Source organism: Amblyomma americanum, chromosome 1, assembly GCF_052857255.1.
Source record: "Amblyomma americanum isolate KBUSLIRL-KWMA chromosome 1, ASM5285725v1, whole genome shotgun sequence".
In the NCBI taxonomy this organism is placed as follows: domain Eukaryota; kingdom Metazoa; phylum Arthropoda; class Arachnida; order Ixodida; family Ixodidae; genus Amblyomma; species Amblyomma americanum.
In genome coordinates, this window is record NC_135497.1 from 388,976,433 (window position 1) to 389,048,118 (window position 71,686).

Sequence of the window (71,686 nt, forward strand, 5' to 3'; positions counted from 1 at the left end):
ATGTAATTAACCTCCCGACAAGAATAACTGCGAATTCACAGTCGCTCATGGACATGTTTCTTACAAATATAAGCCAAGATAAACTTAGGTCGGGGGTACTCTCTTTCGACATAAGTGACCGCCTACCGATATTCTTTTGCACTAACGGATATGTACGGAGTAAGCTGTCAAGACCCACGCTAAACGTCCAACATATTACCGAACAAAACCTTTCGATATTTCGGAAAAACATAGAAAAACTATCCTGGAAGGGCGTCTTAGAAAGTGATGTCAACGTAGCTTATGATACGTTTCTTGAAATACTGCAGCCTGTATATGCAGCTAGCTTTCCTGAAGTCCCTATTAAACAAAACAGAAAGATTAGGAAGCCTTGGGTCACAGCTGAGCCTAGAACAAGAATTCATTATAAAAATTACCTTTACAATCTCTTTATCAAAACTAAAGATCTGAATAAATACTGTCGCCGAGAAACGTAGGGCGACACAAAAGAAGGCTTTTAATCCGAAGGCCAAGAAGACCAGCAGCGCGCGTCCGAGCGGAAAAGTCGTCGTCTTCGCTTCCACACGAGCCCAGCCATGCCGTTCGGCCGCATGGCGGCGCTCGCAGAACGTGAGAAGTGTGGCATTGGCCCCCTCCTTTCAAGAGGCATCGCCTCGATGTCTCCGGTAAGGGGGAAAAACAGAATTGAGGCACCGAAAGTGCGAAGGTGCGTGTGGCGGCGGCACTGAATGTGAACTCCGACAATGGCTAACGGGTGTAATAGGGTTTTATGCGGGACACGTGGACGACTTCAGACTTGGGCGGTCGAGAAGAGCGGAAGACTCCTTGAGGGAACACTTCATAGTTCACCTCGCTGAGTTGACGTAGCACTTCGTAGGGGCCGAAGTAGCGGCGCAGAAGCTTTTCAGAGCGCCCGCGCAAACGTATAGGGCTCCATACCCAGACGTACTAGCAGGGTTGGTAAATCACCTCCCTGTGGCGGGGATTGTAACGCCGGGCGTCAGTTTTCCGCTGGTGTCGAATCCGTTGTCTAGCAAGGTGGCGAGCGGCTTCTGCATCACGAATGAATTGGTCAGCGCCGGTGACAGACGAAGGGGCACAATCTGGGAGCAGCATGGCGTCCAGCATGGTCAGGGCGTCCCGGCCATACACCAAACGGAAGGGAGTGAAGCGCGTCGTTTCTTGGAGGGCGGTGTTGTACGCAAACGTGACGTAAGGGAGTAATTTGTCCCAGTTGCGATGGTCAGCGTCGACATACATAGACATCATATCTGCAATGGTCTTGTTCAGCCTCTCAGTCAGACCATTCGTTTGAGGATGGTAAGCAGTCGTTTTTCTATGACTGGAGCCACTGGGACGCAGGACCTCATGTGTAAGAGCCGAGGTAAACGCGGTGCCCCGCTCAGTTAATACAACCGCGGGGGTGCCATGGCGAAGCACAATGTGGCGAACAAAAAACTGTGCAATTTCAGCTGCGGTGCCACGGGGAAGAGCCTTGATTTCACAGTAGCGGCTGAGGTAGTCCGTGGCAACAATATACCGGTTACCCATGGAGGACACTGGGAATGGGCCCAGTAAGTTCATGCCGACTTGCTGAAATCGGATTTGCGGTTGATCAATTGGCTTCAGAAGGCCGGCCGGTTTTGTCGGCGGTATCTTCCGTCGTTGACACTCACGAAAGGTTCGAACGTAGCGTTGGACGACCGCAGCAAGCCGAGGTCAGTAGTACCTGTGGCGGAGGCGTCCCAATGTTCTGGAAAAACCAAGGTGGCCAGAAGAAAGGTCGTCGTGGCATCGAGCGAGAACTTCCTGACGAAGCGCGGTTGGGACAACGAGGAGATACGCAGTTTCGGTCGGGCCATAGTTTTTCTTGTAGAGGACTCCATCTATCAAGCAAACCGACGAAAGTCCGCGAGAGAAGAGTCTGGGCGAAGACGGAGCGGTTCCTTCGAGGTACTCGGTTAGAGGTAGCAGTTCGCAGTCGGCCCTCTGGTGGCGGGCAAGGTCGGATGTGGTGACAGCACCGAGGAAGAATCGTCGTCGGGCTCATCTGGTGGGCACGGAAGAGGAGCTCGGGAGAGACAGTCTGCATCGCTATGCTGCTGACCCGACTTATACACGATAGTGACTTCGAACTCTTGCAACCGAAGGCTCCACCGTGAGCCCCGATGGATCTTTGAGGTTCGCAAGCCAACACAAGCAGTGATGATCGCGGACGACTCGAAACGGGCGGCCGTACAGGTAGGGACGAAATTTGGTGATTGCCTACACAACAGCGAGACACTCCTTTTCCTTGGTGGAATAATTCATTTCGGCACGGGACAAAGTGCGACTTGCGTATGCGAACACGCGTTCCACACCGTCTTGCCACTGCACAAGCACCGCACCGAGGCCAACATTGCTGGCATCTGTGCGCAGTTCCGTGGCGGCTTTCTCGTCGAAGTGGTCAAGGATAGGCGTAGATTGGAGGCGGGCCTTAATTTCTGTGAAAGCTGTTTCCTGATCCTGGCCCCAGAAGAAGAGCTCGGAGTCTTTTGTCAGGCAAGTCAGCGGCTCTGCGAGCTTGGAGAAGTTTTCAACGAACCTCTGATAATAGGCGCAAAGCCCCAGAAAACGCCGCAAGCTTCGTTTATGTGTTGGCTGGGGAAATGCAGCAACGGCGGCGGTCTATTCTGGGTCAGGGCTAACGCCCTGAGCGCTCACAATATGGCCAAGAAACTTGAGCTCCCTAAATGCGAAGTGGCACTTTTCAGACTTCAGAGACAGACCTGCGGTACGAATGGCCTCGAAAACAGCACGCAAACGTTTCAGGTGCTCCTCGAACGTGTCGGAGAAAATCATGACGTCGTCGAGATACACAAGGCAGGACTGCCACTTCTTGTCAGTTAGTACGTTGTCCATCATACATTGGAACGTTGCAGGGGCTGAACACAAGCCGAAAGGAAGCACCTTAAATTCGTACAATCCGTCAGGAGTAACGAAGGCGGTCTTTTCTCGGTCACGTTCGTCGACCTCGATTTGCCAATAACCGCTACGCAGGCCGAGTGACGAAAAGTAGGTAGCATGGCGTAGGCCATCTAATGAGTCATCAATGCGTGGCAGTGGATATACATCCTTCTTGGTAACGTTGTTGAGACGTCGATAATCCACGCAGAACCATAGGCTGCCATCTTTCTTTGCGACGAGAACAACAGGTGATGCCCAGGGACTCGTCGATGGTTGTATGACGTCGTCGGGGAGCATTTCGGCAACTTGGCGGCGGATGGCATCACGTTCCTTCGGCGAAACGCGATAAGGACGCTGACATAGTGGTCTGTGGTCACTATCGACGATAATGCGGTGCTTAGTTATTGGCGTCTGAAGAACCTTAGAGGTTGACGCAAAACAGTCGCGGAAAGAGTCAATAAGGCTTTCTACGCGGCGTTTTTGATTGGTCAGAAGGTCAGGGTTTACGTCGATCGTAATGGCTGGGGCCGTGTCCTGTACCGCTGTTCCGGGGTCTGTCGTGGATAAGGCACACTGGACGGCATGCTCGCCAAGTTCTTCAAAATGGGCAATCACTGTGTTTTTCGTGAAATGTTAGGGTTCGCTTCTAAAGTTGGTCACTAAGAGCTCGGAACGCGCCTGAACAAGGTCGACAAGGGCGCGAGCAGCGCAAACTTGCCGAGACAGTAACAGCGACATGTTCGCTTCGGCAATGCCCCGAGTAGTGAAGCTGGTATCACACTCGACTGTGACAAACTTGCTTGCTCTCGGCGGTATCGTTGTGTGGTCGTCAGAGATGCGTAGTGCTGCTCAGTGCGGCTCGGGGTCTGTAGCAACGGCTCGCTGTGTCGAAAACAATACCAAGTGCTCATGCAGGTTGACGACCGCGCCATACCCTTTAAGGAAGTCCATGCCGAGAATTAGTTCTTTGGAGCACTCTCGTAGCACGGCGAAGGAGCCAATGAAAGTTGGACCTCGGATCTTTATATGGCAGGTGCAGACGCCAACCGGCGTCACCACATGGCAACCAGCTGTGCGTATCTGTGGCCCATGCCAAGGTGTTAGAACCTTTCTGAGGGTCGTGGCTAGGTGGCTGCTCATGACCGAAAAGTCGGCTCCGGCATCCACGAGTGCTGACACGCCATGGCCATCGGCGGCAACAAGAATTTCGGCAGCGGAAACAATTCTTTGACAACTCGTCGGTGAGGTGTTTGGTGCCGTGCCGTCGTCGATGGGGTCGTCGGTGAGGTCATCGGTGTGGTCGTCGACGCGGTCGTCGGTTAGTTCGGCGGTGGCATCGCCGTTGCGGTTGGCGGTGAGATTGTCTTTGAGGCCAGCGGCTGGGGTCGTCGGCGTTGGGGTCGTCGCATGTAACCGTCGGATGGAGGCTGCTCACTCTCTGCGGCAGCGGCGGTCCTACCCCCGGAGGCCGCCGTCTTCAGTTTTTCCGGCGGGGGGACGTGCGTCTGAATTGGCCAGCGGATGATGCGTGACTGGGAACCTGTCTTGGAGGCGGCGACCTAGACTGACGTCGTGAAAGCGGTGAGGGCAGCACATGATCGGCCAAGTACTGCTCAATGTCTCGCGGTCTCTCACCATAGCGTGGTCGAGGTGCGCTCGGTGGAAATCCTCTTAATCCCATCCGCCGGTATGGGCAGTTGCGGAGGACATGACCAGGCTCCCCGCAGTCGTAGCATAACGGACGGTTGTTGGGTGTGCGCCACACGTCCGCTTTTCTAACAGGGCGCGGGTCACGCAGCTCAACGGGGGGAAGGTATCCCTGCGTTGGTTCGGCCGCAGGGCGGAATGCCTGTGGCACTGGCGCAGGTCTCCGCAGGGCTTCACTGTAGCTCATGATGTATGGCTCCGGCTGCGGTGTCCGTAGGGCTTCGCTGTAGCTCATGATGTACGGCTCCGGCTGTGGTGCCGGTGGTGGCTGGACCATTCGCCGAATTCTGTCACGGACGGCATTGGCTACAGCTGCAACACTGGCAGGTGGAGCATCTAAGCGCAGGTTGCACAGTTCCTCTCGAACCACACTGCGCACAAGCTCTCGAAGCGCCTCGTCTCCGGTGACTGGCAGTGACGCACAATAGTTGGTGGCCGCAACTCTGCCCAGAAGACCGTACTGCGCACTGCGTTCCTGCAAGGAACGTTCCATGGCCGTGGCTTTGGCGAAGTCAGCAAAGGTTCTTGGAGGGTCGCGTATGAGGCCAGCGAAGAGCTGCTCCTTCACACCACGCATGAGGTGGCGCACCTTCGTAGCCTCGGGCATGGCAGGGTCAGCCCGACTGAAGACACGCGGCATATCTTCAATAAACATGGTCACGCTTTCATTCAACTGCTTTGACCTGGAGTGAAGGGCGATTTCGGCGTTTTCCTTGCGTGCGTTGGTGCTGAAGGTAGCGAGCAACTCACGACGGAACGCTTCCCAGCTGGTAAAAGATGCCTCATGGTTCTCGAACCATGTCTTCGCCGAGTCTTGGAGCGCGAAATACACGTTTAGTAGTTTTCGGTCGTCGTCCCACTGGTTAGAAGTGGCCACACGGTCAAAGCCGGACAACCAGTCCTCGACATCCTCGCACCGATCGCCGTGGAAGGTTGGCGGCGAGCGAGGTGTGAGGACTACACCCGGGGGGCAGTGCCGGAAGGCTGTCCTGTCTGACTGCCAGTAGTAGACGTCATAGTACGCACCGACCTCGTCAGTGGCTGACACTCAGGTTACAGGCCTCGCAGGCTGCGGCTCGCTTTGTGGACGGATGTTGTGTCCAAGCGGCGCTGATAATCGTCAGAATTGTCCCCGGGGTCAGCGTTCATGGGACGATACCCAGCGGCTCCACCAAAATGTCGCTGACAAACGTCTGGCGACACAAAAGGGGGCTTTTAATCCGAAGGCCAAGAAGACCAGCAGCGCGCTTCCGAGCGGGAACGTCGTCTTCTTCGCTTCCACACGAGCCCAACCATGCCGTTCGGCCGCATGGCGGCGCTCGCAGAATGTGAGCAGTGTGCCAATATAAAGATAACTTCACTATTGAAGTATAAGGGATCACCTAATGTGATGATTCAGAATATAGACGGCACCGAACTCACTGGAAAACCACTTGCAGATGCGTTTAATGAACATCTCTTCAATCTTAAGATGCAAGATACCGTTCACAACAATCTGGAAAACCTTCGATGGAATAGGGAGACGATTTTTCTGCACCAACCAAGTGAGGCTGAAGTGTTTACAGTTATAACGAGCCTAAACAACAGTAATGCCAGAGATGTCGTTGGTTTTAAATTTATACCTCTTAAATATGTTGCTGATCTCCTTGCCTCAGTTATAACGCATATCTTCAACCTTGTTCTTAGTCAAGGTGTCTCCTCACAAAATGCAGCTTGCACGGGTAACTGTTGTTCATAAACAGGGCAACAATAATGACATGAACAATTATCGGCCTATCTCTATCTTACCTATTTTATCCAAAGCTTTCGAGAAAGTGATATTCAGCCGCTTTAGCAAATCTGAAGAAAAACATAAGATAATAACTAAATCTCAGTATGGCTTTCGGCGAGGTTTAAGTGCAGAATTTGCTCTTCTGACGCTAAAGGAATATATTTTAGCACATTTCGAGCAAGGTAGTTTTATAGCTGGAGTATTTATAGACTTTTCCAAGTTGTTCGACCTCATAAATCACGAAATATTGGTTTGGTTTATGGGGGTTTAACGTCCCAAAGCGACTCATTCTATGAGAGACGCCGTAGTGAAGGGCTCCGGAAATTTCGACCACCTGGGGTTCTTTAACGTGCACTGACATCGCATGGCACACGGGCCTCTAGAATTTCGCCTCCATCGAAATTCGACCGCCGCGGCCGGGATCGAACCCGCGTCTTTCGGGCCAGCAGCCGAGCGCCATAACCACTCAGCCACCGCGGCGGCTGCATGAAATGTTAATTCTAAAATGTCAGCGGTATGGTTTTCCTGGCAAAGCCATAAGTTTAATACAATCCTACTTGCAACATCGAAAACAAGTAGTTAAAATAGCTGACTCGGTCTCTGAACAACTAGAGGTACGTAGTGGTGTACCGCAGGGCAGTATTTTGGGTCCATTCTTCTTCAAAATGTACATAAATGATATTAAATGTATTTCCACCACTGCAAAATTTATTATATATGCCGACGACGCGAGCACGTTTTTCGCAGGAAAATATATTAAATAATTATTTGACTTCGCAGAATCTACACTGCTTTAGAGGAATGAACTCAGAAAAACTGTCTGACGGTCAATGTGTCGAAAACTAAATGCATTTTGTTCAGGTCTAAGGGAAGAAATATAACAGTAAACAGAAATATAGCCTTCCATTCTATTCCGATTGAAATTGTTTTTACTTTTAAAACTTTAGGAGATATTTTTCAGGAAACTTTATCCTGGCATTATCATATCAACCATCTAGTAGCAAAACTCTCTCAAGTTATAGGCCTCATATATCGCAACCGTAGTATTCTGCCCCAACAGGTTATGCTGGCCATTTGTAACACCTTGTTCTCCTCAACGTTAAACTACTGTCAGTCAGTCTGGGCGTCTACAACAAAGGAAAATGTACAAAAGCTCCATATGCTACAGAAAAGGTTTCTTCGCATAGTCTAAAATGTACATAATCGTTTTCACACCCATGAGCTTTTTTTTAAAATACAATGTGATGCCTATTATGACAATGTATGACTACCGACTGAGTAAGTTTTGTAAACACGAAGTAAAGAATGGTGGTACATTTTAAAACAGTTAGCGAACCTACAAAACAACACCCCGAGTCACGTCGCCCGTTATAGCGAATAGTGGAATGTAAAAACGTACCGCACAACATATGGTCATCAAACACTGCAAAATCACTTGCCGAGGTTATTAAATAAACTGAACAGAGAAAATTTACAGTCAGAAGTATATACATTTAAAGAAATCAGAAAATGCTGCATGTCCAAATGATCATGCCTGATTGTCACTGACAATCCGCAATTACACTCTTTTTGTCTGTTTCTTAATACTTGAGTTTGTTTCTACACCTATATCCTTTTCAACTGAATCCTTTCTCCTTACTCCAAGTGACCATCTTTACCTACCGCTTTTTTATTGTATTGTATCTATGCTATTTCCCTCTGACGAGTGAACTGTAATTACGACTGTCTTCTCTTGCCTTACTATACTACACTATAACCGCATATGCATTTTTGTTCTCATTAGTTCATAGAATTTGATTTGTCATTGTTTCATGCCTTAAATCACGATATTTTTATATTCTATCTATCAGGTTGTATGCTCTATTTTAAGTTCTATCTATTAATTTATGCCGTTATGTTGTATTCCTGTCTGGAAAATGGAATTTATTTATCAGGGTGTACTGTGAGCTGTACTGTGTATTGTATCCTTTTTTCTTGCTTTTAAGCATTGGCGCTGTGCGTTGCGAGTGCATGGGGGCCTGCGGCTCTGTCAAGCTGTCGTTTGTGACAGTTTTTACTGCCAGCCTTCAGTGTCGATTGTGTACTCTACGACACAAATATATACATTATTATTATTACTTTCACATCCTGCAGCCTTGCATGGGGCTGTGCCAGGATGGGACAAAAAAAGCAATGCACAAACCTATCAATAAGGATGACCAGCAAATACCTTGAAAGTACAAAGAAACGCAAAGCAAAATTGTGCCAGCTACAACTCACAGCATCTAAAGATTCCTGCAAGGGCAGACGAGAGTAGCGCCAAGAAGGCAGTTGCGAATTCGTGTGGAACGGTGTAAAAAACTCTTTCAACATACTAATGCGCAGATCAGAACGTAAAATATTCACTTCATGACAAAGCTCCTTGTTTATGATAGCTTTAATATTTTTAAAGAGTTGCGGAGTGACGCAAATTGCGGACAGTGGATTGGCACAAGGACGGCGACGTAAGGAAAGTGCCGTGGGGACCAAAGCATACAGATGAGAAAGAAGCCACAAATCTCGATCACGTCGGTACAGTATAAAATGGGCAGCCTTTCTTTTTTCTATCGATGCCAAGTTCTGTACGTCAAACCAAACGAATTCTAACATTGGACGGTTAGAGGCTTTTGTATGTCGGTCGCTTGGTGTCTATTGGAGCAACACGCAAAGACCAGCACGAACATCCAAGAGTGGAGAGGTTTGTTGAAAATAGAATCGGTGTGTTTAGGCGATGACACATCGTGTGTGAATGTGTGGCCAATGTATCTTTCAGTACTCTTTTTAGGTAATTTACATTCCATCAATACGTGAACGAGGCATTAGAATGGCGCCAAGAGAAGGCCATGAAAACTCTTTTAGAGAAATCATTCGGGGCATGCGAAAACTGAAATTTTCGAATACGATTCGAATACATACGTGAAGAAAAAAATTCGTTGAATATCTATTGAATACCTGTTGAGTATGAAAAAAAATCATAAAAGGATAAGTAGGAAAATATTGTTGTCCTTAATTTTTCCCAATAATCCGTACACATTGCAACCGAAATGAAAGAAAACTAGAGCGGCTCAACGCCGCACGCACACGCAGAGAAAAAAAAGGGACATACATAGAAATATATGCTGCTACTTCAGACAATGTAACATAACTGTGCGGAACCTGTAATGTGGTCATTCAAAATGAGTGACAAAATGAAATCCGTGAATATACACATGACTGCAGCTAAAAGTAACATGATGGCTAGTAAAACCTCATTGATTCGGATTCAAGCGACGGGAAGAAATTCCCGAATTATCCCATGGTTAAATTCTCAAAAAATGTCCGGAAAGGCGGCGAAGCCTTGTCACGCGGCTCCATTGCACGAACAGCGAACAGCCCGTGGTGGGCGCGCTGTTTCGGCGTGCTGGGAGGACGCGCACGTAATCGAGGGGACCGCACACTGGCATCGAAACTGTGAGACTGCTTAAAAAAGAAAAGAAAGGACCAGCGACGTGAGAGCAGGCGTACGAAAGCGGCGCGCAGCGTGCTTCGCACAGCTGGCGAACGCGCGGCGGATACACAGCCGCCGCCGCGCCTGCTGACAAAGCTCACAAACCGGAACAACGCAGCCAGGCCAGCTACAAGGGCTCTTCTATCGTTGCCACACCATCCGTTGCGCGCACGCCATACGTGCTCGGGTTACAATTCACAATGCAATAGGCGAGGTATACAGACGGTCGCTTGCCCTGCCTGGGACATTTCCGACTCAGTCGAGCTTCGAGGTCCCCACACGAAATTCATTCCGCAAGTGATCTTTCCCGCATATCGCAGTTTCAGAGTGCTGAAGGAGACGGGACGAGCGCCATTGGTGTGGGAGTTCAGTATCAAAGGCAATATGAAAGAATGAAGTGAAAAGCCTCGATCGTTCGCATTGTGGTCGTTCGAAGTGGTTGGTTGGTCGGCCATGATGAAATCATGTGTGGTATGTGGGAAAGCCCTTTTGCGAAATTCGCCATGTTGTCTGTCCAAGCCTAGCAGCGTCCTGATATGAACGATCCACGCGGGAAATGACAGTGATGAAAGCAAAGAGAACGCCTTAGTACTCTGTACCTGGCACTTTAAACTCGATCTTACGATAATTTTCCCAGATATTGTGGTTTTTACACGGTCGGATTTATGCAACTCGGTGGCATTCAGTCGCAACCGAGTATTCGGATGTTTTCAAACATGATTTCTTGAATCTAATACGAACCGAATAGCAAAGGAATTCGATTCGTATTCGATATTTATAATATTCACACACCTCTAGAAATTGTTATTAAATTCCCATTTAGATCACCATCTATAGGAGCTTGAGAAAGATTTTTTGGGCACGTCATGATAGTGGGGAGATTTACTTTTGCGATGGAGCACATAGTCGTGAGCGCGCGTACGTATGTTTCTTGATTTAATTGGTTGATAATCGATATCCAAAGCTCTGCAAGGCACCCTGTCAAGTGACTTTGGTGTGATGTCATCACTTGGTCATCATTGCTATCCAACTCACTGACCAACTTTTTGCTAATTAGTATTAAATAATGTTAATTAGCGTTATATTAGGGTCCTTCCTTCCTCAACCATAGACTGCTAACCATCACGGCCGCTTACCACAAGAAGCTTGCTGTTTATATCAGAAACCTTATGAAAGGAAACTGGCAGACTTTCGAGAGCACATATTTAATTGCCCAAACAGCTTACAGTCTAAGGCCCCCTCAATACCATGCATCAAAATCCCGTACAAACTATGGGTTCTAAAAACTAACTCACATAATTCCTCATACATTAAACACCTATCCATACTTAACAGAATTGTCAGTACAAAATATGTCCGAGGTCAGATTTAGGAAATCTGTTCATGAATATTTTTGTTATAGCTAGTTGTGGTGTGTTTTTACCTAATCAGTTTTTGTCTTTGTTATGTTTTGCTCTCAGTTTTGTTGTGCTTAGCTCTATGCATGACTGATTTCTGTTTCATTGTCAATATATCCGCTGCTTTTCTAGTTTCTGTTACTTATGGAAATTTTGTACCATTGCCAAGTGCCACTTTGTTTTGTTTTTGTTTTTTACATGGGGAGGGCAGGCCTCTGTCAGGCGCTACTAGACGCCTTTAGCTTGCTCTCCCTTGTTTGCAGTCTCTGTACTGGCCAAACAAAACCAATAAATGAAATGAAATGAAATATAATTACCCTGTTAATTGCATAATCACACTTTGCTTAACTAGTTCTGCGTCGTTAATTGGTATTAATTTAACCGCTTTGACTCTGATTAGCACTAATAAGTGTGTTAGCATTATTAACTCCTTGATGTCATCATTCTTCATCACCACATACTACACCACTCATTAATTTATCAGTCAATTACACCAAACTTATACATTGCTGCTCATTAAAGTTTCGACGTCATCGTGCAGACACATTTTGCGGACACGACACTTCGATATGAGCTATAGTATAATGCTTTCGGATTAATAAGAGAAATAGTGGGTCCAGGACGGAACCGTGGGAGCTGGGCCCTGAAACCATGCACAGCAGTCGGTGTACAAGACTGTGGCGGGGGTAGGCACGGCTTTTCGGCGGGGTCCAAAAGAGTCCAGAAGCGCGGGGAGTTGTAGATGCGCACCTGTTCCTAGCCCGCTCTGTGAACGACACTTAAGCGCACTTTACACAGCGACGTTCCGAGAACGGCGTCCCCTGAGCGGCGCAAATCGCTTTCCTCGGGGTGCTCACGCATGTACCGCGACGCGAGCTGTACTTGTACACGCGCACAATACTAGCTCCATTCTCTGCTAGAAGATGGATAACCCGACTCTGGAGCGGCAAGGGGTCACGCCAGCCTCTTGCGGCTTAGGGACGATGTATTTCGCCTCGGTACGGAAGTATAATTTCAGTGTGACAGATTAGATTGCGACCCACGTTACGCTGGGAATGAAAAACGACCTGTAGAGGCAAAAGCGGCAAGAGTATCTGGCTTTTCTCTGTGACTGCATAGTGCGTCTAGGAATAGTAAGTTCCTGCATGGTGTACGAACAGCATTCCACTCAAGCATGAGGAAGCATTGCAATGAAAAACGTTTTGCTAGCACTACTGAAAAGTAGAAGCGCCTTAGGCAGCGTACTCGTGCTGGCAATGATTTTTTACCTTGTAAAAGTTTTAATAATCGAATGAGGCGTTTTTCGAAGTATCGAGTGTCAGCTCTTAACATCAAAATGCTCAATAAAATGTTCTATCGGGAGACTTAAACTTGACAACGTGACGTTTTCGATAGACATCGTCCTTCTGTATGCTTTTTGCAGGAAGTGAATAGTGTGCTGGGAAAGTAAACATTTGGAATAAGGACCACCTGTTCTCAACATGAAAGCTTAGAAATTCGTGTTCTTGCTTGCAGTATCTGCAGTGCTTTGCTTGGAGCAACTGCGAGAACATTTTTGCATTGCGGTGAAACTTCATTCTTCTGGCTAAAATCGTCGCCTCCTTGCTTTTAGGTTTGGCTCTGCTAATTACTACTTCTTTCTTTCACTGTGTCAGGCGTACTGGACTGTGCATCTGTGATTCAGGTAACGCTACATAGAAAATATTTCGCATTACAGAGCTTCGAGCAGAGGGCTTGTTCGTTTTAGCCACGCTTTGTAGCGGTTTGCCTTATGGCGCTCATTATGCTAAGAAGGTAATGTTATCAAGCTCTTTTTTGCGTGGCAGGTCTCATCGGAAAAAAAGCAGCATTGATTGGTTTCACTGTTGGGGAAGAGTGCACAATGAACCTGGGAAAATAATTGTGCCCGTCGCCGGTAGAGTAAGCCTCTGTTCATGGTTAACAGCCCAGAGAGTTTTTTTCTAAGCCGTGTAGTCAGGCTCTTGTGGCATCCGTGGAAGTGCTAACTGTTGGAGAGGAGAAAATTGTTAGTTTCTTTTACTTTCAAGACATTAGGACTGGTGGCGATGCATAACGAGCCACCCACCATGTACCAGAAGGAAACCCCTTGGACTCTACTTTCTACTAATGCTGTACTTGCTGTACATTTACACGTACGGCGTTAAGATGTAGGTTTTCTTGGGAACGTGCGATCTGGGTGCGTCTCAATGACCTCGCAACGTAGCATGCACCCTGCATGTTCAGAGGAAGCAGTGTGGCGCTCTTCTTATAAGTCGCCGAGTTAAAAAAAGAAAACGAGTTTTCGAAGGACTGCATGGAGGGCATACTTTGGCCGGCGTCATACGAGGAACTATCGTGTCATCTATGAGCGTGCGCAAAAAAATAAAGAAAGAAACAGCAGCTTCCAATAATGCGTGAGCAGGACAGATCTATGTTAGTTTTCCAAAAAAGCAGCTTTCGCTTGCTGGTTCTGTACCTTGACGTTACCAAGAGAAAAACAAATACGAGGGGTAGGTAAAGGAGGTTAGTGCTGCGTTTCTCATAGAAGTGAAGCCCGGGTGCTCGGATGGCGAGCGAAATTCATCACTGTCCGAGGACTCGTGGGCGCTTCCCAAATGCATGGCTCTCGTAGAAAACACAGTTTGAAGCACCCGCTCGTTTTATTTTTTTTTTCTGAGTCCTTAGAAGCCAAAAGTTGGCTTAACTCAATGGCTGCGGCATCCATCATGTTTATTCTGGCAGCCCGTCGGTATTTTGTCTGCGGAGTGCGCTCGGTGCAGCGCTTTATCTGTGAACACACGTTCATGGAACGGCTCCTGTGCACCCTTCCCGGCTCGTGTTTTCCCACCAATATCCAGCCCCGTACACTACTTCGAAACGTATGCCTGGGAACGACTGCCACTTTTTTTTCCTTCTAACGACCTGGTTCGCTGACAGCGGCGCGCTACAAGGAAGCGCACTATTCACGCGCTATGGTCAAATAAAGCGCCGCGCTTCGATCATTGTGTGGTCAAACGACCCAACACAGGCGACGAAAGCGCGTTCAACTGGGAGTCTTTGTCAGCAGCAATTTCTAGACAAACGATGGCGACGAAGCGCGATGGCGGGGTACGAGCGTGAGGGGAAAGGGTGAGCGAATAGGCGGGGGAGGGGGGTGGGGACGTGTTGGCTGAGACGCGCTGTTGACATGAGGAGCGACCGTCACTCATTCTGACAAAGCAGCCGAGTATCTAGGTGCATCTGCACGCGTACTTAAGACTGCGCACGTGCGCATGCGGGCGTGGGGCAGAAGACGCGTTGTATACGATCGCTTTGCTGGCTGCGACCGAGCCGGACGAAATCCAGCGCTTTGATTTGCGGGCCAGGCACTTTCGCCCAGCTAACGGCACGTGGCGACACAAGTATGTGTGGCAACAACGCACGCCGATATCTTGCGTAGAATTACCCGCTTTGAACGTGGCTCACACAGACAACCTGTGCATCAACACGGCTTAGCTGCGAGGTTTTTCATCGAAGGTAAAACGGTGATCGGCTGTGGCGGCCATGGATTTCGCCGCAGCCGACCCTGACGTCCACGAACTCCCGACCATCTCTACAACACCGCAAACGCCAGCTTGAACGTCTGAAACTATGTCTTGGGAAATGATACACACTTTGACAATTTCTATTCCACAAAATGAAAAAAATTTCGGGCGGAGGTTTAGCATTGCTAAGCACGGAATATTGCGTGAAAGCACTTTTTTTTTTAATGTGGACACAACCGTCACGTACCTCAAAGCGCGATTAAGGTGTCCAGTGACCTTAGGAAGCAAGATACTCGTCTCCTGCAAATCAACCAGTCTAACTTTTTCATCTTCATTGCCGAATTACCCAAAGTACGGCGGCGGTCTATTGCTCAAGTGACGCGTTTCTGCAACAGTGTTGTTAACGCCAACGCGTTTTGCTCCAGTGCCGCGTTTCTGCCAACGCATGCCGCGCACATCTCTCTGTCACTACCGCCATGTAGCTCAAGGCTCGAATGAGGTGTCCACTGACACAGGGAGCCAGTTCCTTGCCTTTCATGACTATCTCAGACGCTTCACTTCCACCGGCGGGGTAGCAGGCTAAAAGTGTTTTTTGCGCATGGAAGGAAGTTAATGAAGACGACGACGTGCAATGCACAGCGCGATAGTGTGGCAGCTAAACAAGTGCTTTCGTGCAGTGGTCAGGGAAGCTGATCTGTTCGCGCCGCCGTGGGTTCGGAACCGATTTGCGGCAATATTTATTTTATTTATGCAGATATCTGAGATGCTTCAGACAAATGTCGCCTTTTTCAGGACTGCTAGTGAAGTAGTGCTTTCGCAATAAAACCTGTCACCGATAACGCACCACTTCCCATTCGATCGCTATAGCATATACAACCGTTCTCAGAATAGTCCAGGATTTCTGCACCACTACAGCTGGCGAGCGCTTCCACCGAAAGTTACGCTATACCCGGACGTGCAATAGTTGTTTCAGAACTAATAAGACACAATGCAGCGCACTCAACAAGGACGACGAAAGACAACACGCGCGCTGGAGTGTGTTGTCTGTCCCCAAACAACTAGCCAGTTAGTCATTGGGAGAACTAGCCCAGACTGCCACTCTGCAATATTTCAGAATCACCACGGGATTCCTATTGCGAATTCAGTCGTTCAATCAATCAATCAATCAATCAATCAAGCGATCAATCAATCAGTCAATTTCGCATTTCTTTCACATCAGAAACAAATGCAGGCATAAGAACAAAAAGCTGTTTCGTGAACAGCTTGATAGCAGTCCTTACCCTGTTTGTTTGACAACGGGTACAGTAAAACGCATCTGCCCCTACACCAGTGACAGAGTAAAGAACATGCAGTAGAGATCGTATCATATAACACAAAAATATACAGTAATAATACAGTTTTAACGGATATATCACATGACTTAAAGAGTATTAGAATACCGGTAGCATACAGTGCTCACTAAAGACATGCACTTTCCAGAACATTAAACACATACAGGACTAATAAAATGGTTGCCACTCTTGGTAAAAAGTACTTATGACATTTACATGGTAAATACAGGACACAATCCCTCTCGCAAGCTCAAAAAAAAAACACATCGTGATAATACAAATCCTGAGTTATGTAATCGGTACCAACACTATGCCGCCGCCGCGGTGGCTCAGTGGTTGTGGCGCTCGGCTGCTGACCTGAAAGACGCGGGTTCGGTCCCGGCCGCGAAAGTCGAATTTCGATGGAGCCAAAATTCTAGAGGCCCGTGTACTGTGTGATGTCAGTGCACGTTAAAGAACCGCAGGTGGTCGAAATTTCCGGAGCCCTCCACAATGGCGTCGTTCATAGCCTGAGTTAATTTGGAACGTTAAGCGCCAATAAACCATAAACCGACAGTATGCCATAGCATGCAGTACTACAGCAAATGATAATAGTTTATAGTGTTCCTATAACATCTTAAAGTTATTCATAAGGAAGTGCTCAGACGCTTTGACGCATTATTGATGTCTGTATTTATTTTATGACAAGTGTTTAGTAAAGTGGCCATAAGATGCTGCAGCCTATTCTGACCATGATTTGTAGGTGAAAGTGACACTAACCATTCTTCTCTTGCCCTTGTATTGCAAGCTGCGTCGGGTACTTTTTTATAAATTACATAAACGTAGTAAAGGCGTACGATTATATTTATACGAATATTTGTCTTTTAACGAGGCATTCATCTCATACATATGTGGATTGGAACTCGTTATATTGTCACGAAGTGTTGACTGCAGTCAGGAGAGCAGGAAGGCTGGGAAAATGGCGTCTAAACAAAACTCTTTATTTGGGCTCACTAGCGCCCACAATGGACTGAATCACTCGGCGGCGGCGGCGTAGCAACGAGCGTGCTGGCGGTCGTCGAACAGAATGTCCGCCGCTCTCACCTATGCTCAATTTAAAGCTGATAGCGAACTTCCGCCATAAAGCGCGCAAAGTTACTAGAACATTCTGGAAGAACGTATAATCAGCTCTGCCTGGATGCGATCAAACGAGATAAATGTGGTCGCGTCTTGCATCGCAAACAAAGCGACAAAGCGGCGTGCCGGAAGCTTTGAAGAATGAACAAACAAACACTGCAAAGATTCGCTGCAATATGTTGAGTAAAGGGAACATTTCACTTGTATGAGCGTCGTGGGGTGCATGTTCTATGAGGCGAAGGGCTTTTTTTTTTGCAAACAGCACAGCTTATTAATGTTTGTTCGTGACGTGGCGCCCCATGAAGATTGCCGTTGTTTATATGAGTGAAAAAATAGAATTATAAAGTCGTAGTTTAATTTTCGTTGGAGGTACTTGTCTGAATCTGCAAAGTATCCCACAAGTCCTGGCAAAGAATTTTATTACATGGTCTGCATGCATATCCCGGATAATGTTGTTATTAAAAATGACAGACGATGCTTTCACTTGCCTTGTTATTTCTGTCCTCCCAGATCGGAAGTAGAGGTAAAAATCGCGTTTAACAAGTTTATGTGCTGGTGCAAAAACGACTACTTTTGTTTTCTTATAGTTTATTTCTAAGAAATTGCTTATACTGCATTGTAACAGCTTGCTCTGGATAATATTTCCTAGTGTTTCAAGTTCTGTGTTTTTATTGTATTGAATGAAACAGCTGGTGTCATGCCCTGCGGTACTCCAAATGTTATGCTTCGCAACGTCGACTGCTCTTCTCCGATTGCAACACATTGCTTTCTGTGCGGTCTTAGGAGCGCAAGGACAATGCCACAAAAACCGTAGTGCTCTAATTTTATGAACAGTGTATTGTGATTAATTCTATCAAAGGATTTGTAAAAGGGAGTATAAACGCCCAATTTTAATTTTTTGTCTTCAAACCCGTTGATAATTAACTCTTTCTGGGTTAAAAGAGCCAGTTCAGTCGACATGTTGTGAAGAAAACCAAAGTGGCGATTTGACGGTAGATTATGTTTATCACAAAATGACGTAATCCCTTTAGAGATAATTTTTTCAAAACTCCTCGAAGTAACTGGTAGACCAGACACTGGTCGGTAATTCGAGAGCTCATCTTTGTCTGACGATTTATATAAGACTGTGAGTTTATCTCGTTGCATTTTCATAAGAAAGGCTCCAGTAACCAAGCAAACGTTGAATATATGAGAAATAACTTCAACAAAAAGGTCAAGGACAAATTTTATAGTCCTGGCTTCTAGCCCGTCTATATCTCACGCTTTGCTGTTTTTGGACGACATAAAAACAGAATGAACTTCCTGTGTTGTAATAGGTTAAGAAAAGGCAGAGTTTGCGTTAGGCGCACCTAAAAAACTTTTTGCATTTCCACTAAGGCTATTCTTTACTAAAGTTGCAAAATACGCATTCAAGTGATGAGCCAATTCCGGCGAAGCGGATGACTTTTCGTTCTGGACCAGTGTTTTCCTTCTTCGCGATCGAAACCGATTAACCACTTTTGAGTCGGCGATAAGGGAGAGCTATTTCTTTAAGCGATCGTATCTCCAGCCGGTAGAAAGACGGGATGCCGCTCGCTGCCCACTCTTGCAAGACGGGGTGCCATACGCAACAGCTGCGTCACACGAGGGAGGCGCTTCACGCTTATAGAAGCTGTCTCGCATGCGTAATTAGACGAACAGGGACAAAATTTTAAACGTGCGCATCTCAGGACACAGGCGCGTTACTAAAATTGTGCAAAATTTAATAGCCCTCCAAAGCAACTGCCTTTAAGTTTTCAATATAAACATGCACGCTAACTTCAGCCAATAAAAAGTTAAATGATGAATTTTAGTTAATTACTGAATTTACAGGGACAATTATTACTCCAGTTTGTGTCCGCCTGGCTGCATTGCCAACATGCAAAAGCGGCATTAGCGTACGGCGTTTCACATTAAAAAAAATAAGCAAAATCTAATGTTGAACGCGCTGTATAACAGAAAGAGTTCTTTGACTTTGTAACGTACCTTAGTAGTTCGTAATCAGCTGTCATATTTTATTATACCCCCCCCCCCCCCGCGCGCGCGTCGGCGGCACCGGTTTTAGTAGAAGCTATTGAACTCATTTAAACGAAGTACATCTTCTGAAGTGTACCAGGTTTCAGTTGTCATGATGATGTCAAATTTGAAACGGAAGCTATCAAAAAAAGCTGTTCCTTGTTTCTATGTTTTGCAGACTGCGCATTGCAGCGCAGAAAAGTAAGGTACCCATTTATATTTTGTGCTATGACATCATTTGTAGCGGTAATCATAAAAATTCGGAGGGATAGCCGAGTACTTCAAGTGCGGAAATTCAAGACATTTTTTGCACGTCAACTTCGCATTGAATTGGAATGACAGTGGACGTTTCCATTTTCCGCGCAAAAATCTTTCCACCCTTTGACCAGGCAAATTTCTAGCCCATTTCCTTCTTTTTAATAGTTTTTCCGAGTAGTTTTTTCAGTTGCAGGCACAGGTGTTCGTTCACAAAAACTGTCTCCGTCGGGGTCTTCCGTCGTGAACCGTGTCTTTCTCGCTTTGACAACCGCATCCCGCTTATCTCTTCGGTTGAAAGCCACAACAATATGCCGACCCTCACTGCGATTCCATTTGCGTATACGATGGAAAACCTTGACATCCTCCTCTTTTATTGACTCACCCAGCACATCACTAACTTTGCCAACTATATCAATCAAGTTTTCATTTTTTCAGGGGAATTCCTTTGATTTCCATGTTTTTGTTGCTTCAGTACTGATCTTTGGCAGTGATTTTGAAAGCATTTTCCTGAACCTGCTTCGTTAACGCCTTGACTTCCTGCAAAACCAATTCTTGAGAGGGCTTTAAGGCAGCATTTTCTCGTGTGACGTCATTGCATTCAGCCTTGTGGGTCTCGAACTCTCGAACTTGGCAGGAAGGGTAGCGCGCGGAGCGGAAGCTGATTTCTACTCATATTCACAGGTTTGAATTCATTGTATTATTTCTTATAGTTAATACCACTGCCTCCACTGACTGCCTTCCTTCTGTATTTTTCTGTTTCTTTTTTTACTTTGTGTGGTAAAGTCTGATTTTGGGCATGACGACCGAGATGAGAAATTTGAAGCGCGAACTTCGAAAAGAAGTTCGAGAGCTGAAACCTGGCATGGAATTCATTAATTCTCGGAACCAAGCTCATTGACACTGAACAGGCTTGGTTAACTGTACAGTTTGGTTGCTATCGTTCATAAGTACAACCCGAAAATTCACACATTTTTCAAATAGGTTGGGTCACTTTAAATTAATTAGTTGCAGGTTCCAGCATCAGAAACTTTAATAATTAGCACACTGTAGTGTTTATACATATTTATTTCCATAATTTGCTGACAAAGAAAACCAATTTGAATATACTTGCAGCCTTTCCAGAGCCATGCACAGTAGTTGTCACCAATGTAAACAGGCCTCCTTGCTCACTCATACTTATCAGTTCTAAGGTGTGAAATGTGTGTGCATCTGAATTATGCATGCATTTCATTTAACAATATTTTAGTGCATTGTTGTCAAATAGGATTGCGAATACATGACAAAATAACGCCGTTTCCAATCATTTGGAATATATAACATAACTGCAGCAGTTAATCATTTCACATAACAGTGAGTGCAACAATACTCTCTTTTTGTCATATATACTTATGAGACCATTAGGAAAGCCAAAACAGATGTAGCGCCTACAAAGATGCCGAGATGTGCATCACTTAGCTATAGTGCACCACTTTCTCCTGCACAATGAAAGCGGGTCGTCAGTTTTAATTTAGTGGTCAATCCTGCGCACATATTGCTATGAAAATTCAATAAGCCAGACTGCAGCGGTGCAAACAAGAAAATGGGAGTTCTGCATAGGGCTAGTGAGTGTTGACAAGTTCAGAAACGAGTTCACATACAGTCTGTGCAACTCCAAAGCATTCTAAAAGCTACCCTGTGGATGCAAAATAGAGTGGTTGCTTACTATTGTGTAAAAGCCTATATGCACCGTCGTCAATAATCTAACCGTAATAAGGTGTGATAGTCAGTAAACTAGCTTACAGGCAGAGGAAATGCAGGATCCAGTGTGGAGGGTTTACATGATGACGGCTCCTGGCTAAGGCTGGTAATGGATACTTAGTATAGGCAGGGAAACAGGATACGTTTTTCATATTTTCTGTACGGCTGCAGCAAACCGTGGCATAGAAAGCAAAATTTGTAAAAATGGATTTCGAGGATGATAGCTTTGTTGCCGTGAAATGAAATAAAATAAAATATAAGCTGTTTAATTATATGTGGGGCATACATGCATATGTTATCTTGGATAGCGTTGCAGCTGTGTTTAAGACAATTTTGTTTATTAGAAACAAAGTAAGAGTGATTTTAACGGTGATTTTGGATTCCAAAGCAACAGGCAAAAGCGAGCATTGACCTCACTACTCGTTATAAGATATAAAATTCTAAAATGTGTTATTTTTGGCTCACTAGATACATCTTCAGCAAAATATTGCTTGTTATTTCATTGAAAGTTTGGTTTTGAAACTGGCAAAGTTCTCTTTAAGCGTGCCTTAAAATAAAATGACTTTTTGTCTCTAAATTGCTTGAAGATATTTGCCTAGGGTGTGCCTACTTTGCTGGTTCAAATTAGTGGGTCTATGTGAATTTAGGCCATGCTAGAATGACTGCATGTAATTAAGTAGACAAAGTTCTGGTTGTGTGGCCTCCTCTTAGAAATTTGTGCAATAAAATGATGTCCTCTCTAAGCCCACCTTACATGAAAACAACTGTTAGTGATATTAACAAAACTACAGGGGACACTTAAGTTCCGCCTTAAGGGTATAGACGCGACAAATTTAATAGTTTAATATCAATATATACGGAATTTGTCATTTTCTAATTTACATTCATATATCGCTGGGAATCATCATACCACTCCTAGCGCAGTGATGCAGCAGTTAAGAGATGCGCCACACCCCGGCAGGTGGCTGTTTGAAGCACAGTCACCGGTGGGACTTGTGAGACCCATGTGTTACTCTTCTCGAGCAATTCCTCGCGAAATCAATAATTTAACGACCACTTTCCACGCTGAGCAGTTTGCTCACAATCTGCATGTGGCCAGATTGTGATGGCGTCGCAAGGTCACGTGACCTAGGAAGCAGGGAGGCCACCTGCTCTTTCGCCCACAACGCCGGCGACGGCGACACCACCGGCGACGCCGGATTTTCTGCAGAACCAGAGCCTTAACACTATCGCGTTCTAACAGAAACGCTATGATCAAAAATTAGTATCGAGTACAGCTTTGTGCTTTTCCGTGTGTTTCACTGCTGTCAATGTAAGAAAATCACTGCAGAAAATTTAGTCACATTGCAGTTCTGATTGGGAACCTGAGGGTCCGTATTAACGAGTCACAACTCTACACTGGTTGCTCGCTTTGAGAATCATAAGCTCCTCTCGTAGTCCTGATATTTTTCGCATCACTTCGAGTGCAATTCTCATGAAAAAGAGATACACGAGATTTGGACATTGGGAAACACCACCCGCGACTGAGTTGCGACAGTTTCTTTTTTTCGCTCAGCCCATGATTCCGTGCACAGGAAGTAGGGTTCATCTATTTCGTCATTAAGTATTTACTGCAGACGTAGATCCGCACAGCCAATGAGAAATTTAAAAATATTAAGACGCTCCGGAAGTAGCAGATTCCATGCACACCGATGTTTTCACACAGGTTGCACAATGCCGCCGACACACCACCGTAATCCGGCCACCCATCATCACAAATACACTTTAAAGGAGCACCAAGGCGCAGAATGGTTTCGACGCTTCTGTATTCCCGGCAGAAAACTGTTCGACGGGCGTGCAGCTGGGGTTGTTTCGCGGACACAAAACACAGTTTTCGGAAAGGCCCTGCCGCAACCACGGCAGTTATCAACTGCAGTACACCCACGAACCACAATAAATATCAGTGATAGATACGTCGCAGGGACAGCGTCTTGCGCTCGCAATCACCACAACCAAAGGAACAAATGAGGTTAGCCGTATACAGCTCCAATTTATTTCAGCAATCAGAAAACAAGGCGTGCGCAGTAAATTTTCTAAATGCAATATAGCCTTGCAGGCCATTTCAACGACTTTGAAAAAAAAAAGCACTCGTTCCGACCGCAGTCACTTTCACTACACTCGTGCTTGTCGCCATTCTGGGAAGCTAACTGCGTGCTGAGGAAATTCACTTTGGGGAGTTGCTGCAGCAAAGTTACAAACGCCTCCAAATAAACTATTCTTAACACCGAAACTGCGTACGTCTTGCGTATGTTTGAAAGCCGTCTGGTAGCGCAATGTAGATGGCTACAAAATTCAACTGCGAGGAAACTGTCGCTCACCGCTGTTACACGCGGTTAAGTGCGAAGCCGCTCTGAACCCTCATAATAGCAGCATGCGGCCAATATTATGCTTCGCGGCATAGCAACAGCCAGCTAGGCTTTGCTTTTCACTCCGGTTCACGAGCGGTCATCATTGCACAGGTAAAAACGAGGAGAAGGGGCCTGGTACGTCCCATGGAAAGCAGCCAAAAGCTGTGATGCGCTGTCTGTCTCATCAGTTCATGCGGTTAGAAGTTGGAGTTGACTAACCTGATGGGCTCTCCGTAAGCAGTGAGCAAGGGGCCATCCGCCCTATTGTCCCGCCCATGTGCAGTGTCGCCAAGACGCGTGTGGATGCGCCTCAAAAACGATCGCACGGCGGCCTTCACCACGCCCCGCCAAGAGTACTGAGGCTTGATGTACGCGGCATGCAGGGCGCACAAGTTTCCGAGATGGTCTATGAAAGACGGCGAAGGCAACACGGCTCGAATTCTGCCCTCCTGCAGCGGACTCACTGCAATGTCACTTTGAATGCGTCAAAAATACTCGAATACTTAAATAGTGTTCATTTCGTGACGGGCACTTAATAGATTTACTTTTCTTGTAGACAGTTGAACAATTTTTCAAAACGTGGGCTCCTTACCCCCTTCTCTCCCATGCAGCGTTTACTCTGGTATTCTTCTCTCCTGCGGTGAGACATGGGCGTCAAAACGACCAATGAAGAAGTGGGGCGCGTCGTACTTTTTTTTTTCAGCGGCCTCGTTCGCCTAACCCTCATTCACCCGACCATTTATTCGAGCTCTTTCGCAATTCAGTCGGCGTCCAGTGGCAAAACTGCACTGGATGTCAGCAGCTGAGCTTCAGCGACATCTCTTAGTGGCGAAGGGTAGCTTTGTCACGAAATTAGCGTAGCTTTTTAAAACACGTTTTTACAAACACACCTTTTTAAAAACACGCTCAGTGTTCAGCAGCATAAAAGCTAGAAGGCCATTTAGTATTTATGTTGCTGTTTTGTTGTTCATTGTATAATACGGCATGACATTATTGAAACCGTCTGTGGCACAGAGCAACCTATCAAGAGTGCATCCCTATAGTAAGCTTTATTCCATCATAATTCTCTTGCAAAAAGTACCCCATACGCAGAGAGATAACTGAATAATTCGGGGAAAAAAGCCAAAATGATTACACACAGATGCGCAAAAAATTTGTCACGTTTAGGCAGTGTGAGGCTAACCCTTTGCAGAAAGCCGTGTGCGACTGTGCACTGTTGTGCTCGCACTTCCTTCCTGCTGTGGAATTCGGAGAAGTGGACGTGTCTGCAGGGCTGCCAGAGGGGACGACGACAATAGCGTCCCCACGTGTTCGAACAGGAATGCCGGAAGCAGCGACGATAGCGTCCCCATAGCGACGATAGCGTTCAACAGGAATGCCAGCGACGACCATAAGCGTATTCGTTCCGGTCCTCGCCAGGACGAAGTGCGGTATCAGTGTGGTCCCTTTGAGTCACGCTGGATTTGAACAATTGTCCGAGTGCCGCACCTGCGACAGAGCCTCCACGTTCCGGTCACCAGTCAAGCTCTTTCGGCACCTGCGGGGAGACAGCCTGCATTCCTGTGTAATGCAGGTGCCCTCCGGACGCACGCGCGCGGCCACCTGGAAGCCGCGGGGATGACAACGAGACCGGGTCCTGTTCCCTTTCCCTCGACCGAGCTGCGAAGAAACATCAGGACCGCCCTGCCGTGAGTGGTACCGTCAGTGCCATCGTGTGATTGGACATCATTCTTCGAACTGTATTTCCCAGCTAGGGATCTGGGGAATACGAAGAGTGTTTAAGGAGCTGCTGGTTTGATGCCAGAAAAGAGCCCCCTTCTTGAGAGGTATCAGAGACTGCCTGCTCCTAAGAAGCTCTCTTTACTGAGAAGCCCTCTCAGTTGCCCGTACTTGTACATAATGTAAATAGTCCTTGTATAAAGTTTTCCAAGTTTTCTTCCTCCGATCGTCCTTGTCTCTTCTCCGGCCAAGTCGCGCTACCTGAATCCCAACAACTGGTGGCAGCGGTGGGATGCTGATATCTGAATACCAGCAGCACGCTACTTTTCAAACTTTTTTCGAAGCGTCTAGCGCTGTTTTTCCGAAGGCAGTGGTGTCGGCTAATTTTTTAAATCCCTGCTGGGCACAGTGAAAGAGAAGGAAGGATCACTTTTCCAAAACAAGAAATAACGATGAACGTCGTGGAGTTCTACACCGCACCTAGGAAGTGGTGTTTGGTGCTATCACCTTTTTCTTTTCTCATGCGCTGCCGTGTTTGACAGAGAACTCTGCAGCTCAATTTTCGCTGTGGAAATAACTACAGATGATAAGGAAAATGACTAATCCGGTAAAAATGTGTCTGAAAGGGAAATAGGGCTACGATTCCGCCAGGACTGATGTGTGTGGCGCGCCTGAATTCCTGAGGTTTTGAGCCAGTCATGTTACTTTTGTGAAATAGTGGGTTCTAAATATACGCACACAAATTTTAGATTTTTCTCTGTACTAGAACACAGCGCTTTCCTGAAAGGGTTAAGCCCCAGCTGGTAGTCGAAAACGCCTCTTGCAGCGCGGAGTGGATCAGCCGATGGCATAGTATGGTATGGTATGCTATTCTATGCTACGCTATGGTATGCTATGGTATGCTATGGTATGGTATGTGGAGTTCAAAGTCCCAAAGCAGTATACGTGGGCTATGATGGGCGCCATAGTCGGAAGCCACGAGGTCATCGCGGAACCAACGCCATCTCACACAGAGCACTAGTAACCAAACGGGTTGTCTGAATTTCTTGCGAAGTGCCTTCGTTGCTCCTTAGGCATCCGCTTGCCTCCGAACGCACGTTTTGTGGGAAGAGCTTCCTTAGTGTTCCCTTTCTCAACTTTGGCGGCAGGTACCCCGGGGTCTTTTTGCCGACGCCTATTGAGCTTAAATACTGCTCTGCACGAAGTGCAGGACCATGACGTGCTCGCAGTATTCTTTCCCGTTCCTGAGCGCATCGTAACACTTGTGTAGCAGCAAGATCTATTTTGAACGGCTTTCCTATGGCGTTTGAGAGATGGAACGCTGCATAGCCGGCCGGCAGGCTAGCCTGCCAGCATATGCTGGCACAAGCCTGCACGTGCAACGGTGTGAAAGGCGTGCGCACGCGCTCGCAGGACATCCATCACATGTGCGTGCGGCTTTGCGCATGCGCAGGTGGTTTTTGTCGACGCCACGTGCTGAGATCATGATCTCAGCATTTGACTCCATAAACAGCCATCGCAGTGAAAACGTAGCTAACTATGTCAGTCATCATATTAACGACGACAAAGCGATCCAAATGCTTCTAGCATTCAAGATGGTACAGTACGTCGTAATTTCAACTACTAAACTCTGAGCTTAGTGCTCTAGGTGGATTTGAAAAATCTGATAAACTTGGCATTCCACGCGTTCAAAGTGACAAGCCCGTGCTAGTTCGTACCAAATCGAGGTGTCAGTGTATGAAGCCTGCTCGTCCAGCAGGGCAAACAGGAGAACGGCAGTTCACTATCATTGCATGCACATTTTACTGTTGACAGTGGTACGTGGTCCCCCTTTTCGTTTCTATAAACGAAACCTTTGTTCCTCTCGCACTAATAGCAATTCCGCCCTCCTCTTAGAAATCTGGATATTCCTGTTGATAGTCTGCGATAAAAACGCATTCATCAGCATTCTTTCCGAAAAAGCGACAGCAGAATGCCGAGGCAAGCATCATTTCTCTGCTTGATGTGCGTGAACACTTTGAATCCTTAAAGGGCCCCGGACTAGGCTTGGACACTTCAAATATACAAGCTCAGTGCGTACGGAGGACAGGAATGATCTTCTCTGGCTATTACTAGAGCCATGCGCACCCTATGGGCGAGGAAAATACAAATCAAGGGGAGTTCGCGCTCTCTTTCAGGAAATCCAACGTCCTCATTTTCTTTGCCGGCACCTAATACTTAGCTGTCAGGCTGCAGCTTTAACGCATTAATGCAAAGTAAACCCCACAAAACAGCTGAGTGAGTGAGCGGAGCGAGTGAGTGAGTGTGTGTGTGTGTGTGAGTGTGAGTGAGTGTGTGAGTGAGTGAGTGAGCGAGTGAGTGAGTGTGTGAGTGAGTGAGTGAGTGCGTGTGTGAGCGAGTGAGTGAGTGTGTGAGTGGAGCGAGTGAGTGAATGAGTGAGTGAGTGTGTATGTGAGTGAGTGAGCGAGAGAGTGGGTTAGTTATTGAGCGAGTGAGTGAGTGATTGTGTTAGAGTGAATGAGTGAGTGAGTGAATGAGCGAGTGAGTGAGTTAGTGAGTGAGTGAATGAGTGAGTGAGTGAGTGAATGAGTGAGTGAGTGAGTGAGTGAGTGTGTGAGTGAGTGAATGAGTGTGTGCGTGAGTGAGTGAGCCGAGCGAGTGAGTAGGCGAGTGAGTGAGTGTGTGTGAGTGCGTGAGTGAGTGTGTGAATAAGTGAGTGAGTGAATGAGTGAGTGAGTGAGTGAGTGTATGAGTAAATGAATGAGTGAGTGCGTGAGTGAGTGAGCCGAGCGAGTGAGTAGGCGAGTGAGTGAGTGTGTCTGTGTGAGTGCGTGAGTGAGTGTGTGAATAAGTGAGTGAGTGTGTGAGTGAGTGAATGAGTGAGTGAGTGAGAGAATGAGTGAGTGCGTGAGTGAGTCAGTGGAGCGAGTTAGTGAGCGTGTGTGTGAGTGCGTGAGTGAGTGAGTGTGTGAATGAGTGAGTGAGTGTGTGAGTGAGTGAATGAGTGAATGAATGAGTGCGTGAGTGAGTGAGCGAGTGAGTGCGTGAGTTATTGAGCGAGTGAGTTAGTGGACGAGTTATTGAGCGAGTGAGTGAGTAAGTGGAGCGAGTGAGTGAATGACTGAGTGAGTGTGTATGTGAGTGAGTGAGTGTGTGAGTGAGTGAGCGAGTGAGTGGGCGAGTTATTGAGCGAGTGAGTGAGTTATTGTGTTAGAGTGAATGAGTGAATGAGTGAGTGAGTGAGTTAGTGAGTGAATGAGTGAGTGAGTGAGTGAATGAGTGAGTGTGTGAGTGAGTGAATGATTGAGTGCGTGAGTGAGTGAGCCGAGCCAGTGAGTAGGCGAGTGAGTGAGTGTGTGTGTGTGTGAGTGCGTGAGTGAGTGTGTGAATAAGTGAGTGAGTGTGTGAGTGAGTGAATGAGCTAGTGAGAGAATGAGTGAGTGAGTGAGCCAGTGGAGCGAGTTAGTGAGTGTGTGTGTGTGAGTGCGTGAGTGAGTGTGTGAATGTGTGAGTGAGTGTGTGAATGAGTGAATGAGTGAATGAATGAGTGAGTGAGCGAGTGAGTGCGTGAGTTATTGAGCGAGTGAGTTAGTGGACGAGTTATTGAGCGAGTGAGTGAGTGTGTAAGTGAGTGAGTTCGTGAGTGAGTGAGTGTGTGTGTGCGACAGAGTGAGTGAGTGTGTGAGTGAGCGAGTGAGTGAGTGAGTGAGCGAGTGAGCGAGTGAGTGAGCGAGTGAGTGAGTTAGTGAGCGAGTGAGTGCGTGTGTGTGAGTGAATGTGTGAGTGAGTGAGTGAGTGTGTGAGAGAGTGAGTGGGTGTGTGAATTAGCGAGTGAGAGAGGGAGTGAGTGAATTAGTGAGGGAGTGCGTGCGTGAGTGCGTGCGTGCGTGAGTGAAAGAGTGAGTGTGTGAGTGAGCAAGAGAGTGTGAGTGAGGGAATGAGTGAGTGAGTTAGTGTGGCTGTGAGGGATTGAGTAAGTGAGCGAGTGAGTGAGTGTGTGTGTGACGGAGATAGTGAGTATGTTTGTGAGTGAGTGGGTGAGTGTGTGAGTGAATGAATGAGTGAATGAGTGAATGACTGAGTGAGTAAGAGTGAGTGAGCGAGTTAATGAATGAATGAGTGAGTGTGTGAGTAAGTGCGTGAGTGAGTGAATGAGTGAATGAGCGAGTGTGTGAGTGAGTGAGTGGAGCGAGTGAATGAGTGAGTGAGTGAGAGTGTGTGAGAGTGAGTGAATGAGCGAGTGAGTGTGTGTGAGAGGGAGTGAGTGAGTTTGTGAATGAGTGAGTGAGTGAATGAGAGAGTGAAGGAGCGAGTGAGTGTGTGTGTGAGTGAGTGATCCAGTGAGCGAATGATTGAGTGAGTGTGTGAGTGAGTGAATGAGTTAGTGAGTGTGTGAGTGAATGAGTGAGTGAGTGTGTGTGTGTGTGTTTGAATGGGTGAGTGAATGAGTGAGTGAGTGTGTGAATGCGTGAGTGGGTGAGTGGTTTTGTGAGTGAGTGAGTGAGTGATATGGAGTGAGCCATCTAGATATTCCTGTTAATAGTCTGCGATAAAAACGCATTCATCAGCATTCTTTCCGAAAAAGCGACAGCAGAATGCCAAGGCAAGCATAATTTCTCTGCTTGATGTGTGTGAACACTTTGAATCCTTAAAGGGCCCCGGACCAGGCTTGGACACGTCAAATATACAAGCTCAGTGCGTATGGAGGACAAGAATGATCTCTGGATATTACTAGTGCCATGCGCACCTTATGGGCGAGCAAAATACAAATCAAGGTGAGTTCGCGCTCTCTGTCAGGAAATACAACGTCCTCATTTTCCTTGCCGGAACCTAATACTTAGGTGTCAGGCAGCAGCTATTACGCATTAATGCAAAGTATACCCCACAAAACGGCTGAGTGAATGAGTGTGTGAGTGGGTAAGTGAGTGTGCGAGAGAGTGAGTGGAGTGAGTGAGTGAGCGAGTGAGTGAGTGTGAGTGAGTGAGTGTGTGAGTGAGTGTCTGAGTGAGTGAGTGAGCGAGCGAGTGAGTGTGTGAGAGTGAGTGCGTGTGTGAGTGAGCGAGTGCGTTAGTGTGTGAGTGGAGCGAGTGAGTGAACGAGTCAGTGAAGGGAGCGAGTGAGTGAATGACTGAGTGAGTGTGTATGTGAGTGAGTGTGTGAGTGAATGAGCGAGAGAGTGGGTGAGTTATTGAGCGAGTGAGTGAGTGATTGTGTTAGAGTGAATGAGTGAGTGAATGAGTGAGTGAGTGAGTTGAGCGAGTGAGTAGGCGAGTGACTGAGTGTGTGTGTGAGTGCGTGAGTGAGTGTGTGAATGAGTGAGTGAGTGTGTGAGTGTGCGAGTGAGTGAATGAGTGAGTGAGTGAATGAGTGAGTGTGTGAGTCAGTGGAGTGAGTGAGTGAGTGAGCGTGTGTGTGAGTGTGTGAGTGAGTGAGTGTGGGAATGAGTGAGTGAGTGTGTGAGTGAGTGAATGAGTGAGTGAATGAATGAGTGCGTGAGTGAGTGAGTGAGCGAGTGAGTGCGTATGTATTGAGCGAGTGAGTGAGTGGATGAGTTATTGAGCGAGTGAGTCTGTGAGTGAGTGTGTGAGTGAGTGAGTGAGTGAGCGAGTGACTGAATGAGTGAGTGAGTGTATGTGAGAGAGTGAGTGAGTGAGCGAGTGAGTGAATGAGTGAGTGAGTGTGTGTGTGAGGGAGTGAGTGAGTGTGTGTGTGAGGGAGGGAGTGAGTGAGTGAGTGAGCGTGTGAGTAAGTGAGTGAGCGAGTGAGTGAGTGAGTGCGTGTGAGTGAATATGTGAGTGAGTAAGTGAGTGAGTGTGTGAGTGAGTGATTAGGTGTGTGAGTGAGCGAGTGAGAGAGGGAGTGAGTGAATGAGTGAGTGAGGGAGTGCGTGCGTGAGTGAATGGAAGTGTGAGAGTGTCTGAGTGAGTGAATGTGTGAGTGAGTGAGTGTGTGAATGAGTGGAGCGAGTGAGCGAGTGAATGAAAGAGTGAGTGAGTGAGTGTGTGAGTGAGCGAGTGAGTGTGAGTGAGTGAGGGAATGAGTGAGTGAGTTAGTGTGGGTGTGAGGGATTGAGTGAGTTGGCGAGTGAGTGTGTGTGTTTGATGGAGTGAGTGAGTGAGTGTGCGTGTGTGAGTGAGTGTGTGAGTGAGTGAATGAATGAGTGGGTGAGTGAATGACTGAGTGAGTAAGAGTGAGTGAGCGAGTTAATGAGTGAATGAGTGAGTGAATGAGTGAGTGTGAGTGAGTGCGTGAGAAAGTGAGTGAATGAATGAGTCAAGGAGTGAGTGAGTGAATGAGTGAGTGTGTGTGTGTGAGTGCGTGAGTGAGTGTGTAAGTGAATGAGTGAGTGAATGAATGAGTGCGTGAGTGAGTGAGCGAGTGAGTGAACGAGTGAGTGAGTGTGTGAGCGAGAGTGTGAGTGAGTGAATGAGTGAGTGTGTGTGCGAGGGAGTGAGTATGTGAATGAGTGAGTCAATGAGTGAGTGAGTGTGTGAGTGAGTGAGTGAGTCTGTGTGTGAGTGAGTGAGTGAGTAAGTGAGTGAATGTGTGATTGAGTGAATGAGTGAGTGAGTGAGTGAATGACTGAGTGAGTAAGAGTGAGTGAGCGAGTTAATGAGCGTGTGAGTGAGTGAGCGAGTGAGTGAGTGAGTGTGTGTGAGTGAATATGTGAGTGAGTAAGTGAGTGAGTGTCTGAGTGAGTGATTAGGTGTGTGAGTGAGCGAGTGAGAGAGGGAGTGACTGAATGAGTGAGTGAGGGAGTGCGTGCGTGAGTGAATGAATGAAAGTGTGAGAGTGTCTGAGCGAGTGAATGTGTGAGTGAGTGAGTGTGTGAATGAGTGGAGCGAGTGAGCGAGTGAATGAAAGAGTAAGTGAGTGTGTGAGTGAGCGAGTGAGTGTGAGTGAGTGAGGGAATGAGTGAGTGAGTTAGTGTGGGTGTGAGGGATTGAGTGAGTTGGCGAGTGAGTGTGTGTGTTTGATGGAGTGAGTGAGTGTGCGTGTTTGAGTGAGTGTGTGAGTGAGTGAATGAATGAGTGGGTGAGTGAGTGATTGAGTGAGTAAGAGTGAGTGAGCGAGTTAATGAGTGAGTGAATGAGTGAGTGAGTGAGTGAATGAATGAGTGAGTGAGTGGAGTGAGCGAGTGTGTGAGTGAGTGAGTGTGTCTGTGAGTGAGTGAATGAGTGAGTGTGTGTGTATGTGTGTGAGTGAGTGGAGTGAGTGAGCGAGTGAGTGAATGAGTCAGTGAGTGAGGGTGTGTGTGAGTGAGTGAGCGAGTGAGTGAGTGGATGAGTGAGTGTGTGCGGGGGAGTGAGTGAGTGAGCGAGTGAATGAGTGAGTGAGTGTGTTAGTCAGTGAGTGAGCGAGTGAGTGAGTGAGTGAGCGTGTGAGTGAGTAAGTGAGTGAGTGTGTGAGTGAGTGAATGAGTGAGTGCGTGAATGATTGAGTGAGTAAGAGTGAGTGAGTGTGTGAGTGAGTGAGTGGAGTGAATGAGTCAGTGAGTGTGTGTGTGTGTGTGTGTGTGTGTGTGTGTGTGTGTGTGTGTGTGTGTGTGTGTGTGTGTGTGTGTGTGTGTGTGTGTGTGTGTGTGTGTGTGTGTGTGTGTGTGTGTGTGTGTGTGTGAATGGATGAGTGCATGAGTGAGTGAGTGTGTGAATGCGTGAGTGGGTGAGTAGTTTTGTGAGTGAGTGAGTGTGTGAGTGCTTGAGTGTGTGAGTGGTTAAGTGAGCGAGAGAGTGAGTGAGTGGAGTGAGTAAGCGAGTGAGTGAGTGTGTGTGTGTGAGTGAGTGTGTGAGTGAGCGAGTGAGTGAGCGAGTGAGTGGGTGAATTATTGAGCGAGTGAGTGAGTGATTGTGTTAGAGTGAATGAGTCAGTGACTGAGCGAGTGAGGGAGTTAGTGAGTGAATGAGTGAGTGAGTGAATGAGTGAGTGTGTGAGTGACTGAATGAGTGAGTGCGTGAGTGAGTGAGCCGAGCGATTGAGTGAGTGTGTGTGTGTGAGTGCGTGAGTGAGTGTGTGAATAAGTGAGTGGGTGTGTGAGTGTGTGAGTGAGTGAATGATTGAGTGAGTGAATGAGTGAATGAATGAGTGCGTGAGTGAGTGAGCGAGTGAGTGCGTGAGTTATTGAGTGAGTGAGTTACTGGACGAGTTATTGAGCGAGTGAGTAAGTGAGTGTGTAAGTGGAGCGAGAGAGTGAATGATTGAGTTAGTGTGTATGTGAGTGAGTGAGAGTGTGAGTGAGGGAGCGAGAGAGTGGGCGAGTTTTTGAGCGAGTGAGTGAGTGATTGTGTTAGAGTGAATGAGTGAGTGAGTGAATGAGCGAGTGAGGAAGTGAGTTAGTGAGTGAATGAGTGAGTGAGTGACTGAATGAGTGAGTGTGTGAGTGAGCGAATGAGTGAGTGAGTGAATGAGTGAGTGTGTGAGTGAGTGAGCCGAGCGAGTGAGTAGGCGAGAGAGGGAGTGTGTGTGTGTGTGAGTGCGTGAGTAAGTGTGTGAATAAGTGAGTGAGTGTGTGAGTGAGTGAATGAGTGAGTGAGTGAGAGAATGAGTGAGTGAGTGTGTGGGTGAGTCAGTGGAGCGAGTTAGTGAGTGTGCGTGTGAGTGCGTCAGTGAGTGTGTGAGTGAGTGAATGAGTGAATGAATGAGTGCGTGAGTGAGCGAGTGAGTGCGTGAGTTATTGAGCGAGTGAGTTAGTGGACGAGTTATTGAGCGAGTGAGGGAGTGTGTAAGTGAGTGCGTGAGTGAGTGTGTGACAGAGTGAGTGAGTGTGTGAGTGAGCGAGTGAGTGAGTGAATGAGTGAGTGAGTGTGTGTGTGAGGGAGTGAGTGAGTGAGCGAGTGACTGAGTGAATAAGTAAGTGAGTGAGCGTGTGAGTGAGTTAGTGAGCGAGTGGGTGCGTGTGTGTGAGTGAAAGTGTGAGTCAGTGAGTAAGTGAGTGAGTGTGTGAGAGAGAGTGGGTGTATGAATGAGCGAGTGAGTGAGGGAATGAGTTAATGAGGGAGGTAGTGCGTGCGTGAGTGAGTGCGTGCGTGAGTGAAAAAGTGAGTGTGTGTGTGTGAGTGTCTGAGTGAGTGAGTGTGTGAGTGAGTGGAGCGAGTGAGCGAGTGAATGAAAGCGTGAGTGTGTGAGTGAGCGAGTGAGTGTGAGTGAGTGAGGGAACGTGTGAGTGAGTTAGTGTGGCTGTGAGGGATTGAGTGAGTGAGCGAGTGAGTGAGTGTGTGTGTGACGGAGTGAGTGAGTGTGTGTGTGAGTGAGTGAGTGTGTGAGGGAATGAATGAGTGAGTGAATGACTAAGTGAGTAAGACTGAGTGAGCGAGTTAATGAGTGAATGAATGAGTGTGTGAGTGAGTGAGTCAATGAGTGAGTGAGTGTGTGTGAGAGGGAGTGAGTGAGTTTGTGAATGAGTGAGTGAAGGAGTGAGTTAGTGAGTGTGCGTGTGAGTGAGCCAGTGAGCGAGTGAGTGAGTGAGTGTGTGAGTGAGTGAATGAGTTAGTGATTGTGTGAGTGAGTGGAGTGAGTGAGTGAATGAGTGAGTGTGTTTGTGTGTGTGTGTGTGTGTGTGTGTGTGTGTGTGTGTGTGTGTGTGTGTGTGTGTGTGTGTGTGTGTGTGTGTGTGTGTGTGTGTGTGTGTGTGTGTGTGTGTGTGTGTGTGTGTGTGTGTGTGTGTGTGTGTGTGTGTGTGTGTGTGTGTGTGAATGGGTGAGTGAATGAGTGAGTGAGTGTGTGAATGCGTGAGTGGGAGTGGTTTTTTGAGTGAGTGAGTGAGTGAGTGTGTGAGTGAGTGTGTGAGTGAGTGAATGAGTGAGTGAGTGATATGGAGTGAGCCATCTAGATATTCCTGTTGTTAGTCTGCGATGAAAACGCATTCATCAGCATTCTTTCCGAAAAAGCGACAGCAGAATGCCAAGGCAAGCATAATTTCTCTGCTTGATGTATGTGAACACTTTGAATCCTTAAAGGGCCCCGGACCAGGCTTGGACACGTCAAATATACAAGCTCAGTGCGTATGGAGGACAGGAATGATCTCTGGATATTACTAGAGCCCTGCGCACCTTATGGGTGAGGAAAATACAAATCAAGGTGAGTTCGCGCTCTCTGTCAGGAAATCCAACGTCCTCATTTTCTTTGCCGGAACCTAATGCTTAGCTGTCAGGCAGCAGCTAATACGCAATAATGCAAAGTATACCCCACAAAACGGCTGAGTGAGTGAGTGTGTGAGTGTGTGAGTGAGCGAGAGAGTGAGTGAGTGGAGTGAGTGAGCGAGTGAGTGAGTGTGTGTGTTTGAGTGAGTGAGTGTGTGAGTGAGTGAGTGAGCAAGCGAGCGAGTGAGTGAGTGAGTGTGTGTGAGTGCGTGTGTGAGTGAACGAGTGAATGAGTGAGTGAGTGGAGCGAGTGAGTGAACGAGTGAGTGAGGGGAGCGAGTGAGTGAATTACTGAGCGAGTGTGTATGTGAGTGAGTGTGTGAGTGAATAAGCGAGAGAGTGGGTGAGTTATTGAGCGAGTGAGTGAGTGATTGTGTTAGAGTGAATTAGTGAGTGAGTGAGTGAATGAGTGAATGAGTGGGTGAGTGAGTCGAGCGAGTGAGTAGGCGAGTGAGTGAGTGTGTGTTTGAGTGCGTGAGTGAGTGTGTGAATGAGTGAGTGAGTGTGTGAGTGTGTGAGTGAATGAGTGAGTGAGTGAATGAGTGAGTGAGTGAGTGTGTGAGTCAGTGGAGTGAGTGAGTGTGTGTGTGAGTGTGTGAGTGAGTGAGTGTGTGAATGAGTGAGTGAGTGTGTGAGTGAGTGAATGAGTGAGTGAATGAATGAGCGCGTGAGTGAGTGGGCGAGTGAGTGCGTGAGTTATTGAGCGAGTGAGTGAGTGGTTGAGTTATTGAGCGAGTGAGTGAGTGAGTGTGTGAGTGCGTGAGTGAGCGAGGGAGTGAATGAGTGAATGAGTGTATGTGACAGAGTGAGTGAGTGAGCGAGTGAGTGAATGAGTGAGTGTGTGTGTGAGGGAGTGAGTGAGTGAGCGAGTGAGTGAGTGAATAAGTGAGTGAGTGAGCGTGTGAGTGAGTGAGTGAGCGAGTGAGTGAGTGAGTGTGTGTGAGTGAATATGTGAGTGAGTAAGTGAGTGAGTAAGTGAGTGAGTGTGTGAGTGAGTGATTAGTTTGTGAGTGAGCGAGTGAGAGAGGGAGTGAGTGAATGAGTGAGTGAGGGAGTGCGCGCGTGAGTGAGTGAAAGTGTGAGAGTGTCTGAGTGAGTGAGTTTGTGAGTGAGTGTGTGAATGAGTGGTGCGAGTGAGCGAATGAATGAAAGAGTGAGTGAGTGTGTGATTGAGCGAGTGAGTGTCAGTGAGTGAGGGAATGAGTGAGTGAGTTAGTGTGGGTGTGAGGGTTTGAGTGCGTGAGCGAGTGAGTGTGTGTGTTTGATGGAATGAGTGAGTGAGTGAGTGTGTGTGTGTGTGAGTGAATGTGTGAGTGAGTGAGTGAATGAATGAGTGGGTGAGTGAATGACTGAGTAAGAGTGAGTGAGCGAGTTAATGAGTGAATGAGTGAGTGTGAGTGAGTGCGTGAGAAAGTGAGTGAGTGAATGAGTCAGGGAGTGAGTGTGAGTGAAGGAGTGAGTGTGTGTGTGTGTTTGAGTGCGTGAGTGAGTGAGTTTGTAAGTGAATGAGTGAGGGAATGAATGAGTGCGTGAGTGAGTGAGCGAGTGAGTGAGTGTGTGAGTGAGTGTGTGAGTGAGTGAATGAGTGAGTGAGTGTGTGTGCGAGGGAGTTTTTTGTGTGAATGAGTGAGTGAGTGAGTGAATGACTGAGTGAGTAAGAGTGAGTGAGCGAGTTAATGAGTGAGTGAATGAATGAGTGAGTGAATGAATGAGTGAGTGAGTGGAGCGAGTGAGGTGTGATTGAATGAATGAGTGAGTGTGTGTGTATGTGTGTGAGTGAGTGGAGTGAGTGAGCGAGTGAGTGAATGAGTGAGTGAGTGAGGGTGTGTGTGAGTGAGTGAGCGAGTGAGTGAGTGAGCGAGTGAATGAATGAGTGAGTGAGTGTGTTAGTCAGTGAGTGAGCGAGTGAATGAGTGTGTATGTGAGTGAGTGTGTGAGTAAGTGAGTGAGTGTGTGAGTGAGTGAGTGAATGAGTGAGTGAGTGAATGACTGAGTGAGTAAGAGTGAGTGAGCGAGTTAATGAGTGAGTGAGTGAATGAGTGAGTGAATGAATGAGTGAGTGAGTGAATGAGTGAGTGAGCGAGTGAGTTTGTCAGTGAGTGAGTGAGTATGTGTGTGAGTGAGTGTGTCAGTGCGTGAGTATGTTTGAGGGAGTGAGTAAGTGAGTATGTGAGTGAATGAGTGAGGGAGTGTGTGAGTGAGTGAATGGGTGAGTGAATGAGTGAGTGTGTGTGTGAGTGAGTGAATGAGTCAGTGAGTGAGTGTGTGTGTGAGTGAGCGACTGTGTGTGACTGAGTGTGTGAGTGAGTGGAGTGAGCGAGTGAGCGAGTGAATGAATGAGTGAGTGTGTGTGAGAGTGAGTGAGTGAGGGAGTGAGTGAGTTTGTGATTGAGTGAGTGAGTGAATGAGTGAGAGAAGGAGTGAGTGAGTCAGTGTGTGTGTGTGTGAGTGAGCCAGTGAGCGAGAGATTGAGTGTGTGAGTGAGTGAATGAGTGAGTGTGTGAGTTAGTGAGTGGAGTGAGTGAGTGGAGCGAGTGAGTGAATGAGTGAGTGAGTGAGCGAGTGAGTGAGTGTGTGTGTGTTAATGGGTTAGTGAATGAGTGAGTGAGTGAGTGTGTGAATGCGTGAGTGGGTGAGTGATTTTGTGAGTGAGTGAGTGATTGAGTGAGTGAGTGCGTGAGTGATCGAGTGAGTGAATGAGTGAGTGAGTGTATGAGTGAGCGAGTGAGTGTGTGAGTGAGTGAGTGAGTGAGTGAGTGAGCGAGTTTGTGAGTAAGTGAGTGTGTGGAGCGAGTGAGTGAGTGAATGAGTGAATGATTGAGTGAATGAGTGAGTGAGTGAGTGTGTGAGTGAGGTAATGAGTGAGTGAGTGAATGAGTGAGTGAATGAGTGAGTGAGTGAATGAGTGAATGAGTGTGTGAGTGAGTGTGAGTGAATGATCGAGTGAGTGAGTGAGTGAATAGTGTGTGAGTGCGTGAGTGAGTTAATGAGTGAGTGAGTGAATGAATGAGTGTGTGAGTGAGTGAATGAGTGAGTGAGTGAATGAGCGAATGTGTGAGTGAGTGAGTGCGTGAGTGAGTGATTGAATGAGTCAGTGAGTGCGTGTGTGAGTGAGTGTGTGTGAGTGAGTGAGTGAGCGAGTGAGCGAGTGAGTGAGTGAGTGTGTGTGTGAGTGAGAGAGTGAGCGAGTGTGTGAGTGAGCGAATGAGTGAGTGTGCGTGAGAGGGTGTGAGTGAGTGTGTGAATGAGTGAGTGAGTGAATTAGTGAGTGAATGAGTGCGTGAGTGAGTGAATGAGTGAGTAATTGTGTGTGTGAGTGAGTGAGCGAGTGAGTGTGTGAGTGTGTGTGAGTGAGTGAATGAGTGAGGGAGTGTGTGAGTTAGTGGAGTGAGTGAGTGGAGCGAGTGAGTGAATGAGTGAGTGAGTGAGCGAGTGAGTGTGTGTGTGTGTGTGAGTGGGTGAGTGAGTGAGTGTGTGAATGAGTGAGTGGGTGAGTGAATGATTGAGTGAGTGAGCGAGTGAGTGAGTGAGTGTGTGTGTGTGAGTGGGTGAGTGAATGAGTGAGTGAGTGAGTGTGTTAATGAGTGAGTGGGTGAGTGATTGTGTGAGTGATTGAGTGAGTGAGTGCGTGAGTGATCGAGTGAGTGAATGAGTGAGTGAGTGCGTGTGTGTGCGGGAGGGAGTGAGTGTATGAGTGAGCGAGTGAGTTTGTGAGTGAGTGAGTGAGTGTGTGAGTGAGTGAGTGAGTGAGCGAGTGTATGAGTAAGTTAGTGAGTGAAGCGAGTGAGTGAGTGAGTGAGTTAATTAGTGAGTGAGTGTGTGAGTGAGTGAGTGGAGCGAGTGATGAAATGGGTGGCTAGAAGTGCGTGATGCAGATTGTGCATGACACTCGGTGCAGTTTGTTGGTCGCTCTTGTCCGGTGAGCCCTTCACGGCTTTATAATGTTCGCAGAAACTGCGGCAGCGGAGAAGCATGAGCAGGAGATGCAGGGTCACATTTTAGGCTCATAACGCAATGCATGCTTTCTTCTAAGTCCCCTTCCCAGATTCCTGAGTGCCACATATCGTGGGCCATTTAACGCCGTCCCAGTTCGGCGTGTAAACACACAACATCCGATGGTGCGCTTAAAATGCATTCTCGATATGAACCCCTTTGTTCCTCAGCGTTGTTCTCATGCTTTTCGTATCCCGCGGCGTGAGGAGCGTCTTTCACGCGGGAGCGCAGACGAGAATAAACGTACCGCAAGGCGAAAGCTACGCGTCGCGGCTTTCGGGCCCTGACGGCTGTAAAAGGATGGAGCGGATAAAGCAAACTTGGGTGTAAAAACTGATCGCAGAAATACAGAAACGACAGTCTTGCATCAACGCCTGCGATTCTCAGCGTGGGCTTGCAAAGTTTTTAAATTTTTCCTTTACTTTCATTGCTTTTTCTCTGTTTGGGGAAAGGCAAACACAGGGCTCTCGCGCACCGTCGATGTTGCGCAGCGCCGCCAAGCTGCCCGTCATCGGATACGAGCGAACAGTGGAACGGACGGCACGTGGCCTCCAGGCGAGCCGAAGCTCTAGCTCCAGGCCCGGCGTAGCTCCCAGTCTTCTTTGAGCAGAGTTACCTATAGAACAATTCGAAATTATGGGAGTTCGTTCCGTTTACGGTGCGCTTTTCTGGTGACGTCTTTGCGTTGTCAGCGTAATGGCTGTTCTCTAGCAGCTTTGTACTAGTGCAGAAAACGCATCAGCTTGTACAGGCCACTGGTCATATTTGAAGGGAGAGTAGTTGGACACTTCGTATAATTTCGTTTTAACATACCAAAACCAAAAGTGAAAATCGGTAGCTCAGAACGTCGACCCAGAGTTAGACCTGAACAGCGGAAAAATTTCGGAATTAGCTGCCACGCCCAGAAATACTGTACGATTGCATTTTTTGAGCGGTAGGTGTTTTATGAACGCAATTTTTCTGATATGGTAAGTTTGCACCATAACAATCAGTATATCCGCAGATCCCTCTTCGGGACGCTTGCTGTTTTCTGCTATTTATTGTCAAAAGTCCACCCCATTCGTTCTCTATGGAAGTATAACTACTAGGTGTAAGGGCAGAGCAAACCTTAAAAGCGAGATTCCGCTACGCATCGGAAGGTTAGACCATTCCCATCAATATATTCGTAACAGTATCTTAGAAACAGTTCCCTTACAATTAAATGTGATGTCCAACAAAGCTGCACTTCCGTCATCACTGTCGGCCTGAAACGAGGTTATTCCATGGACCTTGCGCGGCCGGTCCAAACAGTTCACCGGGGTGGCCTAAATGTTAATATCATAAAGAGACTGAACCATTTGCACTCCTAAGGATTTTAACGCCGAGCTTAGCGGCTATGCGAGGGGCTTGAAGAAAATAGGCTCACTGCTTCGCAAACTGCTAAGTGACGCCTAGAAGTCCGTGCAAGCGGCCAAGAAGTTTCGTCTATCTACCAGACACTTTCACCACGTAATCAAAGGGACCCTCAGACGGAAATAATTTTCTGCTATTATTCGCCGTCTCAAGTAGGTCGACGTTGCCCAAATACCTGATTCAAAACGTTCTTGGCTGTACTAACGGTCCATGTTGCTCAACCTGCGCAGAGTAAGCATAAAAGGTACAGTCTTTGCCAAAAGTAATCGGGCAAAGGGGGTTTGCTTTCTAGCCGCGTAGCGAAGCACTTATGGCAGCCCTTAAGCTCGGAATCTGTGTAAAGTAAGGTGAATCCTTGTCCTCAGTTTTTGACAGCTTTAGGTATTCAGGGGTGCCGGAAAAACTCTGTTATACGGCTGAGAAGCGAAAACCTGTTGACCGGTTACTTTTGGCAAAACGAGTACATGTGGGTGAGGGAACCCTCCCGACACCAAAATATGAGGTGGCGGTGAAGAAAGAGCCGATGCATCCAACGCCTGGATCGTGATCTTGGAAGGCTACAATGTGTGCATCCCCGGGCGGTGTCCCGAGGTCGGAGACGAATAGAAAGCGGTGTGAGGAGCAATGGGCCGCCCCGGAGATGAAGACGGCAGCGACGCATATCAGGGGATGGGTGACGGTGCAAGACCGAAGCGCAGGCCGTTCAGCAACATGACGAAGCACACAGGAAGGCACTACAGCGAAGGCATCTTACCATTCAGTGCTATACATGATAATCTGACAACACCCCATTTGTACGCTCGTGAGCCTCGCATAAGCGCTGAGAGCACTGCGCCCCTTAAGACAGTCCGGTTTGACAGCTCGGAATTCGGCCGTCGGTATATGGCACGTGTTCCTCCCGCTATGTCGTCTGCTTCGTAGACTTGCCACTCAGCCGGCACCGCGTAACTGATTTTCCTGTCACAAGTGCCGCTGGGCGTTTTCAGTTATTTTTCTACGCCACCTTTCCGAGCCGTCAGCGGGGCCGCAAGTTTGACCTTGAATGTAGCTAGAGGTCACCGTGGCCGCAATTTTCCCCTTACAACGCACCAGTGGAACTGTTTACCATCATTGATTGCCGAATCGGCAGATGTGAAAATCTTTGTCGAATTGTTAATGCAAAACATGTAACGCATGTAACCCTCTCCTGCTTGGGCAGCGCTGCTTCCTGTTGTATTTGAAAATAAATAAATAAATAAATAAATCTAGGTAGACGTCAAACCTTGAGCATAACTGGTGGTAGTCAGGCTCGACGCATGATGGATGGATGGATGGATGGATGGATGGATGGATGGATGGATGGATGGATGGATGGATGGATGGATGGATGGATGGATGGATGGATGGATGGATGGATGGACGGACGGACGGACGGACGGACGGATGGATGGATGGATACGGTTGAACCCTTTAAATCGGGCGGTGGCTCAAGCCACCTAGCCATGTCTTCAGCTACAGCAGCGACACCAGCGGTTGTTACACCAACTATCTCGACCTTGACCTTTGACCTTGGCCTTGACCTTTGATCTTCGGTCAAGAGAGAAAGCGTCTGCCGGCATCGCATGCGCAGGTCATGACAGTGGGTTCTCCGTAAAACGCCGATTCACTTTGATGCGTTCAGCGGTATGCTAGGTGTGATCTTTGTGACGCCTGCCATGAAGAGCACGTGGCTAACAACGCGACAAGCACCGCGCTAAGCAACGCTATCGTTGCCGGTGCAGCCGCTGCACCTAGCAGCGGCGTTGCGAGTGCAGTATCACAGGGGATTAACAGCACGTTAAACACTGTCCCCAAGGCACTTGGAACGCTTTAGCAGAAATGTTGTAAAAGGACCTCCTGATGCCTGCGCCTCTCACGCCCAGTGGCGGCCTAAAAGCGCCGATACAGTGCGCCGCTTCGTCGCAGTCTGGACCTTGGCAGTCGAGGTGGCCTCAGGTTTGACGCCACGGGAGCCGCGTCGGCGCGCATGTGCGATAAATCTCTCCCCCCGGCGGCGGGTCTGCGTGCGGGTACGTGACCACAACACACGCGCTGACTGGGTGGCGGTGGCATGCGGCACACACACACTGCGCCGTCCTCTTCGTCGCGAGCACCAAAGAGCCCTCGTCGGCGGCGAGAAGACCCGGGCCGCCTTTCCGAGACACATCGCAAGCGCGCCGCGCAGATCGGGGATCCGATGCGAGGGACCGGACTCCGGGGGGAAGAAACCGGTGTGGACGTAAATTTGCGGCGATCGAGAACCTCCGTACTTTATATAAGTTGCGCTTAAGCGCCCCCCGCGCTCTCTATTACGGAATATAATCCTCCTCCCTAACTTGACTCGTACTTCCCCGTCTGTGTCGTACCACTGAAGGTGTACCGATGTCGTGTGGTATTACGCCGCTTGCGCGCTACGTCCGCACGTGCGTGCGTATGTCTGGCCGGTATCCGAGTCGTACTCGTACGCCCGCGGGACCACCCCGCCGTCGCCGCCGCGGTGCCCGAGCGAGGCGAGGGCGAATTCGAGAAAACTCGCGGCGGAGGGAGCTGACGGTGACGCCCCTCGTCTGGAGCAGCCTCCTGTTGCCGATCAGACTCCCTCTCCGGCGCTATGCGATGCCGGCCGCCTGATAGTTGTTTTATGTCCGCCGTCTCTATACATACACATATATACGGTGACGCGGGGCCGCTTTCCCAGGCGCCGCCTGGGAGGACGTAGGGGACGAAGCATTTAAACTGTCGTTTCTCTCCCTGCTGTCTGATTATAGAAGATATATGTATATAAATACTGCTAGCATTCCCCCGCTCAGGCGGCACCGGCTGCGGCACGGTTGCATTCCAAAGGGCGGCGTGGCTTCGCTGTTCGACTACCTTCGCCTTGACTCTCTCCACCGCAAGCTGTAACGTCGTTCACAGTTTCCCTGCCTAGCTTAAGGGTTGTTCTGGTGCTGCTTCTTGCATAAATATATACGCACACATATACGCACTCGGCAAAGAGAAGCGGCCAGGCTCTGCCGCTTGTCTCTTTTTATTCGCGCCGGGCGGCGTGTCGGGACTGCCGAACGCACATGCCGCGTCGGGAGCCGCGAATCCACCGAGTGGCCAAGCAGCGGGGCTGTTTGAAGCATCTAATCAAGATGCGCGCACGCCGTCTCAAGCGGCACCCGCGCGTCTCGGCGCGGCGCCCTTTCTCCGAATTCTCGGCGCGTTGCGGCATTCCTCTTCGTCTCGGGTGCCTTAATTGGACACTGACCGCCCCCCAGTGGGAAAAAACAAAAAGAAACGCCCCTTTTTGCGGGCTTTTCAATCGAAACGGTGGCTTTATGTCACGTTTAGATAAATTTCGCCTGAGGTGACGATCAGTATGCACCGCGGGTGAGTCGTACTGATACGCAGGAACGAGGATACCTGCTAACCAAAAGTTCAGGGGAAAAAAAAGTACGACGCTGGTCTGAGTGCGGCACCGACAGAGTCTTCAAATTCATGCGACGCCGCTAAACCTTATCCAAGATACTTAGCCCTAAACATCAAGCAGCCTTAATCGATCGACAGCCCGTGAAGCTGGTAGCAGTCTCATGGAAAGGGCCCAAAGCATTTCAGCTGTGGGGTGTGTGTAAAAGGCTAAGCCGGTTGAAAAAAAAAGCATGGCTAGCTCTACCGAGCGTGCTCAGCTTCGGGGAGTTTAGATGGATCAAAAGCCATACCCCGCTGACATATCATCAATACAGAGGCAGTCATTAGAACTGACGATCGCTTGAGTCATCAATCTTCATCAGTCTGTACGACTGTGCGACTGCTTCTGTACTACAGACAAGTCAGCCGAACATAGCATTTTTTCCCACATTGTCTTCTTTGAGAAGGACATCTTATAGACCTTTGAAACGATTGGGACAAACCTCTGTTTTTCGATCTCAGAGGGAAAAAAAGAGTCGATGACCTTTTCCGCCCGTCTGAAATTAACGCAGACCGATGGTATCTGCAATTCACTTGAAACATAATTACAGGGCATAAAGCAGCTCTGGGCTCAAAGTCTTTGCCACGCACAAGAACCATCTGGACAACAGAAGATTACAGGGGTTGAAATCCAAAATTGCGTAAGACATTGCAAACCTCACGACTACGTTACCTTGCTTTTTACGCCGCGTCGGGCGCCGACACCGATGCTCAGTTTCAAAATTCTGCCCCCTTCTCCTCTATATCAAGGGAGGACATTTACCAACTCGTCCCTATTTCTTGTATAAAAAGTATTAAAACCATCCCTGGAAGTCTCCAGGAAAATGAATTCAAATATGCCATATTCAACACTCGGGCACTTGCTGCCGAGTCGAAAAAAATGGTCGAATCCAATGAATTTTCGATGGCAACAAAGCTTTATTTCATGCTTTCGGCCATTAAGTACACTCAAGAGCGAGCCAACACGGCTGCGTGGTCCACTACATCACATTCAATGCCGTGCTTGACATGCCTAAAACGTCCTGTCCCATACAGCATCAAAGGAGCACTCATGTATCATATCATACTGAGAGATTCCTGTCGCATCGACAGGACACATTAAGAGGGGTGAGACATTACAATAACCACCACTGATAATGATCGATAATATTAAATCGATATCCAAAGAAACACTGAGATAAACAGTCTTGCAAGTATTTCTCGTAATTCAGCTTCTGTTTTACTCACTACATGTTTGCAAGGGCAGACGCAAAATACGAAGAAGAGAGTCGTGTGAATCTTTAAGCCAGGCGCAACGTTTTTATGTGAATTCTACGAACGCTTTCTGGTGTATAAAGCCGACCCATCTCAGCGGTTCTTGCTGCATACTGGCGACCGCTGTAGCTTGTACTATCACTGCTTTAAAATGCGTGAAAAGAACTCGCTTCATAGTTGATAAAGGCAACCGGAAAAGGTGTTTTTTTCAGTAAAACCGCCATTCTCATGCTACACTCTCTACACCACGTTTGGCAATTGGCAGCGGTGGTGGTTCGGCTTGAGCATCAGCCTCGCATGCAGGAGGTGCGAGGTTCAATCCCCAGTGCCGCCGGGTATACCCACCGGTGATAAAATGGTACAAGCTTTCCCCTGATCTGGTGCTCGGCTTCTTTAGGGTGAAATGCTTGGGGAATGAGTCTCTGACCCCACCTTGTGCAATGAAAAACTACCTTGTGCCATGGCGCTATTTGGTCGAAGCTGCCCTTGCGCCATAAAAATTGATCACCATCAATATGTAGAGCCATGGAAATTTTTAATGAGTACGGTGCGTTAAAGCGCACTAAATTTCAGTTCTAGGGCCGCATTAGTTTGGCGTTTTTCCCCTGCACTGAATTACATCCGCCGTGGTCGGAACCGAATGTTGCGCACAAGAGCCGAGTGCCTCGATCCCTGAGCGAGCATCACGGGCCCATTAAAGAATTATTGAATGGTCGAGGTGTTGTAAAGAGGCTAAAAACCTCCCGAGGGGTGTGCCTCCGCGGAGGTGTCTGTTTTGTGTTCCTTTCTTCTATTTCTATGTACATAATGCTCAATAAAACACAACATAAATGCAGCACACAATAACACAGTACACAATACAGAGAACGCAGTGCATATACGGGATATGCCAACAGCATTGGAAGATGAAAAATGACCACTCTGCAGTAAGCAAGCATAATCGCAGTAAGTGCTAAGTAATCAATAAAAACAGTAAATCAACAACACACAAGAGGAGGAGACATAAGGTCGTAACAGGCAAAGACATAAAAGTGTCGCAATAAGTAAAGAATAAGGTCATAATCACAAACACATGAAGGGGAAACTGAGAAATGGAAGTCAGACAACTATCGCCCTCATGAATGGGTAATGTTAGAACAGAAAATCGAACACTGTAAAGACAGCGGAGACAGTCGCAAGACACGAGTGGAAGATAGGTAATGACTTCAACATCTAATATTTCAATCAACCTCTTAGCCATTCGCAATGAATGCTCGTTTTTGTATCGCACGCGTCAGTCACGGCTTTTGAAGACTGAAAGGCTTTTAATCAAGGGCTCTCAAGACCATGCAATTGTAATTTTCTAGATATTAAAATAAAACATCGGCTACAACCTCAACGGCTGCAAACACTTTGTTGGCTGCCTGCGAGGCCAGTTCTATGTAGGAGCTGTGTAGTGCAGGCTTTTGCTATGAGCTTAGATTGTCTCCTCTCTGAAGCTCAGTACGCACATCAGATACAGGAAGACTTCAGCTGGTATCTCTTCCTCGGTTTGGATTCTCGTCTCCTCTAGCTTATACCAGCCTCCGCACCATCGAACGCCTGTCCTGAGACAACATGGTCCGTCCCCGTCATGAGCTGAGTCCCATCTGCTTGAAATTCCGCCGTCGAACGTGCCGGTTCCACTCACCTGCAGCGCCGTACGAAGTTAAGGGCCGCGTAAACTTCCTACCGGGAGCATCATGGTAATTATTTAACTGTTATAAACTGCTAGTTGCGATAAAATTAGGAACAAATAACCTCACGCCTTAGCCTGAGATTCCTAGCGGACGATTTCTATAAACCTGGCCGCGAGAACAATAAACTGTTCCTAAATTCTGCTGTCAAGTATACGCCTAACTATACATTAAAATAAAAAAAGAAAACCCAGTGATCTGGGGCTGGGCAGTTACTCCAGATGCCCTTCGTCCGCGTCAAAAACGGGGGAAAGAAAACGCTCTACCAACTAGCGCCAACTGCCGGCAGCGAAAAACGACTTGTCGCAATAACGCCAGCGCGGTCAGATGCCGCGAGAACACGTTGGTACTTATTGGCTGCTCTTCCTATCCGCGGTAAAAACGTACATCTAAAATGGTTGCTGCGCTCGCATTGACTAGTTCTGATGGCCATAGAAGATCGAATGGGGTGCACCATGCGCAGAAAATTCGCATGATAATTTTTAGGGAGCCTACATGTCGCCTACGCCGGGAGGGGCCGCGGCATTTGGACTGCCTAGTAATTTTGAGTATTCAGCGCTGTGCGACACGCGCGCGCAGCCGCGTAAACTAGCAGTTTTTCTCAATTTTTTCTGCATACTTTGAAATTTCAGTAATGCTGGGAACACGTTTCGATGGACTAGACGCTTTCCCCAAATTTCTCTCCTTTTTCCAGAATCGCCGAACTCCTGCTGAGCCAGAATTCAGTCTCCTATCCTCTGTGCGAGTGAATGTTAAGTAGAATTTCGCCTCCACCGAAATTCGACCGCCGCTGTAGGGATCGAACCCGCGTCTTTCGGGTCAGCAGGCGAGCGCCATAACCACTGAGCGTCCGCGGCGGTGTACGAGTGAATGTACTCTCCGATTACGAAATTAAAAAAAAAAATAAACCGCAACCTATGAGGAAATCAAACCGCTGTACTCTCAGTTGAGATAAGGGCGCTCTACCTCCTTTCTTGTTTTTAACGCCACCAACATGATACAGTTCTTACTGGCCGCAACGAATGAAACGCGAAAAAGAGAACTGAAATGACAACTCAAAAGCACTGACATGTTAACTCCCGGAGAGGATATGCAAGTTATTAACACATTTAAAGAGCAGTTTTCGCGCCTGCGAATTAAAATTAATCTGCGCCTGTACTCAGCTTCCTCAAAATCTTCTCATTTTGCTATCCATGGCTCAAATGTCATGTTCGCGTTTCATTTCTTGCTGACATTTCTGCGCGACGCACCGCCATCCTGCTCCTCCACATAGCGTACAGCCCCAAAGCCATGATGCGATCGCATGGCACACTGTCCTCGCTCTCAATCGCTGTGTATCTGCATGATGCCGTGGGACGTTTGAGAGGGGAAAAAAATGCACCCCAGCAATCTAAGAAAGCATGGTCAGTCGTTTCATCTTTGTTGCACAGAAAACAGTGGATTCCCCATGTAAAAATAATCATTTCTCTTCCAACTGCGTTTTTACGTGCAAAGTGCCTCTGTGCAATCGAAAAAGAAAGGTTCTGGCTGCACGAGGTAGGTGGCAGTACATCGCCAGTGACAGTCACCACCCGTTTTGCAATATGTTTGGGTGATCGCTGTGGCCCCTTCGCTAGAGCTAGAAAAATAATGTTTAGCTCATTATGACGACACCTTAATCTACTTTGTGACTTTATGGGTTGTTATGAGAATTAATGTTTCTAAAAGCGAAGTGAGGAGAGCAAACGCAGGGCATAAAACGATATATTTGTTTCATTTGACCGCCTTCAGGAAGTTTTTTTGGGTGCACCAAAAAGAAAACTGGAAATTGAGGGAAAAATGCAGATGGCTTGGAACAATGAAGAAAACAACAAACTCCACTTGGTAAAGCCAGTTCTAGGGGAATGGAACTCATGTTTTGCACCAAAAGCTTTTCACTGAAGTTATCTTGTCGTCTCCGTATAGGCCACACACACATCACACAAATTTCTGTTGACAAAGGAAGACAAACATGTTTGTGAAAAATGTGGAGATGTGCTAACAGTTAATCACGCTTTACTCATGCAAAAACCTGAAAAAAGTTAGGAAAAGTGTTTTACTTAGTTTTATAATGAACACATTCCTTTAGATCCAATGTTGCTCCTGGGTGAAGATGCAATTGTTGGCATGTCTTGTGTTTTTAGCTCTTTAAGAGAAGCAGATTTTCTCGGCAAACTGATTTTTGCCAACTGATTCGCTTCAATCTTTGATGCACCTGAGCCAAATTCTGACTCCTGAGAAGAAGGCTGAATTGTTTTTTTTTTTTGTAGTTGAGAGCCTCGAGATCCTTGCCCAGGAAAGGATGGCTGCGGTTAGGAGTGGGACTCCAACCCCATAGCAGGCTACCGGTGTTGGGGGATTGCGCTTCGATCCCACCGCTGCCACCAGTTGTTAGATGCGGGCCCCTGGTTCGCCTGTGTCGTCTCTCGCCAAGGTCGGTGTCCCCGGATTCCGGATCGGGAGACTGCTGTTGTGGAGTGACGAAGAGATGAGAGGGTGTTCGAGGTGAAGAAGAGACTGAAAGGGTTTATTTACATTTTTACATAGTTCGAAAGAGTGAATCGGGAGCTGGCGATCACACGCCAGATCGCTGCTTAAATAGGGTCCCCAGGTCCCTAGTTGGGGAATTTAGTCCATTAAAAATGCGTCGAATCACTGTGATGTAGATCACGTGTCCAGTCTTTAGGGTCCGCCTTCCAGGACGCCCCCAACAACACACTCTTGCCTCTTCTGGCAAGTTATGGTCCGCGCTGTCCAGGCAGCAGTGATGAATAGCCCTAAGCGGGTCCCAAGCAGCCTCGAAGGTCAGCCACCTGCACTTCACAGCGGTAGCGTGGGAACCAAAGGTTGCCACTGCAGTTTGCAGAAGGTTCCACGTATAGGGAAAAGCACTTAGTCTAAGACGAGGTTGATTTCGAAGCACGAGGATTCCGGCGTCCTTGGCTTAGTCAAACACGGCCGCATTTGCCACGGCTCATTTGCAGCCCGGCGCCGCTCGCCAGCTCCCCCGCCGTCCCCTCCGGGAAAAAGATGTCCCGGGTGGGACCGGCGTTTAGAACAAACGACAGGTTCATCAAAGCCGTTCTCAGGCAGCAGAGGGCCTTTTCACCCCGTAAACAGCAGGGGGGGGGGGGGGGGGGGGCGAGGGGTGGGGGGTGGAAAGGTCCCTTGTAGACGCCACCACCTGCACTCGTGGCGCTGCAACCACGTCGACGGCCCTTTGAAGCCTCTGTCGATTGATGCTTCTTAGTGGCTTGAATATTCTTGGCATGTTGGCGTCTCCAAACGTAACACTGCTGAGGTTGCCCGGCCCTCTTGAAAGCTTTCCTCTGTAGCCATTTCTTAAATACCTTTCGTTTGCAGTAACTAGGCAGTACTAACATATTTCAGGCGCTGGGCCACCGATGATTTTTCACGCTTCTATAGAACTTCGCAGGCAACTTTTCTTATACCTTGATCTTGGCGCATTATGGCCTTAGTTGCCTATGTGCCATAAAACCCAACACAGCACAACACAGAAAGAAAACTACTTCTGCAGCTTTTGATCCAATGTTCTTCCAGGTAATCCATGCACGGTACATACGTAGCATATTCTGAGTTAAATAGCTGCTAGTCAAATTGATGAAACTCAGACAAGTTTAGCAGGACTGTTGATAGCGCATATTTTTGTTAAATGTTGAAAATTTCCTTGAGCTACACCACGTATTTTTTACTTGTCACTGTTCAAAGTCGGCCTTTAACTATAAACCGTGGTTTTTGTTGGGAGATGTTTAAAAGGAACGTAAACCTCGTATGGAAAAAAAAAATTCCGCACGCGAAATACATAGTACACGTTCTACGTTTCCAATGCACGGAATTTCGCTATGACAAGAAGAATCGAGCCGCAGCGGTGGCTCAGCATTCATGGAGCTCGCCTGCTGGCGCGAAAGACGCGGGCTCGATCCCGGCCGCGGCGGTCGAATTTTGTTGGAGGCGAAACGCTATAGGCCCGTGTACTGCGCAAAGTAAGTGAACGTTAAAGAACCCCAGGTGGCCGAAATTATCCGGAGCCCTTCATTGCGGCGTCCCTCATGGCCTGAATCGCTTTGGGTCGTTAAATCCCCTTAATCTAAAACCTAAACAAACAGAAGCAGAGCTCGGCGCTATTGAAATCCGTGTTTATTTTTTATTACCATAACCTGCGCAAACAGTACATTCATAACGCAAGACCACTCTACTTATTTCTGGCTGTTTTTTTTTTTTAAACTCAAGTCTATGGCCTTAATACTGTATGTAAAGTTACGTTATTCATCGCAAACGAGTCAGATTTACTCAGTAATTGCTATTATGTTGTTTGAATCTCGCGGGCGGTTCGATCCAACAATGTAGCTCTGGGGGTCTGCGGCAGAGCCGCCGTCAAGAATTTTGAAGGAAGAGTAATTAGTATAGGCCCTGTAACTATTGTCGTTTATTAAAACGTGGACGTTACTTCCGCGTCTGGCACGACCAGTTTCGAGGCAGCCTGCTTATCGTGCCGTGATGCTTGCTTGCTAGAGTTTGGTGTTGGTGTATTTTGCTTTTGTTTTTCGTGTGCAGCACCGTCGTTCATCATTCTATATTAACAGTTTTTCATATAAAAGCCTCAGCATAGGGAATCGGCGGCAATTTTTAAAGTACAAAAGAAAGAGGGTGGCCAAGGTATGCCGCCGCGGGCACATCAAAAATGGAAATGCCCAATTTCCCCTACGCGGGTAAACCGTTCGGAATGCAATTTGTGCTTTATTTTTCGTTTGTGTAATGCATGCAGTCGAAGTGTTCTTTTGTCGCTTGGGCGAGCTCAGTTATCTCGCAGTATGTGCTATCATGTGCGGTTTTTCATAAATGGGTTTGCTAGAGTACGAGTGTTACATCATCGTCAACATTTCGCGAAGCAAGAGAGTGAATGTGCTTCATAAAGCACAATGCAATAATTCCCCTTTTTTCCGTTGCTGATGAGTTGTAGAAGTTTATAGTGGCCCATAAATTGCGGAGCAATGAGGGTGTGTGTTTAGAAATAAGTAACCACATTTAGTGGCCACGGCAGGCCTAAATAGCGCCTTTGTTAATGATGAACACATTAACTGAGCGAATATTTTAGGCACTTGATAAATGTTGATCTGAGTGTGCGAAAATCGCGGGAATGAATCCCACATGCGGCGAATGGGTTCCTTCTTTTTAATTTTGCTCTGAATTAGGTCCCTACACGACGGTTGATTTCTGAACAAGAGTACGGTGACGGCATCTGCTGCAGCCGGTCTAGGGTGACTAAAATTGCAGGCTACCTCTATGTTGGGCCAAGTTGTTCGCGTTTGCTGTTTGGGCTGCTCCTTTATGCTTTGAAGCTAGTTAGCAGTGAATCAGGAAAATGCAGACCATTTCACCGTGCAGTTACATATGGCCCACACACACGTCGTAGGGTAATGTAAACCTTTCAGCAGCGCGGCGCTTGACAGCTCATCATACATTATGGGAGAGGCAAGGGAGGATGACAAATCGTACAACCACACTGCGAACCACAGCGCTGCGAACCATGAGCTACGACTGCCGCCGGAGATCAGCAGCGCTTTGTATTTGAATTATTTTCCTGAGCCTTTTTAATTTTCTTGTTCATGCACAGAACACGCGCCTACGATGCTGCCTACCCCTGAATACCACTCGTTTTGTGCGTAGAGATTGGCGCCTTCTAAGAAATACAAATTCACTCGTGAAATTTAGTCAGTGGAAAAATCCGGCTTTGTTGTGTTTCCAGGTGTAGGAAGGCGTCAAGCGCGGTTGAAGATAGACCTCGGTCACTCTTGCATCCGTCAATTAAACCACACGCGTTTCCTGGGCGTCCTTATTGACGCCCGTCTACAGTGGCGAAAAGCTGTAGGCGCGATTGTTTCATCTATATCTTCCCGTCTCAATGTGAGCCGTAGAATTGCACGCGAGCAATGGGGAAACCATCCTTCTTCAATGGTCAAACTTCATGAAGCGCTGGTGGTGAGTCGCATTATGTATCAGTTACCTTTAATTTCCCCCTCAGCATCACAACTTGAACGTCTCGAAGTGGTCCACAGAAAGGGCCTAAGAAGAGCCATTGGAGTTCTCCAGGCGGCTGCGAATAAGGCAGTACTTCATGAGTCCTTATCGAAACCTCTTAGCCTTATCGCTTCTCAGAGACTACTAATGCATCTTGACCGCCTAGGAGAGACGGTAGCTGGGCGATCCCTTCTCCAGCGGATCTGCAAGAGATATGAGTTGAAGGCTTACTTGGCACTCAATACTCTCAGTTCTTTCGGCATTAATGTCCGAATGCAAAGGAAACGATTGAAACCCCCCTGGTCTTTTCCGACCCTCGACTGTAAGGTCACAATTCCCCATGTGAGCGCAAAGCGCAGCTCTCCTTTGGCAGCAACGCGTTCGCTTGTACTAGAAGACTTGGAAACTGAGTATGCCCGCCATCTTCAAATTTTCACGGATGGTTCTGTGGACAAGGTCAAACAAGCTAGCGCAGCGGCTTTTTACATTCCTTCCTTGGACTGTAAGTGGTCCGTGCGCTTTACTGCTGTCGTATCCTCCACAACGGCTGAAAGTGTTGCTATTTAGGCGGATTTACGGAAGTTAGGGTCTTGTCCGGCTCAACCTGTTGTCATCCTAACTGATTCAAAATCTGCTTTCAGAGGTTAGAGCGTGGATTCCCTACTGACGCCTTGTCTATAAGCTCTCTGCGCTTGGTGCAGAATCTCACATCTGCACAGCAGAGGCTTTACTCTACATTTCCAATGGGTGCCCTCTCACATAGGAGTCAACGGTAATGAGGTGGCAGGCAATCTCGCCCACAAAAGCTCTCTCAAGGATTCCTTAAAAAAGTACCTCAAGATAGAAAAAGTATCTCCAGGAAAACGGTGCTCGATCATTTCAGTACCCTGTGGAGTGTGTCCCACAAGCCATGTGTAACCAAGGGACTGGGAAGATCTCAGGCGACCCATCTACATCGAATTCGCACGGCCTCTGCTCGCACTCCTGCATGGATGCATAAGACTGGCATAGCATCGTCTCCGCTTTGCTCTTTATGTGGGGTGTGCGGGCATATCGAACATTATATTATGTACTGCCCAGAGTACTATACGGAAAGGTATGTGATGTTCGCTTCCTTCTAGAAGACAGGAAGCCGTCACAGTACAGTTCAGGACATTGTAGCCGCCGCGGTGGCTGAGTGGTTACGGCGCTAGGCTGCTGGCCCGAAAGACGCAGGTTCGATCCCGGCCGCGGCGGCCGTATTTCGATGGAGGCGAAATTCTAGAGGCCCGTGCATTGTGTGATGTCAGTGCACGTTAAAGAACCCCAGGTGGTCGAAATTTCCGGAGACCTTCACTACGGCGTCCCTCATAGCCTGAGTCGCTTCGGGACGTTAAACCCCCATAAAAACAAAAAAAAAAAGGTTCAGGACATTGTCTACCCGAGTGGAAACCAGACATGCAGAAGGGAGGCTTTACGCCTTCTTTTAACATTTCTGCAGGACACGGATCTTGTTTCTAAATGGTGACAGCAAGAACGGACTATGGCCTACTGTGATTGAATGTGTGCGTAGATGGTGTCTTCCGGAGTGGACTACGTTATACTGTGAGTGAATGTGTGTATGGATTGTAGCACTACAATGGCCTATGTTCTACTGTGACTGAATATGTGCATAGATGATGACTTCTGGAGTGGACTGTGATGTGTACTGTGTGGATTGATTGTGTGCATAGATGGTGACTGTGGGAGAGATTGTGTGCTATTACAAGAGACTGTGCGCATAGCGGGGTAGATGCGACAGGCTTTAGGACATTGTTAATATAGAAGGGACGGTACGATGGAGCAATTGCCGGCAGATAAGGCAAGGCTAACCCCACCTGTAGCATTGAACACCTCAACTCACTCAACTCAACTCACTCACTCAACTCGTGAAATTTACTGCTGCTGTTGAGACGAACTTTTCGCATGCACTGCATAACTGAGGCATGACAAGTGCGCTAGTCGATCCATAATTCGGCTCCATACTAACTGAAAGTAAGTTACTTTTATATTTTACTGGGGAAATAAGTTGCCACTGTGCATGGTGCATACTTAATTTGACGTGTTCAAAAACTGTTAATTTAATCACCCCGCGGTGTTGTGAACGAGTGATGAAATGCAATTTAAGAATGAAGAGGCCCCACCTCTGCTAACTTTTTATTGCCTGTGGTGTTGAAAAAGCGTACAGAGAGCAAAACTTGTTTTTAAAGTGATAGGCATCTAGAGTGCCCTACATGATAAATTACTCATCCTCTAACAGTCTTCTTTCCTTACTGACGCAGATGTTCCAAAACAGCCCTGCACAACTGCTTCGCCACCACCTTATAGGCATTGTACTTAGAAACAGTGCGAAGAAACGCGGACAACGCGAAGAAACGACACACACGTGTTGACCCCGTTTCTTCGCGCCGTTTCTAAGTACAATGCATTACCAACTAGCCCGTAACCTTGCTACCTTGCTTTTCTGACCTTATAGGCGACAGCATGCTTATGCGCTTGGCGCAACGGGCGTGAGGTCTTCCGCGCGGGCCTAACGGCGAGGATGCTTTGGGATGCCTCCGCCAGTAATGAATTTTCGTAGAAGCGATAATCACCATTGTGATGGATTTTCCAAACTTGCATCGTCTGCCTGCTCACAAGTTTCAACGCGCAGGTAGCCCAACACTGATCCTGGCGGCAACTGCAGCGACCGAGCGGCGAAGGCTCCACAGGGTGTAAGGTGGAGACCATGGCCGCCTTCTTGGTAGGGACCTTGCCAGGGTACGCATGTATGAGCATTAATGCACGCATTTTCATTTCTCTGTTTGTTTTCTCGCAGGCGCGAACTGTGGGTGACGCCGACTGCATCATGGCCACCCTCGAGCAGTTTGTTGTCTGGCTGCTCATGTTGCCGCCGGGTGACCGCGCAAACCGCTACAGCGCGCAGAACACTGTTCATTCGAATTCCGCAAATATTTGCTTTGATTTCTAGGCAGACGTGGCGGTGTCTGTGCAGATGCGCCGCATGTTTCTGCGCAGCAAGCACAGCGTAGAGTACTGTTTTTATGAAAGATAAGCAAGAGGAGTAGTAAAAGGTTTGCCGGTGGGGCTGGTCCGGTGATTTCCAGAAACTGGATGCACCGCTTGAAGGCTCCTCGATGATACGACTTGCAGGCGAAGCGATTTATAGAGAAACGAACTTTTACACAGGCTATTTACAGATGGGTACAAACAAAAGTCATTATACGGACACAACTATCCGCGACCGGCATAGCCGACCGCCTGCACAGAGGCGAGGGACACCGCGTCCCAACAGTCAAACTGGCGCGCCTCGCACCAGCTCTCAACGGTCACTCCCTCCGCACTCGGCCAGACCGAGCGCCTGCCAGCTAGGAGTCGCCAGAGACCAAAGCACACGGGCGCGGTTCCCTTCGCGGGTCCACCCCGAAGATGCCCGCGCCCCTTTCCGCACGTAAAAATTAACTGCTAATTGCGGCTCATCAGTTTTGACGAATAGCAAAGCTCAGAACTGATGTCAGCGTTTTTCCCTTACCCACGAGTTGCTCCCAGGTGGTCTCGCAATCCGCCAAGGGGACAGGGGTCCAAGGTCGAGGCCGGCAGATAGCCCCGCCGTCCGGAGCGGCGAAGGAAACCGCAAGGACGAATGGGGAGACTAACCAAAAAGGCATGAGTCCCCTTCTAACGGCGTGTATCAAAGCTAAACAAAATAAAACAAAACCGGACGCGCAGCCTAGGTTACTGCCCTCTCGCGGAATATTCACAACACATGTACAAAAAGATGCGACAGCGCGCCGAACCCTACACCTTCCCCCCAAGACTCGGTTAATCTATTCAGAGATAAGCCGAGGCAACAAACAACAAAAAGGGTTCGGCAAGTGGCGGTTGAGTACATCTGCACGAGCAAGCAACCGGAGCCTGCGAGACCGCATGCTGCGACCCTTCGTCACACACACAGATACATGCTACTAAGGTCCACAAAATATAGAAAAAAAAACACGCAAAGAAATTTCACACTTTCGTTCGATCGACGTGCGCCTTTCTTGAGTACAACGAGTAGTTTGTTGTCCATGCACACAGTTCCCTGGTCCACTATCCCCAGCGGTCACTGCGGGACGTCAGCCAGTGCACTATCCCAACAAGCGTTGGGTATTCTAGACAAGGCATCTGCGTTAGCGTGGTCGGCTCCTCTGCGATGTTCAATGGTAACATTGTAGCGTTGGAGCGCAAGAGCCCAGCGCGTAAGCTTTGCACTTTGAGGCACACTGCTCGTTAGAAAGGAGAGCGGATTGTGGTCAGTGAAACCGCCTCGCTTAGAGCTTTCTTCAGGGCTTTCAAGGCTTTGTCCGCGTCATCTGGCCACGGTATTTTGTTCGGCACGCCTTTTCCTGTCAAGCGTGTTAGTGGCAGAGCTATTTCTGCAAAATTCATAGCTACGGTAGTAGCCGCACAGCCCAAGGGTGCTCCTCAATTCATTCTTTGTCTTAGGGACTTGAATTCCTTCGATGGCCTCAATTTTCTCTTTGGCTGGGCCATGCTGGCCTGAGCCGACAACGTGTCCCAGGTAGCGGATTGAAGGCATCGCTACCTGGCACTTCTCCCAGCTAGCGTGCAGGCCCACCTCTTCCAGAGTGCAAAACACCCGCTTTAAATGATGGATATGCGCTTCTAGAGATTGGCTGAATACGGCGATATCGTCTAGATAGGCGCAAGAGTATTCTTCCTGCCCGGCTAGCAACTGGTTCATGTTCTTTTGGAAGGTTGCCGCTGCGTTCTAAAGACCGAAAGGCATCACCCGCCAGGCAAATTGACCTAGGTGCGAGATGAACGCTGTCGGAAGCTGAGAATCCTGAGCGAGTGGCACCTGCCAATAGCCGCGCCTGAGGTCCAGAAGTGGTATGAACCTCGCGGCTCCTACTCGCATGATCAGCTCCTGGGGGCAAACCATAGGAAATGCGTCCGTCTCGGTCACCGCGTTCAGCGCTCGGTAGTCTATGCAAAGACGTACCGACCAGCCTTTTTTGGGAACGCACACGATCGGGTGTGCAAAAGGGCTTTTACAGGGGTAGATGAGGCCTTGTGCAAGGAGCTCATCAATTTGCCTCGTTACTTCGTCTTTTAAAGCCTCTGGGATCCTATAAGGGTGGCTTCGCCTTGGAGTTGCCCCCTCCGCGAGCTTTATGCTGTGCTCGCCCACGCGCGCGATCGACGGTTCGTTCGCAAATAATGCCTGGTGCTGCTCGAACGTGGCGTGCACCAGCTCCGCTGCATCCCTGTCTAAGTGGCTTGTTTTATCCGGCGTAGGCATTACCCTGTCCTTCAGGACGTTGCTTGCGCGCGGGATATATTCGATTTCTCCAAAATCGCAGTCGTCATCAAATATGACGCTAACCGAACCTACCTTCCCGACGTAAGGGCGTAGCTTATTTGCATGTACTAGCATGCGGCGACCGTCACTCATCTGCACATAGTACGAGTGCTCGCGGTACCTTTTTGTCACCACCGCCGGCCCTAGCCACTTCGGGTACATTTTCCCTGGCCTCTTGTCATCAAAGACGAGGACCGCTTCACCTTCGCGAAAGGTTTTTACCATTGCGTGCTTGTTGTAGTGCGACGAGTACGCCTCTTGCTTTTTTCTAGTCGTTAGCTCCGCAATGTCGGCCGCGATCTCGAGCTGTGCTTTCAGATTTTTCAAATACTCAGCGGGAGCACTCGCTAGCTCCCCGGGTACCTCAATGTCTCCTGCCCAGCTTTGCTTCAGGATACCGAGTGGTCCTACTGGGTCTCGGCCGTAAAGCATTCGGAAGGGTGACACGCCAGTGGTGTCGTGTGGCACCTCCCGATAGGCCCAAAGAAGAAAGGGAATGAACTTGTCCCAGTCTTTCGGTTCATTTTCGATTACGTGTGAGAGCATGGTCTTAAAGACTCTGTTCCACCTCTCCACCGCCCCATTGCTCTCCGGATGATTGGGAGCGGAAAAGCGCGGGGTACAGCCGAGTCTTTCGAGGAACTCCTTCGTAAGTGCGGCTGTGAAATTGGTGCCGCAGTCTGAGCACACCACCTCGGGAACCCCAGTCCGGCTAAACACCGAAAGCAGCGCCTCTCAGGTTGCCCTGGCGGACAAAGACCTTAGGCAGACTACTTCTGGCCAACGCGTGCACAGATCTATTATGCAAAGCGCGTACCGATGTCTTCGACCAGACGATGGCTCAATCGGACCTATGATATCCACGTTCACTTTCTGAAAGGGAAACTTCGGGCGAGTGAGAGGCGTTATCGGTACCCTATCGGTTCGCCGGTGGTCTGAACGGACTTGACAGCTATGGGAGCTGTCACAGTGTTTGCGAATATCCGACTCCATGCACGGCCAGTAGAAACTGTACTTTAGGCGAGCTTTAGTCTTGCGAAAGCCCAGGTGTCCCCCCCAATAGGACTCGTGAGCTAGGCTGAGTGCGGCCTCGCGCCGTAATCTTGGCAGTACTAACTGCTGTACCCCTTGGCCTAGCACCTGGTCTTTATGATACTAAACTCCTTCTACGATAGACATGCCCGCCTTTCCTTGCTTGGCGTTCTGCCAGGCCTGACGCAGAGTGTCATCCTCATGCTGCTCCGCGCGAAACTTCTGTGCCCCGCTAAGCTCAGCCGTGCCGCCCGCCTGTGATGGCTCGACCTCATTACTGTCAACTGTCTGCTGGGGCAGGGTTTCGTCTGCGAACGCCAGGGCGGGCTCGGTGCCCACGTCTGGCCCTGATCTATCTGGTCTGTCTTCAGCCGGCGGCGACAGAGTTCCCACCGCCTGCACGAGACCCTCACTGTCCGTCTTGCCCGAGTCGTGCAGCTGTTCCCATGCGTCTGCGGAAATTAGACAGTCGGCTTGTGTGAGCTTGTCGGTGAGCGCACACAACACCGGTGTCGCATCGTCCACATTTTCGATCAGGGGAGCGCCCCGACACAGCGCCAACGGAACTACTGCCAGTTTTGCCTCTACCTTCTCTCCGAAAGCGGAGACGAGATCGATCGTCCCATGTGGTGATACGAACTCCTCAGGTACAAGGCTTTCGCGCACTACGATGATATCTGCACCGGTGTCCACAATAGCGCCAATAACCGCTTCCCTACAGCGGATTTTAATGTCCGTGAGCGCTGGACGCGTAGATTGCAAGGCCTGGGTGGACACGCGTGCCGTTAGCCTATCATCGCGCGGTGGATTCTCTCGTCTATCAGCTGGGTTCTCACGATCAAATGGGCAGTTCGCGACAACATGTCTCCAGCTTCCGCATCGGAAACAGCCACCCGACCGCGATACCTTTTTCTTTTCTCCTCCTGGCCTGACTGCGGCTATACTGTCTCCTCGCTCTGCTCCATGCTTCTGCGTAGGTGGGGCTTCAGTTCTCGGTTTTGGGGGCGTGTCAAAACCTTTAAAGCTGTCGGCTTTCCTCTGAGCGCTTCCCTTCCCGGCGGCTTCCTCGTATGTCTGTAGCAGTGCAGCTATCTCATCCGCATTCAGCCATTTCTCACCCTCGCGCAGCTTGACATATTTATGTGCTTCTTCTGATAGCCCCGCCTTGAGCTGGTCGGCAACCAGTAGCTTCAATAATCCGTCAAAAGACGACACGCATCGTGACTTTAAATAAAAATTTAAGTAACTCTGGACGCGTGTGACAAAAGCCTTCCAGGTTTCTTCGCGGCGCTTGGTGGCCCCAGAAAGCCGCCTTTGATACTCTGCGGCTGAAAGTTTCAACTCGTCTAGGACCACCGCCTTCAACTTGTCATAGTCCCTGTGCTGCTCTGCGGTGAACCGTGTCGATAAGTAGGCTACCCGCCCAGCCAGCACCGGGAACACAAGCTGCGCCCAATGTTCCTTCGGCACGTTGTAAGCCACGAGCGAGCATTCCACTGACTCAAACCAGACGGGTACTTAACCGTCTGCCGGCAATTTGGGGAACGCGCCGGCGAGTAGCTTAGCGTACTGTCTCAACCGCTCGTCCTCGGAAGGCGCCGCATTCCGGCTTCGAGCACGCATGATTTGCATCTCGAGCTCTAAGGCTCTTATCTTTTTTCCATACAATTCCAACTCTTTCTCAATGTTTTGGCCATGCCGTGACCCCGATGCCTCGTTGCTGCCCTTGTCTCCACCGTCCCCCCTGTCACAACTGTCACTACCGCTGTCCATCGTAGATGCCTTGTCGGGGTTAAGACGACCAAATCGGGTTATCATCAACTACGCAAGCCTTAGTCAAACAGTGACCGCTAAGAAAACGAAGGAACCAGGGAACTCCCTCGGAGCTGCGCTCAGGGTCCTCTTTTTGCGCAGGAATGGCGGCGACCTCGGACCAGGTGCCGACTGAAGCCGCTAGCAGCTGCCTTTACTCGGGGATGCCGTTTTCTGTCCGCTGAAGGCCGTGTCGGCTGGAATCTTCCAACTGCCGCTGTTGCTCCGGGATACCACTCTGTCTGTTGAAGGCCTTATCTTCGGCGTTTCACGCCCGATGCGGTTCGCACCTTCGTACCCCCGTAGCCTGTCGTCCTTTTGGTATCTCGCCTTGGATGCCGAACTTCGTCGTTCTCTCTGTGGATGTCTTCGTCCGTTCCTCGGGGCCGCTGCAGAGCACCAGTACTGTCGACTGCGCCAGTAAAAGGCTTGCCGGTGGGGCTGGTCCGGTGATTTCCAGAAACTGGATGCACCGCTTGAAGGCTCCTCGATGATACGACTTGCAGGCGAAGCGATTTATAGAGAAACGAACTTTTATACAGGCTATTTACAGATGGGTACAAACAAAAGTCAGTATACGGCCGCAACTATCCGCGACCGGCCTAGCCGACCGCCTGCATAGAGGTGAGGGACACCGCGTCCCAACAGTCAAACTGGCGCGCCTCGCACCAGCTCTCAACGGTGACTCCCCCCGCACTCGGCCAGACCGAGCGCCTGCCAGCTAGGAGTCACCAGAGACCAAAGCACACGGGCGCGGCTCCCTTCGCGGGTCCACCCCGAAGATGCCCGCGCCCCTTTCCACACGTAAAAATTAACTGCTAATTGCGGCTCATCAGTTTTGACGAATAGGAAAGCTCAGAACTGATGTCAGCGTTTTTCCCTTACCCACGAGTTGCTCTCTAGGTGGTCTCGCAATCCGCCAAGGGGACAGGGCTCCAAGGTCGAGGCCGGCAGATAGCCCCGCCGTCCGGAGCGGCGAAGGAAACCGCAAGGACGAATGGGGAGACTAACCAAAAAGGCATGAGTCCCCTTCTAACGGCGTGCACCAAAGCAAAACAAAATAAACAAAACCGGTCGCGCAGCCTAGGTCACTGCCCTCTCGCGGAATATTCGGAACACATGTACAAAAAGATGCGACAGCGCGCCGAACCCTACAGGAGTGTTCCTATTTTGGCCTCAAAATAACGGCTGTTATTTCTTCCAGGAGGATTGGCCCGGAGCACCGAGTGTTCGGGTTTTCACTGCAGCGGCCGCGAAATAGACGCTGTGCTCCAAGTACGGCGCTAAGTGCTGAATTCTGAATAAATTATTTTTCTGGCTCGTGCTTATCCTGTGGAATTGAATGCCCTTGCTACACTAAGCTGAGCATGACTCTGCTAGAAAGTACACGAAATTAAAACAAATGCTTCTGCCGAGACGCCAATAACATTGAGGATTTGAAGCTGACATGTCGTACACGCTACATCATCGCTGCTGCCACGTGGATGCTTACAAGTGACGTAACGAAAAGAGTGCATAAAAGGTTTCTTACGTAACGCCTTCCTTGTCTTGATCGTTGTGTATGCATGCGATCAAAAAATTAAACAGCACGCGCTCATTCCTAGTGTGGAGTAATCCAGGCATAGCACTGGCTACACCGCTCATTTTTTAAAACGCCGCCTAAAGAAGCTACGGCGTGCCTTAGTCGATCTTCATGACAATTGTTCCAAAACTATTCAAAAATTTGGCAAGTTATCGGATTCGTTTCGAATTTTTTTTTTAGCAAGCACTATTTGAATAATTCTGCGAACAGCATACAAGGATGTTCGATGAACTATTCAAAAATTTTGAATATTCGCATATCCCAACTCAATAGGCAATGAAACAATTCAGACAGTAGCTGCACACCACAGTAAATCTTTATTCGAATGCAGTTCCATGGCCTACGGTACATGTAGGACCCTTCGTTCCGGGTTTTGTTTTTTCCTGCATTCACCAGGTAAAAAAACATGCGGTAGTTTTTTAGTTCAAGCTCGGGTGCAGATCAGGTTATTCAGCAAAAATATCCATAGTTCGAGATTTTTTCGGGTCCTTTTTTTTTTGCAGCAAAAGACAGTTTACTAAAACCACTCGCTTTTGTGCCGGTCACAAAATGCCCTACTTTTTGATCAACATTTCACAAACACAGAAATGGCAGAATTTGAAGTAAAAACTGTTCACCAAACTAGATTTTAATCTCATCTATTACCATTATTTCGTTTAGTAAACTCTCCGTCTCCTACGCAGCAACTCGCGTGCATGCAAAACCTGCCTGCTTTGTACACTGCGACAATAGTCATTAAACATCAAAGAGACTATTTTAAACAGGCAAGAGCCCTGAAGCAGGACATCGTTAGCGTGCAGAGTGCTTTATTTATTTTATTTATTTACTTAAAGATGCTGCGATCTAGTACAGATCATAGCAGGGCGAAAAAAAAAACTAAATATAAGCATATAAACACTCAAATTCATAACATTTGCAGGCACTTTTCAAACATCACTAAAGAATTATGATTAACAGCCTCGCTATTAAGTTTATTCCATTCAGTATTTGTCCTCGGAAAAAAAGAATATTTAAAGCAGTATTTCGTGCGTTCAAAAGGGTTATTGTTAGTGCATGCCATTGTCTCGTGTTATAACCTGAGGAGTAAGCAAAATAATTAGAAGTATTAACTTTATAATGACCTTTTACGACCTGGAAGAAAAACTTTAATCGACAAACACGATTGCGCTCCACAACTGGGGGTAACCCACTTCACCTCACGAGCTCACTTACAGATGCACGGTCATATGAGTTAAAAATAAATCTAACTACTTTATGCTGTATTCGCTCTAATTTCTGAATGTTTGTTACCGTGAAAGGGTCCCAGATGATTACAGCATATTCTGGGCTTGGTGGCTGTACCATGAAGCAGACCACTAATCCGCTTCTGCTCATAATGCAGGTGCTCGCAGCAGTCGTCACACACGCGCTGCTTCCCGCCCTGGTTTCGGCTGGGGTGGAATGCGCGCCGTCAGACCTGCCTGGATACCCCTGCAGTGATACGCATGTCCGTTGTCTCAACGCCATCAGCGCTTCAAACCTGCAAGCGTCATCGCTGGAACCCTGGACACTTCCGGAACCTTGGACACACCCATCGTCATCGACGGCACCTGGCACACCGTGTATAAAAGAGCGGCAATCACCGGCTGCGTTCTGTGGGCTTGGTGGCTGTACCATGAAGCAGACCACTAATCCGCTTCTGCTCATAATGCAGGTCAGTAACCCATACGCCTTATTTGCTAAGAAAACTAGTAATTACTGCCTGGTGCAGCTTCCGAGCCCACAGTGTTGTGTCGATGTTCCTATTGAATGTTTAGAAACGATTCGCATCTTGCTACTATTGTCCGGGGACATAGAAACGAATCCGGGACCTGCCACTGCAGAGGCAGCACTTGCTGAATTGAAGTTGTCCTCAGGTCAGGCTACAATAATTAGTGACGTCCAAGACCTCAAAAACAAGTTAACAACTACAGAGAAAACCATTACAGATCTAATTCAGAGGATTGCCGATTTAGAGAGCCACTACCAGAACCTGGCTACTTTGAAAACAGATGTCGAATGTATGCAATGCAACACAGAAAAGGCTACTCAACTGGTGCGGGATCTGGAAGCCCGATTTGATGACGCCGAAAACTGCTCACGAAGATGCAGTCTGATTTTTTACGGCCTTTCCAATCCTACACCATCCGAGTCATTTGCCGATTCCGAAGAAGTCATAATCCGCCACTGCTCCGATCAGCTCGATTTGTCGTTAGATAGTAAAGATATCGAACGTGCACACCGTCTTGGCCGTCACAACACAGAACGCCAGCGTCCCATAATTGTAAAGTTTGCGTCTTTTAATACTAAACAAATGATCCTCTCAAATGTCCCCAAACTAAAAGATACTGATTTCAGCATTGGTGAAGATTTCTCCCGCCGAGTTCAAAATATAAGAAAGCAACTTGTCGCGTTTGCCAAATCAAAAACAACTAAATTTTCGTTGCGGTACAAAACCCTTCATATAGGCCCCAAACGCTATTTTTTTGAGTCTGAGCAAACAGTAAAAGAAATCTTCTAGCCACCACGGCGACGCAAGTCGGCACTACACCGTTCCCAAACATGTCCTCGTCCTAATCTTACGTTTTCGGCAATCTTTACCAATATACGCAGTTTCATCCCGAAGCGAGAGCTCGTGTCAAACCTGGTGTTATCATCTGATAGCAACTTGCTTATATTAACTGAAACGTGGCTAACAAATGACATTAGTGATAGCGAGGTGCTTGCTGATAAGCCTAATTTTTCTCTCTTTCGTTCAGATCGTAAAAACGCACGTGGTGGTGGTGTTCTGATTGCGGCAAGCAACCACTTATCATGCACTGCTTTAAACATTTCATCCGACCTTGAATTAATTTGGCTTATCTGGTGATCCGCACCACATTCCGTGCTGCTGGGTGTCTGCTACAGGCCGCCACACAACACTCCCCATTTTTGCCGCCAGCTGAACGCAACCTTGTCTAAATTAACCTCGCGGTATCCCAACGCTCACATTCTCCTCTTCGGGGATTTTAATTACCCGACTATTAACTGGCATAACCCGGTGCACTCCATAGATAATCGAGCGGATACAAGAGAATTTCTTGATATCTTTTCGAATTTTAATCTTGCCCAACTTGTACTAGAACCTACGCGTGTAGTAAACGACACTGCAAATATTTTAGATTTAGTATTAACAAGCCATCCTGAAAGTTTCTCCTCCATGACTTACTTGCGGGAAATTAGTGACCATAAAGTCATCCACACAGTCTTTAATTTCAAACCAATTCCTCGCCACAGTCCGGGAAAGACAATCCGGCTGTACGATAAAGGCAACTATGAAGCAATAAATAGTGAGCTGCACGTTCTTTCCATCTTTTAACGCAACTTTTCAAAGCAGATCTATCCAGGAAGACTGGTCAATATTTAAACAAAAGCTTAACTCTCTGGCAGATAAATACATCCCGAAGACTACTTTTCATGACACTCGAAACCAGCCGTGGTTCACGAAGTCACTGAAAAAACTCGAAAATAAAAAGAAACGCCTATTCCGCGCAGCTAAAGCCAATCACAGCACCTGCTCATGGGACAACTATTATACCGCCGAGAGCTCGTATTTATCAGCTGTCAAAAACGCTAAGCAACACTTTTATCACGACGACTTGTCGAGAATCCTAAAAAGTAACACAAAAAAGTTCTGGCAAATTATAAACCCTACTAATACGCATTCAGTTACCCTGAATAAAGATTCAGGAGAGCCATTTAGCGATACTGAATGTGCTAATATCTTTTCAATTGCTTTTTCCTCTGTCTTCACAAGCGAGCCCGATGCGCTCTTACCTATTCTGCCTACAACCATTCAGCACACCATGCCTGTAACCAATGTTTCTGCTAATGGAATAATGTTCTTAATAGATAAAATAAATTCTAAACTTTAAAAAAACACAAAGTGCATTTCTGCCGAATGTTTATTGTTACTGTTTGCTCAGTCACTTTCCACAGGCACCATACCTGATGATTGGAAGAAGGGAAAGGTCGTTCCAGTCTACAAATTCGGTAACAAAAATTCCCCATTAAATTACCGTCCTATCTCGCTCACAAGTGTACCGTGTAAAATCATGGAGCATATCATCTACTCAGAAATCATGCAGTTCCTGGATAGTAACAAATTCTTTCATCCTGCACAACATGGATTTCGCAAAAACTATTCCTGTAACACACAATTAGCACTCTTTCTTCACGATCTGCATGCGAACCTCGACTTAAAAATCCAGACTGACGCAATTTTTTTAGACTTTGCTAAAGCCTTCGACAAGGTTTCCCACCGACGTTTGATGCTAAAACTTTCGCAGCTGAACCTGCATCCTAACATCTTAAAATGGATTGAAGCATTTCTAACGTGTCGCTTTCAGTCAGTTGCTGTTAACAACCAGTCATCCCCTTCTGCCCCCGTAACCTCAGGCGTACCTCAGGGCTCGGTCCTAGGTCCTCTTTTCTTCTTAATATACATAAACGACTTGCCAGAACACCTACCATGCAATATCCGTTTATTCGCCGACGACTGCGTTATCTACCACTCAATAACTAACACTTCCGACCAAAAAGCCCTTCAGGATGATCTTAACCGCATTGAAAAATGGTGCGATGATTGGCTAATGACACTTAACCCTAACAAATGGAAGCTTATTTCGTTTCACCGCAGACTTAATCCGTTGTCCTTTTCCTATAGAATTTCTAACAATCCAATAGAGCACATTCATTCATACAAATACTTAGGTATCACTGTGTGTCATGATCTAACTTGGCGGGAACATGTTACTAATGTTATTTCATCTGCAAACAGAACCCTTGGCTATCTGAAGCGCTATTTACGTCACGCAACAAAACAGGTCAAATTACTCGCTTACACATCATTGGTAAGACCAAAACTAGAATACGCATCCCCCATTTGGAGCCCCCATCAAGCATATCTAATCGATGCACTTGAAGCCGTGCAAAATCTCGCCGCCCGTTTCATTCACTCCCAATATTCATACGAGGTCAGTGTGACATCCCTGAAATCACTGTCCAACTTACGAAGTCTTTCTTGCCGTCGTCGCGTCGCAACCCTGTCTCTTTTTCATAAATTTTATTACAGCTCACTCGGCCATGAACCATACATCTGCGCACCTCCGCCGCGCATATCACATCGCACTGGTCACCCCCTTCAAGTTACTCGTCCACGTGCCCGTACTGTAACCTTCTCCACCTCTTTCTTTCCACGAGCCGTGTCAGACTGGAACGGCCTCTCCCCCTCCGCTGCTGCTATCACCTGCCCGTCACTCTTCAACGCCAATATTGAACTTCATATGTCATCGTGAAAAAATGTACCAATTTTTGATTACCCCACCCCTTATGTAATACCCCGAAAGGGGCCTTTAATGTAAATAAATGAAATGAAATGAAAAAACGGACAGATGAGGGAATTGTATACAAATAGACGAACACTAGGTAGGGATGACTTTAATGAGCGCCTCAAGAAAAAGAGTTTCCGCATTGAATTTCCTACGACAGCGTCTATGGGTTTTGACCACGAGAGGTTTTTTGTAATCCATAGGCCCAAATATTTATACTCTGTCACCTCTAATACTGATATGTTGTTAGTACCGTACACAAAATGAAGAGGTATTTTCTTGTGTGTAATTTTCATAAAAACGGTTTTTTCGAAATTAATGCTTATCTGCCATTTGTTGCGCCATGCAACCACCCTCGCTAGGTCATTATTTAGACGTACCTGGTCATCAACTGAAGACACCACTTGATATAAAATACAGTCATCCGCGTACAGTTTCACGCGGACTGAAAGATCTGCCACAATGTCATTAATAAACAGTAGAAATAGGAGTGGTCCCAAAACGGATCCCTGGGGGACGCCAGACATAACCCGGACACCGCTGGAAGATATATTGTTTAGAGTGACGAATTGACACCTGTTTGAGAGGTAAGCTGTAACCCATGTAAGTATCCGGTCGATTTTAATATAGTAACTTCATTTATGAATTAATTTGTTATGTGATACCTTATCAAATGCTTTGCGGAAATCCATGAATATTGCGTCTGTTAGCTTTCCCTGATTGATCGACTGAGTAAAGTCATGCACAGTTTCAACTAACTGTGTACTTGCAGAAAACCCACGCCTGAAACCATACTGAAAATCGGAAAGTACTTTGTGCACTTCCGAGAAACTTAATATATGTTTATGAATTGTATGTTCTAAAATTTTACACGATGTCGACGTTAGAGATATAGGTCGGTAATTCACGAGGTGAGCTTTTTTCCAGTTTTGTGCAGAGGTTTAATTGCGGCTGACCTCCAGTCATCCGGTAAAGAACCGTCATGTAAAGATCTGGTGAATATTACTGTCAGGTATTTTGCGCACCACTCCGCATAGCGCATCAAAAAAGCGTTTGGTATGTTATCGGGACCTGCTGATTTTTTAACATCAAGGTTCAAAAGCAAGTTAAAAACACTAGTCTCTGAAATTACAACATCTGAAATGGCAGGGAGTGCTGTAGAAAAGTTGCGCAGACAACCGTTGTCCTCTGTGAATACTGACTGAAAGAATTCGTTGAACGCGGAACAAACAACACCCTCATTACGCACACATTTGCCGTCTATTATGAATTTGTTTGTGGAAGAAGATTTGGGCGTGATTTGGCGCCAGAACCTCTCAGGAGACGTTCTAATGAAAGAAGGCAGGAGCGTTCCGTAATACTTTTCTTTGTCGCAAATTATTTCCTGCTTAAGTTGCTCTGAAATTGCTTCCGCAATTGGTTTTAATGCTAAATTTCTGCTTGATTTCTTTTTAACCTTGCACTCACGTAAAATTGTTTACTACTTGCAGCATGTCAAATGTGAACACAATGTCGAGCATTACAGTATCAGCGTTATGGGCAGAGCATGATGAATAGGTGTACCAGTCAATGTTAGGCAAGTTGAAGTCACCAGCCAGTATTAGTCTATCGTCTCTTCTTACATGGCATCGTAAATATGCTCTTAAGTTTTCCAAGACCGTAACGGATGAGTTTGGAGGCCTGCAAAAAGCGCCAAGAACAAAGCGAACCTTGTTGATGTATGTTTTGCAAAATATGGCTTCAATGCCTTGAGCATCAGGCATCTTGAAAAATTGCAATGATGATTTCATTAAAATTGCCACTCCTCCACCTCTTCTGTCCCGGTTGCCACGAAAAACCTTATTGTCTTTGGGAACAAATCCACTGTCAAATATTTAATTGCTTAACCAGGTCTCAGTAAGCATGGCAACGTCCGCGTCGTGTGAGAACAGCATGCCTTCAAGTTCTGCAGCTTTGTTTACGACGCTACGACAATTTGCGTTAAGGATTTTGAAAACCCGACTGATTCCTTTCTGGTGTCACTTTTGATTCCTCGGGATTTTATACCGATTGTTTCGTGAATTATCCCATCCGAACATGTTACCGTCAATGCTAACCTTGTCAAACACCAGCTTAACCTTGGCACCATTGCTCTTTTCCCGAGATGCACTTTCCCATAACTTGTTCCTGACGTCACGAATTCTTTTTGAAAAGTCTTCACTAACCGAAAAAAATCTGTGCCTTTCAACTTTGGACATGCTTTCATTATTGAAGCCTTTTCTCGGTAGTCACTAAATTTTATGATGACAGGGTGATTCTTTGTTGATTTCGTAGCTATTCTGTGACACCTTTCTATGCTGTTTATTACCAATCCTAACTTCTCATCAAAAATTTCCTTTGTTATTTTGCCCCTAATGTCTGCTTCTGATTCTTCATTCCTTAAATAAGCAGGTTGTTCCTACGGCTCCTGTTTTCCAGGTTGTCTGTTTTATTTAGCAGGTATGAAACGGTGCCTTCCAGTTCAGTTACAGTCGACTTCACGTCCTGCAGTTCCGTTTTTAAAATATTGATTGTTGCTACCTCATTTTCAAGACTTTTAATTCTATCTGTCAAGCTATCTAACTTTTCTTCAAAAGAACACTTTTTGGCCAGAATGTCATTAACAGACGATGTCAGGGAGCTTTGGCCCAAGAGCAGCTGCTGTAGCATTTCCTTTTCCGTCATACCTGTACCTGGATTCGATTCTATGTCACCACATTTTAACATATCGTCTTGGAAAGAAAACACGCACGACAAAGCATTTCTCATACACAGTGGACAGGGCAGCAACAGAAAGCGGTTGTCGCTACGATAGCAACAGGCAGATAAATAGTTACCAACCTGCGCAATGAAGCAAAATGGGTTCCTGAGAATTGTGCTCGATGTGCTGCTGCCGAGCCCACTTGATGCAGGCGGCGGTGAGGAGCGTCTTATATAGGCGACGATGTCCCCGTGATGTGACGTCCCCAGTGATGGCGCAGTCGCAGAAACGGTGGTGATAGGCACGCTGGGGTGGTTAATC

The 71,686-nt window shown here is 47.7% G+C and overlaps 1 protein-coding gene and 2 pseudogenes across 1 annotated transcript in view; all 3 read right to left on the reverse strand.

Annotated features, from left to right (window-relative positions):
* Nucleotides 1-27,677: 27,677 nt before the first annotated feature.
* LOC144123135 (uncharacterized) lies at nt 27,678-29,955 on the reverse strand (annotated as a pseudogene).
* Nucleotides 29,956-30,269: 314 nt separating this feature from the next.
* LOC144116490 (uncharacterized) lies at nt 30,270-35,130 on the reverse strand (annotated as a pseudogene).
* Nucleotides 35,131-59,988: 24,858 nt separating this feature from the next.
* LOC144123148 (uncharacterized) overlaps nt 59,989-71,686 on the reverse strand; it is a 17,460-nt gene continuing 5,762 nt past the window's right edge. The window contains exon 2 of the mRNA XM_077656034.1: nt 59,989-61,365. Coding sequence (XP_077512160.1) covers nt 59,989-61,365 — 1,377 coding nt within the window. The remainder of the gene's footprint in view (nt 61,366-71,686) is intronic.